Below are 72,089 nucleotides of genomic sequence, written 5' to 3'. Positions count from 1 at the left end.
CCTCTCGTTGCTATGCATCACCATGATCTTGCGTGTGCGTAGGATTTTTTTGAAATTACTACGTTCCCCAACAGTGGCATCCGAGCCTGGTTTTATGCATTGATGCTATGCACGAGTAGAACACAAGTGAGTTGTGGGCGATATAAGTCATACTGCTTACCAGCATGTCATACTTTGGTTCAGCGGTATTGTGAGATGAAGCGGCCCGGACCGACATTACGCGTACGCTTACGCGAGACTGGTTTCACCGTTGCGAGCACTCGTTGCTTAAAGGTGACCGGCGGGTGTCTATCTCTCTCACTTTAGTTGAACCGAGTGTGGCTACGCCCGGTCCTTGCGACGGTTAAAACAGCACCAACTTGACAAACTATCGTTGTGGTTTTGATGCGTAGGTAAGAACGGTTCTTGCTAAGCCCGTAGCAGCCACGTAAAACTTGCAACAACAAAGTAGAGGACGTCTAACTTGTTTTTGGAGGGCATGTTGTGATGTGATATGGTCAAGACATGATGTGATATAATTTGTTGTATGAGATGATCATGTTTTGTAACCGAGTTATCGGCAACTGGCAGGAGCCATATGGTTGTCGCTTTATTGTATGAGATGCAATCGCCATGTAATAGTTTTACTTTATCACTAATCGGTAGCGATAGTCGTAAAAGCAAGAAGTTGGCGAGACGACAACGATACTATGATGGAGATCAAGGTGTCGCGCCGGTGACGATGGTGATCATGACGGTGCTTCGGAGATGGAGATCACGAGCACGGTGCTTCGGAGATGGAGATCACAAGCACAAGATGATGATGGCCATATCATATCACTTATATTGATTGCATGTGATGTTAATCCTTTATGCATCTTATTTTGCTTTGATTGATGGTAGCATTATAAGATGATCTCTCACTAAAATTTCAAGATAAAAGTGTTCTCCCTGAGTATGCACCGTTGCGAAAGTTCTTCGTGCTGAGACACCACGTGTTAATCGGGTGTGATAGGCTCTACGTTCAAATACAACGGGTGCAAAACAGTTGCACACGCGGAATAATCAGGTTAAACTTGACGAGCCTAGCATATACAGATATGGCCTCGGAACACAGAGACCGAAAGGTCGAGCGTGAATCATATAGTAGATATGATCAACATAGTGATGTTCACCATTGAAACTACTCCATCTCACGTGTTAATCGGACATGGTTTAGTTGCTTTGGATCACGTAATCACTTAGATGATTAGAGGGATGTCTATCTAAGTGGGAGTTCTTAAGTAATATGATTAATTGAACTTAAATTTATCATGAACTTAGTACCTGATAGTATCTTGCTTGTCTATGTTAATTGTAGATAAATGGCCCGTGCTGTTGTTCCGTTGAATTTTAATGCGTTCCTTGAGAAAGCTAAGTTGAAAGATGATGGTAGCAATTACACGGACTGGGTCCGTAACTTGAGGATTATCCTCATTGCTGCACGGAAGAATTACGTCCTGGAAGCACCGCTAGGTGCCAGGCCTCCTGCAAGAGCTACGCCAGAAGTTATGAACGTCTGGCAGAGCAAAGCTGATGACTACTCAATATTTCAGTGTGCCATGCTTTACGGCTTAGAACCGGGTCTTCAACGACGTTTTGAACGTCATGGAGCATATGAGATGTTCCAGGAGTTGAAGTTAATATTTCAAGCAAATGCCCGGATTGAGAGATATGAAGTCTCCAATAAGTTCTATAGCTGCAAGATGGAAGAGAATAGTTCTGTCAGTGAGCATATACTCAGAATGTCTGGGTATAATAATCACTTGATTCAACTGGGAGTTCAACTTCTGGATGGTTGCGTCATTGACAGAATTCTTCAATCACTGCCACCAAGCTACAAGAGCTTCGTGATGAACTATAACATGCAAGGGATGGATAAGACAATTCCCGAGCTCTTCGCAATGCTAAAGGCAGCGGAGGTAGAAATCAAAAAGGAGCATCAAGTGTTGATGGTCAGTAAAACCACTAGTTTCAAGAAAAAGGGCAAAGGGAAGAAGAAAGGGAACTTCAAGAAGAACAGCAAGCAAGTTGCTGTTCAGGAGAAGAAATCCAAGTCTGGACCTAAGCCTGAAACTGAGTGCTTCTACTGTAAGCAGACTGGTCACTGGAAGCGGAACTGCCCCAAGTATTTGGCGGATAAGAAGGATGGCAAGGTTAACAAAGGTATATGTGATATACATGTTATTGATGTGTACCTTACTAATACTCGCAGTAGCACCTGGGTATTTGATACTGGTTCTGTTGCTAATATTTGCAACTCGAAACAGGGGCTACGGATTAAGCGAAGATTGGCTAAGGACGAGGTGACGATGCGCGTGGGAAATGGTTCCAAAGTCGATGTGATCGCCGTCGGCACGCTACCTCTACATCTACCTTCGGGATTAGTTTTAGACCTAAATAATTGTTATTTGGTGCCAGCGTTGAGCATGAACATTATATCTGGATCTTGTTTAATGCGAGACGGTTATTCATTTAAATCAGAGAATAATGGTTGTTCTATTTATATGAATAATATCTTTTATGGTCATGCACCCTTGAAGAGTGGTCTATTTTTAATGAATCTCGATAGTAGTGATACACATATTCATAATGTCGAAGCCAAAAGATGCAGAGTTAATAATGACAGTGCAACTTATTTGTGGCACTGCCGTTTGGGTCATATTGGTGTAAAGCGCATGAAGAAACTCCATACTGATGGAATTTTGGAATCACTTGATTTTGAATCACTTGGTACTTGCGAACCGTGCCTCATGGGCAAGATGACCAAAACACCGTTCTCCGGAACTATGGAGAGAGCAACAGATTTGTTGGAAATCATACATGCAGATGTATGTGGTCCGATGAACATTGAGGCTCGTGGCGGATATCGTTATTTTCTCACCTTCACGGATGATTTGAGCAGGTATGGGTATATCTACTTAATGAAACATAAGTCTGAAACATTTGAAAAGTTCAAAGAATTTCAGAGTGAAGTTGAAAATCATCGTAACAAGAAAATAAAATTCCTACGATCTGATCGTGGAGGAGAATATTTGAGTTACGAGTTTGGTTTACATTTGAAACAATGTGGAATAGTTTCGCAACTCACGCCACCCGGAACACCACAGCGTAATGGTGTGTCCGAACGTCGTAATCGTACTTTATTAGATATGGTACGATCTATGATGTCTCTTACTGATTTACCGCTATCGTTTTTGGGGTTATGCTTTAGAGACGGCTGCATTCACTCTAAATAGGACACCATCGAAATCCGTTGAGACGACGCCTTATGAACTATGGTTTGGCAAGAAACCAAAGTTGTCGTATCTTAAAGTTTGGGGTTGCGATGCTTATGTGAAGAAACTTCAACCTGATAAGCTCGAACCTAAATCGGAGAAATGTGTCTTCATAGGATACCCAAAAGAGACTGCTGGGTATACCTTCTATCACAGATCCGAAGGCAAGATATTCGTTGCTAGGAATGGATCCTTTCTAGAGAAGGAGTTTCTCTCGAAAGATGTGAGTGGGAGGAAAGTAGAACTTGATGAGTTAATTGTACCTGCTCCCTTATTGGAAAGTAGATCATCGCAGAAATCAGTTTCTGCGACACCTACACCAAGTAGTGAGGAAGTTAATGATAATGATCATGAAACTTCAGATCAAGTTATTACTGAACCTCGTAGGTCAACTAGATCAAGATCCGCACCAGAGTGGTACGGTAATCCTGTTCTGGAGGTCATGTTACTAGACCATGACGAACCTACGAACTATGAAGAAGCGATGGTGTCACGACCGGTTTTTCAATAAAATAATTATTGAGACACCAATCCCTTTTACGGACCAGCGAGGAAGAATTCCTTCTCACTGGTGGACAATATCTTGGTCACAGAAGAAAAATACCAGGAGTACTAAATATAATACAGGGTTGAGCAGAGACTGCCCAACAATTTATTACATGCATGCCGATAAAACAAGACGGCGAGTAGGGTGGCAAACTACTAACTCACGATGATAACGGTGGTGGAAATATCACCGCGAAGCGAGTGATATGATTCCAGAAGACTACAACTCATCGAGCGTCGGAGTGAGGCTCGAGAAGACTTATTGCGGGTGGCGGAAGCGTATACAATACAAGTGACCAATATCCGGGATCGCGCAGGACTGACTGGGACTCCTCTAGGCATCGGACGCGCTATCAAACTCTTCATCCAAGAGATCGCCTTCGTCAACATCTGGCCAAATCAACAAGCCAGGTGAGTACTATGAAAGTACTCGCAAGACAGTTCGGACATAAGGTATAACAAATGTAAACATGAAGCACATGAACAAGTTAACCAGTGCGATCAGACATAGAGATAATAAATACGGGGTGCCAAGCGAGGGTCTGAATGACGCCTCGAGCGGAAACTGCAGAATAGTAATACTGGTGCCAAACGAGTGTCTGAAAGACTCCTCGAGCGGAAAATGCGGAATAATAATACAGGTGCCAAACGAGTGTCTGAAAGACTCCTCGAGCGGAAAATGCGGAATAATAATACAGGTGCCAAACGAGTGTCTGAAAGACTCCTCGAGCGGAAAATGCGGAATAATAATGCGGGTGCCAAACGAGTGTCTGAAAGACTCCTCGAGCGGAAAATGCGGAATAATAATGCGGGTGCCAAACGAGTGTCTGAAAGACTCCTCGAGCGGAAAATGCGGAATAATAATGCCACAGTCGGGCGTCGAGGCGACACCACATAAAGGGCTTGCAACAGAAAATAAAGACAGTGCATGCCACAGTCGGACGTTTGTGCGACATCACATGAAGGGCTTATATTTAAAGTAAGAAACAAGTACACGCCACAGTCGGAAGTCTGCGCGACGTCACATAAAGGGCTTATATCACAGCTCAATAATACAATCGTTCGGGAACATAAATTATCACAAGCATGCGACAAATATAAAGTTAGTCCATCCACAGGAATAACAATAAAACTGGATTTACCTTTTGAGCTTGTTCACCGGGGACAAGTTTTTCACACGGATAGATATGGATATAATGTTTACACTACTTGATCATGGATACGATGATTTGGAAAGAATTGACTCTGCAGAGTTTGTACTTAACCACAGCCAACGGATTTCAGTAGTCACGGGGACTAGTTCCGTCTACGGTGTTTTGGAAGAAACACGTCTAACCAGTACACACCCAATTCAACCATCCGAAGCCAGCGATCACCCTCGGCAACATTCAAGAAAAACCTTGAGACGGGGAGGCTACAACCTCGCGTAGCATGGGATCAAATTTCTATACGCGCGCTCTAAGGGGGTGCCCCCCTCTCGGTCCCAACCGGAAACACCCATGCCCCCTGACCGGATGACTGGCTTTAATCCTGGGCCAAGGTACCATCATCCCGGCCTCTCTGTTTGGTGTGTACACGGAAAGAGGTTACCAACTTACTAAACCGCATCCTGGCAATGAGACATGTGGTAGCACGGAAAGGGGAAAGAACGGTAACGTGGCTCCAACCACGTTAACGTCGGAGAAAGTCGGATGACGCAAGGCTGGTATGCTACAACAGTACCACCTTGCTGCCCTTCATGTCACCACATGATTAGGCCATCTCTCATCAGAGATCATCGCAACCTTGGAACATGCGGGAAGAGAACGATAACGTGGCTCCAACCACGTTAACGTCGGAGAAAGTCGGATGACGCAAGGCTGGTATGCTACAACAGTACCACCTTGCTGCCCTTCATGTCACCACATGATTAGGCCATCTCTCATCAGAGATCATCGCGACTTTGGAACAACTGGGTCGTTGCCTTACAAGCAACGAGGTATTTACCGATACTCATATGCCACGCACAAACTCTCACGTGAACATGTAAAACACCTGTCATATCAAATGTTCAAAACATGCTTGCCTGGTTCGGAGAAGTCGGAGTCTAGCTCGGCGAAGTTCGCGGCTCCTTCACCTCTTCCGGAACCTACGGCAATCACGAAACGGGTACTAACGTGAAAACCAACACTTGCACAGAAACTTTTTCCAAATAATTTTCAAATAAATCCCATAAAAAACTAGACAAAATTTGAAGATTGTCAGAAAAAGAATCACTCAAAAATTCCTTTTTATTAAAAAGTTATAAAGATTTCTGTCCAGGGACTTATCTGTAATGAAACAGAAAAGTTCCAGGGTTTTAACTGAGAAAACAGAAAACGCTTCGGTTGGGAATGCGTAAGCGCAAAGGAGAAAACTTATTTGCCCGAAGGCGCCAACAGAAAACGGTTCGGAGGAGAATAGAATATAGGCTGACAGGCGGGGTCCACCTGTCAGGTTTAAAAAGCTCGCCGGCGCCCGAAGACTGCGGTGGACGCCGGCGTCGAACCACGGCGAGTTAGGAGAAACGGAGGGTACCAAGAGCTTCAGCGTCTTCTTCCGCGTCGGTGGGTGGTGGACTCGTCCAACGGGGAGCACCACCTCGACGGCGACACTATCTCCGGCGGACGGCGGCTCGGGTGAGGATGGGGAACTCCGGTGGAGGGCTGCGAACTACGAATTGAGGCGCGGGTCAGAACGAGGGATGCAAGGTGAAGCTACTGGCAAGAGAATGGAGGCGGAGGAGCGCACACGGGGGCGAATCGGGCTGGATCCCGTGGCGGGTCACGGCGGCCGGAGTCGAGGAAGGAGACCTCCTCGGGGCTCTACCAGTGGCTAGGCTTGCTCTAGGGGGAGTGCAGGGATGGTGGGTGCTCGAGTTGAAGCTCGGGGCCTCTATTTATAGGCAGATCGACGGGGTGGCCGTGAACGGAGAATCTCCGGCGAGCGATTACGGCGGAGCAGTGGATTGGCAGGAGGTTTGAGTGGCCAGGCAGCATCAGTGGAGGTTACTGGAGTCGTTTCACAGCTAAACGGGGTCGGTCTTGGCGTAATGGCGTCGGTCCACGGTGAGGTGACCGCATGGGCTCAACGGCGGCAGAGAGCGCGCTCCGCGCCCTGCGGTTCACGACGAGAGCCGCAGCGCGTTCGGGGGAGTGGAAGGCCACGCGGCGAGCTCCGGTGGTTTGGGCGGCGCTGGGTGGCGTCGTCGGCGCCGTGTCTCCCGCTGGCGTCCGCAAAGCCGCCGCCGGCGTCGGTCACGGGGCGGCGCACCTTCTGCTGCTCGTCGCCGACGCCCGCAAGGCGCCAGGCGTTCGTGCGGTGCAGGAACAAGACGGCAGGGACGAGGAGCAAGGCGACGCGGTGGTACTGGCGAGATCGATGTCCTTCTCTGAAGAAAACGACAGCAAGCCACTGACTGAATCTCTGAATTTTTCTGAACTTGATACAGACAGTGCACTGCAGGTGTTCGACAAGAGGATTTTGCAATGAGATAAAAATTTTCTGGAGCTGTAACTTGGTGAGGTGACCACTCAATGCACCCAGAGGTTGCCTGATTTTACTTGGAATTTTTGGAGAAGGTTTTGAATGAATTTCACCAAATTTGACAAATCTGGTCCAAACTTGCAGCAGGTGTAGTTTGAAAATTTTGAACTGAAGACCAGTGGATCTTCATGGTTCTTGGTTGAGGGTTCAAAGGACTAGAAGGGGAAAAAGGTTTGGGGGCAAAAATTAAGACAGAAAGTGGAGTTCCTTTGCAAATCTCCAAGTGCTAGGAAAGAAGGCAGAAATTTATTTGAATAGAATATAAATGGAAATAATCACATGGGGAGGTTCAACTTGCTGGATTTGATGCAAATCATGATCCAAAGGTGAGGAAAGGGTTAGGAGAGGGGATTTGCACTAAGGCCATGGCAAGAAGGAATTGTTGAAAGTGGCAAAGGATTTTCCAAAAGCCATAGTGCAAATTTCAAGGAGATTTTCAAAAGTCATTTCCCAAGTAAAAATATTCTGTCTTGAGTCCAAGTGAAAAGCAAGAACCTCCAAGACCAAAGACAGATCTTGGTTGAATCCAAATAAAACTTTTGCCATATAAAAAATATTTTGAGAGGGAGAGTTCTCTTGAAGAAATTTTTTAAATCACCTCCCTCAAGTCAAATAAATTCATTTGAAAAATCCAAATAAAAACTTGGGTGTCACAACACCTACCCCCTTAGGAAAAATCTCGTCCTCGAGATTTCTGCTGACCCTCAAATAGATATGGATACTCTGCTCGAAGGAAATCTTCCCTTTCCCATGTAGCTTCATCCTCAGTGTGGTTGCTCCACTGAACCCTGAAAAACTTTGTCGTTTTCTGACGGGTCCTCCGTTCAGACTCTTCTAAAATCTTTACTAGCCTTTCTCTGTAGGTGAGATCTGGTTGCATATCAATGTCCTCATGAGGTACATGCTTTTCTGGGTTGCTCACACATTTTCCTAACTGTGAGACGTGGAACACGTCATGGACGTCTGACAGCTCCTTGGGGAGGTCTAGTTGGTAGGCTACCGTGCCTCTTCGTGCCTTTACACAAAATGGTCCAATAAATCTTGGGGCTAGCTTCCCCTTAATTTTGAACCGTTGTAGACCCCTCATAGGAGATACTCGGAGGTATACGGAATCACCGGGTTCAAAGCTGACCTCACGGTGCTTCTGATCATAGTAGCTCTTTTGGCGGCTCTGTGCTGTCTTGAGTCTGTCCCGGATTTGTTTAACTTTCTCCTCGGCCTCTTTAAGCATGTCTGGGCCGAAGATACGGCTGTCACCTGTTTCTGACCAATTCAGTGGGGTACGACACCTCCGTCCGTACAATGCTTCAAAGAGTGCCATTTGCAAGCTGGCTTGGTAACTGTTGTTGTAAGCAAATTCGGCATACGGCAAACTCTCTTCCCAACTGGATCCATAGGTGAGCACACAGGCTCTTAGCATATCCTCTAGGATCTGGTTCACACGTTCCGTCTGTCCATCAGTCTGAGGGTGGTATGCTGTACTGAAAGCTAGTTGCGTGCCCAGAGCTTGTTGTAGGTGATCCCAAAATTTGGAGACGAATTGGGTGCCTCGGTCTGATATTATAGTCTTTGGGACTCCGTGCAAACAAACAATACGGGAGAGATAAAGTTTTGCCAGTCTTTGTGTGGAGTAGGTAGTCTTCACGGGAATGAAATGAGCAACTTTGGTTAGTCGGTCTGTGATGACCCATATGGCGTCATTCCCACGCTGTGATCGGGGTAATCCGACGATGAAATCCATTCCTATTTCATCCCACTTCCACTCCGGTATCCTGTTTGGCTGGAGTAGCCCTGCTGGCTTTTGATGCTCGGCCTTGATGCGCTGACACGAATCGCAACAAGCAATGAATGTGGCTATATCTCTTTTCATACCGTGCCACCAAAATCTTTCCTGAATGTCCTTGTACATTTTGGTTCCTTCAGGATGAATCGAGTATGGAGCGGTGTGGCTTTCCGTCAAGATCTGTTGCTTGAGTTCCTCAATGTTAGGCACGCAAAGTCTGTCTCGGTACCATAATGTTCCTTCACTGTCGGTGACGAACTCGGAAGTCTTACGAAGATTCATTTTCTTCTTTATGCCTTCGATGCTGGGATGTCCCTGTTGAGCCTTCTTGATTTGTTCCACCAGGGTGGGTTGTATCTCCAGGTTCGATACGGTGCCCTCAGAGACTAACATCATGTTGAGCCTAGCGAACTCTCGCTGAAACTCAGGCCTCAAGTTTTGCGGACCGTCCTTGTCCGTGCTGGGGTTTCGACTAAGGGCATCGGCCACTACATTTGCTTTCCCTGGGTGGTAGTGAATGCCGACGTCATAGTCTTTGACCAGTTCCAACCAGCGTCGTTGGCATAAATTCAGCTCTGGCTGTGTGAAAATATATTTGAGGCTCTTATGGTCCGTATATATTTCACAGCGATTTCCCAACAGAAAGTGCCTCCACTCCTTGAGTGCATGTATGACTGCTGCTAGCTCCAAGTCATGTGTTGGGTAATTTTCCTCATGTTTTCGCACCTGCCTGGAGGCATATGCGACAACCTTGCCATCCTGCATTAGTACGCATCCGAGTCCTTTCCGGGATGCGTCACAATACACCTCAAAGCTTTTGTGTATGTCTGGCACAGTTAAGACCGGTGCGGTTGTCAGCTTCTTCTTGAGTTCTTGGAAGCTCTGCTCGCATGCTTCCGTCCATACAAATTTCTTGTCCTTCTTGAGTAACTGTGTTATAGGTTTTGCCACAGTGGAGAAACCTTCAATAAATCTTCTGTAATATCCGGCCATTCCCAGGAAACTCCGCACATCAGTAACATTGGCGGGTGGCTTCCAGTCCAGTATGGCCTTGACTTTTTCTGGGTCTACGGCCACGCCTTCTTGGTTCAGTATATGGCCCAAGAAGCCAACTTGTCTTAGCCAAAATTCGCACTTGCTAAATTTGGCGTACAACTGATGTTTCCTCAATTCTCCCAAAACAATTCTGAGGTGCTCAGCATGCTCTTCTGGTGTCCTCGAGTAAACCAGAATGTCGTCAATGAATACCACCACAAATTTGTTCATGAATTTCATGAACACTTTGTACATGAGGTGGACAAAATATGCGGGGGCGTTCGTTAGTCCAAAAGGCCTCACTGGGAACTCGTATAACCCATATCTGGAAGTGAAAGCTGTCTTGGGGATATCTTCCGTCCGTACCTTCAATTGGTGATATCCCGATCTCAAATCAAATTTTGAGAATACCTTGGCCTGTGCGAGCTGGTCAAACAAATCATTTATTCATGGCATTGGATATTTGTTTTTGATGGTGACCATATTGAGGGCTCGATAGTCTATGCACAGCCTCAGTGTCCCATCTTTGTTTTTGGCGAACAACACAGGCGAACCCCAAGGTGAGGAGCTGGCTCGAATAAATCCTTTGTCCAACAATTCCTTTATCTGCTTCTTCAATTCCACCAATTCCGAGGGTGCCATTCTATAAGGCTTCTTATAGATGGGAGCGGTGCCAGGTGCTAGTTCGATGCTGAATTCGATCTCTCGGTCTGGTGGCATGCCTGGTAGTTCTTCAGGGAATACATCAGAAAACTCGCATACCACTGGAACTTTTCTCAGTTCTGCAATGTCCATTTTGTTCAGTTTTGGTTTCTGTGATCGTGGCCTTTCTTGAGCGGAAACTCTTATAGTCTTGCCGTGATGGTGAGTGAGAATCACTGTCCGATTGAAACAGTCGATGAATCCTTTGTTGGTGGTTAACCAGTCCATCCCTAAAATGACATCCAGTCCTTTACTTTCCAACACGATGAGATTCGCGTGGAACTGTAGTCCTTCGAACTCAATGACCACTCCTTGGCAGTAACCTTGAGCGATTTGCTTATTTCCGGGGGACTTGATGATCATAGATTTTTCCAAGGGGAGTATCGGAAAACCGTGTTGCGAAACAAAACTCTTCGAAATGAACGAATGGGAAGCTCCAGAATCAAACAAAACCGTGGCAGGTACTGTGTTGACAGGGAACGTACCGAGCACGATGTCTGGGGCATTCTGCGCTTCTTCCCTGGTCACATGGTTCAGGTGACCCTTCCTGTGGTTGTTGCTGGGGTTGAAGTTGTTGCGCTTGGGGGCTGGATTGTTTCCACCATTGTTCGGCTTGGGTGCCGAGTCTCTTGGCTTCGGGCACTGTTTAGCATAATGCCCTTGTTGACCACAAGCATAGCAGGTGACCCCTGGACGGTATGTGAACTCCTTGTCCCTGGCATGAAACTGTCCGACGGGCCTTGGCTCAGTAGTCGTGGATCTCCTTGCGTCTGTCCTTGGGACCTCAGTCTTGCCTCGGTTGCCGCGGGCAAGAGTCGTCTTGTCCCTCTTCCGCTTACGGATATCTTCCAGACTACGGCGCTCATTCTCCAAGGTGATGGCCTTGTCCACCAGCGTCTTAAAATCCGGAAAGGTGTGCACAATCAGTTGGCATCTCAGTGCTGGTGCCAGGCCGTCCAGGAATTTTTCCATCTTCTTGCTTTCTGTCATGTGCTCGTCGTAGGCATAACGAGACAGCTGGGTGAACTGACCATTGTACTCTGTCACTGACATGCCTCTCTGCTTCAGGTCATCGAACTCTCTCTTCTTGATCTTTAGGATGCTCCTGGGGATGTGTGCCTCACGGAAGCCTTCCTTGAACTCTTCCCAGGTGATGTTGTGTTCCCTGGGATGCATGTGTAGGAAGTTTTCCCACCATGCTGCGGCTGCTCCAGTAAGGTAGTGTGGTGCATAAAGCACCTTCTCATGATCTGAGCACTGAGCAATAATCAGTTTCCTTTCAATCTCACGAAGCCAATCGCCGGCTTCCAGCGGTCTGTCGGTGTGAGCAAAAGTTGAGGGCGGGTCTTCTGTAACTCGGATAACTTGGAATGTGGTTGATAGGGTTCACGGTGGTTTCCCATATTGATGACATGGTTCATCATCTCTTGGTGCTGTTGCTGGCTTTGCTCGAAGAGACGGCATACTTGAGACAGTGCTGCTTCGCTGTCCTGTTGGCTGGACTGACCCTGAGTGAAATTGTTGCTGGTCTGTGTCCCGTAAACCTCTTCTGGCTGATTGGGCATGGAGCGAGTCCACGAGTGAGACATTTTTCCAGTCTGGGGTATTATTTGCAAAACCCATGAGAAAAACTGTGTAGCACAAGAAAAATCTCGCAAAGGCAATAATCAAAAGGCTTCAAGGTTTTCAAAGAAACACAAATGATTTTTTATGGAGAAGAAGTGCTTAACATAAATCTTACATGCGAAAAGCAAACACGTGATACAGCACTCAGGATGCGCGTACACAATCCTGACATGTTATTAAAACTAGCGTACTACTCCGGAAGGCAGCAAACACACCAATACAAACTAGCGTACAGATAAAACAACACACCATACAAGCAGGCATAACACGCGGCTACTCGGTGCTCTCAGTCGGAGATGGTGAAGATCTCCTTCCCCTTGCCGATGGCAAGGCTCAGCGGTCCAGGAGAGTCAACCTCCACCTCCTCTCTAGCTGGCTCCTGGCGCGTGACGCTGCGCTGCGGTGATGGTGCGGGGGCGACTGGTGGTAGAGCGTGTGCGGCAGGCGGTGCGGCTCTGACTGGAGTAGGAGCGATGACTCGGTCGAACTCCTCAGTGGTAGGCAGACGACGAGCAGTGGCCAAAACGGCCGGTGCATACGAGGCTGAAGACGAGACGAATGTCAGAGGCGGCGCCGTGTGGAGAAGCTCCTTCCTGCTGGTAGGACCGCCCCGGACTAAGTCCATGCGGGCAGCCACAAGATCATCTACGAGGTTGTCGAAAGACTCCTCCAGAGCCTTGAGATACTCCACAACCATCTCGATGGCTTCATCTCGTTCTCCCCGATGGCAGGCAAACGCATAGTGGCTGGTGTAAGGCACATGGCATGGGAGGTAGCGGCAGCGACGAGTCTTCATCGTAGGAAGGATGTCCCGAAGGCGAGCTATCGCCTCACGGGCAGCCATCTGCATGGCATGCCTCTCCGTAGGCATGGCCCTTCCCACAAAACGGAAGTGGCGAGCAGCAGAACGTCCTCCCTTGAACTGCACCACAGCTTGGTGCATAGACACATCGTCACTGAGCTTGTGCTGGTAGAGTGTGAACTCCGGGCGAGCTGCTGGCCCAATCGCGAGCTTGGTGATGGAGACGAGGAGCTTGACAAACCCCTCGGGCACGTTGGTGAACACTCGATTCTCACAGCTGCTGCCAGCCATCTACAAAAGTAGGCAAAAATTCTGAGTAGTCATGTCATAAATTTATGATGACCAACAGAAAATAGCTACAATTGCAAAATGCTGAAAAAGCACAAAAGACGCTAATAAACGATTAGCGATCGCACCTAGTGGCTTCCTACAGTCAGCCTGGCTCTGATACCAAGCTTGTCACGACCGGTTTTTCAATAAAATAATTATTGAGAGACCAATCCCTTTTACGGACCAGCGAGGAAGAATTCCTTCTCACTAGTGGACAATATCTTGGTCACAGAAGAAAAATACCAGGAGTACTAAATATAATACAGGGTTGAGCAGAGACTGCCCAACAATTTATTACATGCATGCCGATAAAACAAGACGACGGGTAGGGTGGCAAACTACTAACTCACGATGATAACGGTGGTGGAAATATCACCGCGAAGCGAGTGATATGATTCCAGAAGACTACAACTCATCGAGCGTCGGAGTGAGGCTCGAGAAGACTTATTGCGGGTGGAGGAAGCGTATACAATACAAGTGACCAATATCCGGGATCGCGCAGGACTGACTGGGACTCCTCTAGGCATCGGACGCGCTATCAAACTCTTCATCCAAGAGATCGCCTTCGTCAACATCTGGCCAAATCAACAAGCCAGGTGAGTACTATGAAAGTACTCGCAAGACAGTTCGGACATAAGGTATAACAAATGTAAACATGAACCACATGAACAAGTCAACCAGTGCGATCAGACATAGAGATAATAAATACTGGGTGCCAAGCGAGGGTCTGAATGACGCCTCGAGCGGAAACTGTAGAATAGTAATACTGGTGCCAAACGAGTGTCTGAAAGACTCCTCGAGCGGAAAATGCGGAATAATACAGGTGCCAAACGAGTGTCTGAAAGACTCCTCGAGCGGAAAATGCGGAATAATAATACAGGTGCCAAACGAGTGTCTGAAAGACTCCTCGAGCGGAAAATGCGGAATAATAATGCGGGTGCCAAACGAGTGTCTGAAAGACTCCTCGAGCGGAAAATGCGGAATAATAATGCGGGTGCCAAACGAGTGTCTGAAAGACTCCTCGAGCGGAAAATGCGGAATAATAATGCCACAGTCGGGCGTCGAGGCGACACCACATAAAGGGCTTGCAACAGAAAATAAAGACAGTGCATGCCACAGTCGGACGTTTGTGCGACATCACATGAAGGGCTTATATTTAAAGTAAGAAACAAGTACACGCCACAATCGGACGTCTGCGCGACGTCACATAAAGGGCTTATATCACAGCTCAATAATACAATCGTTCGGGAACATAAATTATCACAAGCATGCGACAAATATAAAGTTAGTCCATCCACAGGAATAACAATAAAACTGGATTTACCACTTGAGCTTGTTCACCGGGGACAAGTTTTTCACACGGATAGATATGGATATAATGTTTACACTACTTGATCATGGATACGATGATTTGGAAAGAATTGACTCTGCAGAGTTTGTACTTAACCACAGCCAACGGATTTCAGTAGTCACGGGGACTAGTGCCGTCTACGGTGTTTTGGAAGAAACACGTCTAACCAGTACACACCCAATTCAACCATCCGAAGCCAGGGATCACCCTCGGCAACATTCAAGAAAAACCTTGAGACGGGGAGGCTACAACCTCGCGTAGCATGGGATCAAATTTCTATACGCGCGCTCTAAGGGGGTGCCCCCCCTCTCGGTCCCAACCGGAAACACCCATGCCCCCTGACCGGATGACTGGCTTTAATCCTGGGCCAAGGTACCATCATCCCGGCCTCTCTGTTTGGTGTGTACACGGAAAGAGGTTACCAACTTACTAAACCGCATCCTGGCAATGAGACATGTGGTAGCACGGAAAGGGGAAAGAACGGTGACGTGGCTCCAACCACGTTAACGTCGGAGAAAGTCGGATGACGCAAGGCTGGTATGCTACAACAGTACCACCTTGCTGCCTTTCATGTCACCACATGATTAGGCCATCTCTCATCAGAGATCATCGCAACCTTGGAACATGCGGGAAGAGAACGATAATGTGGCTCCAACCACGTTAACGTCGGAGAAAGTCGGATGACGCAAGGCTGGTATGCTACAACAGTACCACCTTGCTGCCCTTCATGTCACCACATGATTAGGCCATCTCTCATCAGAGATCATCGCGACTTTGGAACAATCGGGTCGTTGCCTTACAAGCAACGAGGTATTTACCGATACTCATATGCCACGCACAAACTCTCATGTGAACATGTAAAACACATGTCATATCAAATGTTCAAAACATGCTTGCCTGGTTCGGAGAAGTCGGAGTCTAGCTCGGCGAAGTTCGCGGCTCCTTCAGCTCTTCCGGAACCTACGGCAATCACGAAACGGGTACTAACGTGAAAACCAACACTTGCACAGAAATTTTTTCCAAATAATTTTCAAATAAATCCCATAAAGAACTAGACAAAATTTGAATATTGTCAGAAAAAGAATCACTCAAAAATTCCTTTTTATTAAAAAGTTATAAAGGTTTCTGTCCAGGGACTTATCTGTAATGAAACAGAAAAGTTCCAGGGTTTTAACTGAGAAAACAGAAAACGCTTCGGTTGGGAATGCGTAAGCGCAAAGGAGAAAACATATTTGCCCGAAGGCGCCAACAGAAAACGGTTCGGAGGAGAATAGGATAGAGGCTGACAGGCGGGGTCCACCTGTCAGGTTTAAAAAGCTCACCGGCGCCCGAAGACTGCGGTGGACGCCGGCGTCGAACCACGGCGAGTTAGGAGAAACGGAGGGTACCAAGAGCTTCAGCGTCTTCTTCCGCGTCGGTGGGTGGTGGACTCGTCCAACGGGGTGCACCACGTCGACAGCGACACTATCTCCGGCGGACGGCGGCTCGGGTGAGGATGGGGAACTCCGGTGGAGGGCTGCGAACTACGAATTGAGGCGCGGGTCAGAACGAGGGATGCAAGGTGAAGCTACTGGCAAGAGAATGGAGGCGGAGGAGCGCACACGGGGGCGAATCGGGCTGGATCCCGTGGCGGGTCGCGACGGCCGGAGTCGAGGAAGGAGACCTCCTCGGGGCTCTACCAGTGGCTAGGCTTGCTCTAGGGGGAGTGCAGGGATGGTGGGTGCTCGAGTTGAAGCTCGGGGCCTCTATTTATAGGCAGATCGACGGGGTGGCCGTGAACGGAGAATCTCCGGCGAGCGATTACGGCGGAGCAGTGGATTGGCAGGAGGTTTGAGTGGCCAGGCAGCATCAGTGGAGGTTACTGGAGTCGTTTCACAGCTAAACGGGGTCGGTCTTGGCGTAATGGCGTCGGTCCACGGTGAGGTGACCGCACGGGCTCAATGGCGGCAGAGAGCGCGCTTCGCGCCCTGCGGTTCACGACGAGAGCGGCAGCGCGTTCGGGGGAGTGGAAGGCCACGCGGCGAGCTCCGGTGGTTTGGGCGGCGCTGGGTGGCGTCGTCGGCGCCGTGTCTCCCGCTGGCGTCCGCAAAGCCGCCGCCGGCGTCGGTCATGGGGCGGCGCACCTTCTGCTGCTCGTCGCTGACGCCCGCAAGGCGCCAGGCATTCGTGCGGTGCAGGAACAAGAGGGCGGGGACGAGGAGCAAGGCGACGCGGTGGTACTGGCGAGATCGATGTCCTTCTCTGAAGAAAATGACAGCAAGCCACTGACTGAATCTCTGAATTTTTCTGAACTTGATACAGACAGTGCACTGCAGGTGTTCGACAGGAGGATTTTGCAATGAGATAAAAATTTTCTGGAGCTGTAACTTGGTGAGGTGACCACTCAATGCACCCAGAGGTTGCCTGATTTTACTTGGAATTTTTGGAGAAGGTTTTGAATGAATTTCACCAAATTTGACAAATCTGGTCCAAACTTGCAGCTGGTGTAGTTTGAAAATTTTGAAATGAAGACCAGTGGATCTTCATGGTTCTTGGTTGAGGGTTCAAAGGACTAGAAGGGGAAAAAGGTTTGGGGGCAAAAATCAAGACAGAAAGTGGAGTTCCTTTGCAAATCTCCAAGTGCTAGGAAAGAAGGCAGAAATTTATTTGAATAGAATATAAATGGAAATAATCACATGGGGAGGTTCAACTTGCTGGATTTGATGCAAATCATGATCCAAAGGTGAGGAAAGGGTTAGGAGAGGGGATTTGCACTAAGGCCATGGCAAGAAGGAATTGTTGAAAGTGGCAAAGGATTTCCCAAAAGCCATAGTGCAAATTTCAAGGAGATTTTCAAAAGTCATTTCCCAAGTAAAAATATTTTGTCTTGAGTCCAAGTGAAAAGCAAGAACCTCCAAGACCAAAGACAGATCTTGGTTGAATCCAAATAAAACTTTTGCCATATAAAAAATATTTTGAGAGGGAGAGTTCTCTTGAAGAAAATTTTTAAATCACCTCCCTCAAGTCAAATAAATTCATTTGAAAAATCCAAATAAAAACTTGGGTGTCACAGATGGTGTGCCCAGATTCCGCAAAATGGCTTGAAGCCATGAAATCCGAGATGGGATCCATGTATGAGAACAAAGTATGGACTTTGGTTGACTTGCCCGATGGTCGGCTAGCCATTGAAAACAAATGGATCTTCAAGAAGAAGACCGACGCTGATGGTAATGTTACTGTCTATAAAGCTCGACTTGTTGCAAAAGGTTTTCGACAAGTTCAAGGGATTGACTACGATGAGACCTTCTCACCCGTAGCGATGCTTAAGTCTGTCCGAATCATGTTAGCAATTGCCGCATTTTATGATTATGAAATTTGGCTAATGGATGTCAAAACTGCGTTCCTGAATGGATTTCTGGAAGAAGAGTTGTATATGATGCAACCGGAAGGTTTTGTCGATCCAAAGGGAGCTAACAAAGTGTGCAAGCTCCAGCGATCCATTTATGGACTGGTGCAAGCCTCTCGGAGTTGGAATAAATGCTTTGATAGTGTGATCAAAGCATTTGGTTTTATACAGACTTTTGGAGAAGCCTGTATTTACAAGAAAGTGAGTGGGAGCTCGATAGCATTTCTGATATTATATGTGGATGACATATTACTGATTGGAAATGATATAGAATTTCTGGATAGCATAAAGGGATACTTGAATAAGAGTTTTTCAATGAAAGACCTCGGTGAAGCTGCATATATATTAGGCATTAAGATCTCTAGAGATAGATCAAGACGCTTAATTGGACTTTCATAAAGCACATACCTTGACAAAGTTTTGAAGAAGTTCAAAATGGATCAAGCAAAGAAAGGGTTCTTGCCTGTACTACAAGGTGTGAGATTGAGTAAGACTCAATGCCCGACCACTGCAGAAGATAGAGAGAAGATGAAAGGTTCCCTATGCTTCAGCCATAGGCTCTATCATGTATGCAATGCTGTGTACCAGACCTGATGTGTCCCTTGCTATAAGTTTAGCAGGGAGGTACCAAAGTAATCCAGGAGTGGATCACTAGACAGCGGTCAAGAACATCCTGAAATACCTGAAAAGGACTAAGGATATGTTTCTCGTTTATGGAGGTGACAAAGAGCTCATCGTAAGGGGTTACGTTGGTGCAAGCTTTGACACTGATCCGGACGATTCGAAATCGCAAACCGGATACGTATTTACATTGAACGGTGGAGCTGTCAGTTGGTGCAGTTCTAAGCAAAGTGTCGTGGCGGGATCTACGTGTGAAGCGGAATACATAGCTGCTTCGGAAGCAGCAAATGAAGGAGTCTAGATGAAGGAGTTCATATCCGATCTAGGTGTCATACCTAGTACATCGGGACCAATGAAAATCTTTTGTGACAATACTGGTGCAATTGCCTTAGCAAAGGAATCCAGATTTCACAAGAGAACCAAGCACATCAGAAGACGCTTCAATTCCATCCGGGATTTAGTCCAGATGGGAGACATAGAAATTTGCAAGATACATACGGATCTGAATGTAGCAGATCCGTTGACTAAGCCTCTTCCACGAGCAAAACATGATCAGCACCAAGACTCCATGGGTGTAAGAATCATTACTATGTAATCTAGATTATTGACTCTAGTGCAAGTGGGAGACTGAAGGAAATATGCCCTAGAGGCAATAATAAAGTATTATATATTTCCTTATATCATGATAAATGTTTATTATTCATGCTAGAATTGTATTAACCGGAAACATAATAGATGTGTGAATACATAGACAAACAGAGTGTCACTAGTATGCCTCTACTTGACTAGCTCGTTAATCAAAGATGGTTATGTTTCCTAGCCATAGACATGAGTTGTCATTTGATTAACGGGATCACCTCATTAGGAGAATGACGTGATTGACATGACCCATTACGTTAGCTTAGCACCCGATCGTTTAGTATGTTGCTATTGCTTTCTTCATGACTTATACATGTTCCTATGACTATGAGATTATGCAACTCCCGTTTACCGGAGGAAAACTTTGTGTGCTACCAAACGTCACAACGTAACTGGGTGATTATAAAGGTGCTCTACACGTGTCTCCAAAGGTACTTGTTGGGTTGGCGTATTTCGAGATTAGGATTTGTCACTCCGATTGTCGGAGAGGTATCTCTGGGCCCACTCAGTAATGCACATCACTATAAGCCTTGCAAGCATTGTGACTAATGAATTAGTTGCGGGATGATGTATTACGGAACGAGTAAAGAGACTTTCCGGTAACGAGATTGAACTAGGTATCGAGATACCGACGATCGAATCTCAGGCAAGTAACATACCGATGACAAAGGGAACAACATATGTTGTTATGCGGTCTGACCGATAAAGATCTTCGTAGAATATGTGGGAGCCAATATGGGCATCCAGGTCCCGCTATTGCTTATTGACCGGAGAGGTGTCTCGGTCATGTCTACATAGTTCTCGAAGTCCGCACGCTTAAGGTTACGATGACAGTTATATTATGAGTTTATATGTTTTGATGTACCGAAGGTTGTTCGGAGTCCCGGATGTGATCACGGACATGACGAGGAGTCTTGAAATGGTCGAGACATAAAGATTGATATATTGGACGACTATATTCGGACACCTGAAGTGTTCCGGAGAAGTTTCGGATTAAACCGGAGTGCCGGAGGGTTACCGGAACCCCCCGGGGAAGTATTGGGCCTTGGTGGGCCTTGAGGGGAGAGAGAGGGCAGCAGCCAGGAGGTGGCGCGCCCCCTCCCAAGGGGAGTCCTAGTTGGACTAGGAGAGGGGGGCGCAGCCCCCTTTCCCTCTCCCTCTCCCTCTCTTTCCTTCCCCCCTCTTTTCCTAGTAGGACTAGGAAAGGGGAGTCCTACTCCTACTAGGAGGAGGACTCCCCCCCTCTCCTTGGCGCGCCTAAGGGCAGCTGGCCTCCCCCTTGCTCCTTTATATACGGGGGCAGGGGGGCACCTCTAGACACACTTGATATACGATATTTTAGCCGTGTGCGGTGCCCCCCTCCACCATATTACACCTCGATAATACCGTTGCGGAGCTTAGGCGAAGCCCTGCGTCGGTGGAACATCATCATCGCCACCACGCCGTCGTGCTAACGAAACTCTCCCTCAACACTCGGCTGGATCAGAGTTCAAGGGACGTCATCGAGCTGAACGTGTGTAGAACTTGGAGGTGCCGTACGTTCGGTACTTGATTGGTCAGATCGTGAAGACGTACGACTACATCAACCGCGTTGTGATAACGCTTCCGCTGTCGGTCTACGAGGGTACGTGGACAACACTCTCCCTCTCGTTGCTATGCATCACCATGATCTTGCATGTGCGTAGGAATTTTTTTGAAATTACTATGTTCCCCAACACCGCGGAAGAACAACTCATATTCGCCTTGTCACAGGGCGCCGAGCACAACCTGATGACGTATGAGGCGTACGATATCAATGGCTACACATTCTACACCGAGGGAAAGGACATGAAGAGCGATGGTTATCAGAACTCCGGGGTAACGATGGAATCCTACACCGGTAACAACAAGGACAGATACTACGGAAGGATCGAGGGGATCTGGGAGCTGAGCTACGCTGGAGAGAAGGTCCCGATGTTCCGTGTCAGATGGGCCAAGAGCGTCCTAAAAGAAGACCGGTATTTCACCACCATGGTTATACCCGAAGCCAAATCCAAGACCGCGGGCGCAAACGTCACCACGAAAAATGAGCCATGGGTACTGGCTTCCCAAGTGGACCAATGCTTCTTCATTACCGACCCGTCAAAGCCCAGTCGTGTTGTCGTGAGGAGAGGCAAAAGGAAGATCATCGGAATGGATGGAGTCGCCAATGAGCAAGACTTTGACAAGTACGGCGACCCAAAGATGGAACATGACGACGACGACGAAGTACCAGCATACACCACAAGAAGAAGCAGGACCACCCTACCTAAAGGACGTCCGTTCAAGAGAAGAACTCCATTTACGAAAAATAAGGGCAAGAAGATTGTGAATAGATAGCTAGCTAAGATCAATTGTATTTAAATTGTAGCCTTCATTTCTCGATTGTATTTCATGGGCACTTTTTGAACTCATGAATATTTTTAAATTTCATGGGCACTTTTTGAATTCATGAATATTTTTTCAAATTTCATCGCCGCCGCCGACCCCCCCACCCTCCCCCGCTCCACCGCCGCCGACGACCCACCGCACCCTCCCCCGCTCCACCGCCGCCGCCGACCCCCCGTGAAGGAAATATGCCCTAGAGGCAATAATAAAGTTATTATTTATTTCCTTATATCATGATAAATGTTTATTATTCATGCTAGAATTGTATTAACCGGAAACATAATACATGTGTGAATATATAGACAAACAGAGTGTCACTAGTATGCCTCTACTTGACTAGCTCGTTAATCAAAGATGGTTATGTTTCCTAGCCATAGACATAAGTTGTCATTTGATTAACGAGATCACCTCATTAGGAGAATGACATGATTGACTTGACCCATTCCGTTAGGTTAGCACTCGATCGTTTAGTATGTTGCTATTGCTTTCTTCATGACTTATACATGTTCCTATGACTATGAGATTATGCAACTCCCGTTTACCGGAGGAACACTTTGTGTGCTACCAAACGTCACAACGTAACTGGGTGATTATAAAGGTGCTCTACACGTGTCTCCAAAGGTACTTGTTGGGTTGGCGTATTTCGAGATTAGGATTTGTCACTCCGATTGTCGGAGAGGTATCTCTGGGCCCACTCGGTAATGCACATCACTATAAGCCTTGCAAGCATTGTGACTAATGAGTTAGTTGCGGGATGATGTATTACGGAACGAGTAAAGAGACTTGCCGGTAACGATATTGAACTAGGTATCGAGATACCGACGATCGAATCTCGGGCAAGTAACATACCGATGACAAAGGGAACAACGTATGTTGTTATGCGGTCTGACCGATAAAGATCTTCGTAGAATATGTGGGAGCCAATATGGGCATCCAGGTCCCGCTATTGGTTATTGACCGGAGAGGTGTCTCGGTCATGTCTACATAGTTCTCGAACCCAAAGGGTCCGCACGCTTAAAGTTACGATGACAGTTTTATTATGAGTTTATGTATGTTGATGTACCGAAGGAGTTCGGAGTCCCGGATGAGATCGGGGACATGACGAGGAGTTTCGAAATGGTCGAGACGTAAAGATCGATATATTGGACGACTATATTCGGACTTCGGAAAGGTTCCGAGTGCTTCGGGTATTTTTCGGAGTACCGGAGAGTTACGGGAATACGTATTGGGCCATACGGGAAAGAAGGAAAAGGGCCTCAAGGGTGGCCGCACCCCTCCCCTTGGTCTGGTCCGAATTGGACTAGGGAAGGGGGGTGCCCCCTTCCTTCCTTCTCTTTTTCCCTTCCTCTTTTCCTATTCCATATGGGAGGTGGAATCCTACTAGGACTAGGGAGTCCTAGTAGGACTCCACACTTGGTGCACCCCCTCCTAGGGCCGGCCTCCTCCTCCCTTGCTCCTTTATATACGGGGGCAGGGGGCACCCCATGGACACACTTGATATACGATATTTTAGCCGTGTGCGGTGCCCCCCCTCCACCAGATTACACCTCGATAATACCGTCGCGGAGCTTAGGCGAAGCCCTGCGTCGGTGGAACATCATCATCGTCACCACGCCGTCGTGCTGACGAAACTCTCCCTCAACACTTGGCTGGATCGGAGTTCGAGGGACGTCATCGAGCTGAACGTGTGTAGAACTTCGGAGGTGCCGTGCGTTCGGTACTTGATCGGTCGGATCGTGAAGACGTACGACTACATCAACCGCGTTGTGATAACGCTTCCGCTGTCGGTCTACGAGGGTACGTGGACAACACTCTCCCCTCTCGTTGCTATGCATCACCATGATCTTGCGTGTGCGTAGGATTTTTTTTGAAATTACTACGTTCCCTAACACCCCGCACCCTCCCCCGCTCCACCGCCGCCGACGACCCCCCGCACCCTCCCCCGCTCCACCGCCGCCGACGACCCACCGCACCCTCCCCCGCTCCACCGCCGCCGCATAACAAATTTGATGATATTTAAAAAAAAATATTACTGTTTTTATAAAAAATTATTAGATGCAACAAAAAATAATAATAAAAAGTTACTTATGGCGCACCGCTGGGTGGTGCGCCATTGCTATCTAAAAAAAGATTACTAATGGCGCACCGCTGGGTGGTGCGCCATTGCTATCTAAATAAAAAAAGATTACTAATGGCGCACCGCCAGGGGGTGCGCTATTGCTATCAAAAAAAAACATTCTAATGGCGCACCGCTAGGGGGTGCGCCATTACTAACCTTCCCCCTAGCTAATTCGCCCGATCCCTTCGTCCCTCCCTCGCCAGATCCACTTTCCCCCCTCGCCACACCCTCACGCCCCCTTCCGCCGCCCGGTCGTCGCCCCCCGATGCCATAGCTGCGCCACCGTGCTCCCCTCGCTCTGCCGCTGATCCCAGAAGCACCGCCGCGTCTCCCTCGTCCTCCCCGACGGCTCACGCGACCGGAAGAGCCCCGAAGCGTCATCCCCGACCCCTTCTTCCTCTTTCAGCCACGGAGATCGCGGTGACCCCACGCCGTTCCCAGCCCTCCCCAGTAAGCCCCCTGCCTCCCCTCCCCCGCGCACCTCACTTCTCCGTGGCTCGTGCCTGCCGCGCGCCCTTGGTCTGACTTCTTGGGCTTACCTCGAGCAGGGCCGCGCGCTAGGGTTCTAGCGCCGTCGCCGCCGCGCCCCTCTGCCCTCTGCCGCAGCGGGGACAACAGGAAGCCGCCGCCGCGCCCCTCTGCACCGGCTGCCCACGGCGTCTCCGTCCCGAAGCCGCAACCCAAGTGCCCACCACTCTCTGTCCACGGTGAGCCATCCTCTCTGTCCCAACTCTCTGTTCTTCTTTTTTAGCTATACTTTGTTGAAACAGTAGTTGCTGTGCAGCAAATCTTTGGGATTAGTGTTCAGTACTTTGTTGGGTGAGCGGCCATCTGAGACATCCTGCTTACATAGTCTCCTTTTTAAAACTCGTCAAATTGGTTTTAGATAGAAATGATCAACACTCAATTGGCCAACTGCATGTGGAATGATTTCGAAGGGCACCATAACTTATTGTAGATGCTGACTACAGTAACAATACTAAACTCAGTGTAGTCTGTTGTAAAGACACTTGTGCTTCTTTCATCTGGAAAGGGGTCATCTGGGCCTCCAAAACTGTCAGATTAGGTTGTGCTGTAACTCCTCACACGGCCATTTTTTGGAAGATTGGTGGTTTGTCACCGGCCCTTTGGTCACCCAGCAATGGGACTTGTATCATATTGCCAATGAGGTTAATAAAACAGTAGTGCATCAGTACTTTGTTGGAACAGAAAGTCAGAAAATCAGAAAATCCACGGTACTTTGTTTAGATCTTCACTGTTGACAAACGCAGTCAACTAAAAATCTAGTTCAATGCATAATTAGTGTTGACAAATACACTGATCTTTATGTGCAGTAATTCAGTTTAAACTGAAAATTCAGTGCTGTAGTACAGAAAGTTTAAACTGAAAATTCATAGTCTCCTGGTGCATATTGATCTCAGTGTATGAATTCATAGTGTTTCAAATTACTGCTGCTATGGTCCAGGAGTAGAAAAATTTGTACTCCAAGATCAATATGGTTCAATTTCTATTGTACTGTAATCAAAGTGGATATAAATTGTAGAGTGTTTATGTTGGCATTCGACAACATCTGAATTTACCAAATGATTGTGAACTCAGTTTATGTTTGCAACCAAATGCTTAGTTCATTGTTTACTCCAAATGATTGTGAACTTATTCAAAGTTTCCAATATTGTTCAGACACTACTTGTACTAGAACTGGAACTACTATTACTGATGCAGCACCCCATGTAGTTTAAGTTTTCTTTATCTTAAACTCAGACAACTCTCTAATTATTGGAGTTTATATCATATATATTACTGGCATGTATTTCATATGTTCTGTAGCATTAAGGCTACATAGCATTGGTTTTGTCTCTGACCATCGTGTCGTGATGATATTGTGGGGTGTTGTGGGGTTGCAGAGGCCCTAGTTTGCCGGAATGTCGATTAACTTCCGTTCCGGCAAATTCGGGTACTCCATATGTCCTATTTTCAGCAAAGGTCATGCTGAAATTTTCCATGAATTTTAGCATGACTTTGCTAAAAATAGGCCATATGGGGTACTTGCGACTAATGCATGGGCCGGGGTATCTTAGTACTTAATTAAGTAGGATCAACTGCCCCTTTATTCTTGCTGCATTAAACCATAGGTGGCAATAGAGCCAAGTGATTAGGCCCAACTTAGAATTCTCCTTCCCTTTTCTTGATAGGGTATATTATTAGAAGATACCCATATATATCAGTCAACCTAGGGTGCCTCGGCATCGATAAACCCTAAATGATGAAAACTTAACTTAGCATTTAGGGTGCCTCAGCGTCGACAAACCCTAAATTATAAAACCTTGGCTTTTAGGGTGCCTCGGTGTCGATAAAAACCTAAATGATGAAAGCTTAGGCTTTTAGGGTGCCTCGGCGTCGACAAACCCTAAATGATAAAAGCTTAGCTTTTAGGATGCCTCGGTGTCGACAAACCCTAAATGATGAGACCATGATCTTGTTCCTTGACAATAACCAACTTTTTGACCAAACTTTTTTCCTATTTAGAGCGAAACATGGCCCACAACGATGAGGCCGGCGGTTCGGGCGGCAAGGCATTCTGGGAGCTGTCCCAGGAGATGGAGGAAGAACCTCACCGCTATGAGGACGCCGCGGAAGACACCGATCCTGACTACACAACCCCTAGTGGCGTCGAGGATGACACCACTGATGGTGCCGCCGAGGATGCCACCACTAATGATGGCAGCGCACGCACAGATGGCAGCCAACCTTAGAGGCAACGGAAGGATCGACGCCCGAACGTGCTCGGCACCGTCAAGGAGGAATTTACTGAAGTGAACTGCGACGGGGATCCAACGACGCCCAAAGAATTAGTCAAGGGGTACTCGGTTCAGCTCGGGTGCATTCTCCGGAGCACCGTCTCGATCAACACCGAGAACCTAAGGCATAAGGACCGAGGGAATTTACGGAACCTCCTCTTCACGAAGCTGCACGAACGATACAAGTTCCCCGCTGACTTTGCAAACACATGCCTCTCAGGGAATAAAGTGAACAGTGCCGCCCTCACGAAGATGAGCACGGCCCTGTCTACTTGGAGAAGCGCGGTGAAGAGAATGATTAACAAAGGTGATAGTTATGAGAAGATCAAGGCGAATAATCCTTCGATCAGCGAAGATGACTACAAGGAGTTCAAGATCAAGTGCGAGAGCGGCGCATCCGAGGAATCAAGTCAGTGGGGGAAAGAGATGTGGGACTTGAACTTAGGGGTCCACAAACTCGGTCCCGGCGGTTACAGAGTGGCGGAACCTATATGGGACAAGGAGGACGCGGAGCGTCCCGAGCAAGGCCTACCGTCCCGCTTCGAGAAATACCGTGAGAAGCAGACCAGGAACTATGTCAGGGCCCGGTACAAGGAGGACCCGGTAACAAAGGAGCTTACCACGGATCCGAAGACCAAGGCGCTTGAGAAAGTTCTGGTAAGGAATACATCCCCGCGTAATTAGCTCCATATGGTTGCATTCTAATTAATGAAGCAAAATTTCTAAATGGTTCACATTCCTTCCGCAGGAGACTGAAAGTAGTAGCGCGGGGTCGTCTCAGAGCTCCCCAGCTTGGGACAGCACTCTAAATAGGGTGTTGAACATAATGAAAAACAAGGATAAGCTCAGTAAGCCGTCGTCAGTTGGTCGTGTGGCCGGCAAAGGCTTGTCCACAAAATTGTCGTCATACTATAACGCTGGTGGGCGAAAGGAGAAAAAGACCAGCTCGGAAAGCCAGTCGCGCGAGGTTCAAGAACTCAAGGCACAAGTGGTGCAGATTCCGGAGATTGTCCAAGAGCAAGTGCAACAACAACCGGGAACGACGCTTACCGCCATTGTGCCTAGCTTGATTGAGGGGCTGCAGGCGTGGATTGCGGGCGACCAACAGGGGTCGCCCCCGGTTCCCAGCTTCACGGCCAGCAATTCGCACAACGCGCAGGAGACGCCATTGGTGTCTCCGGTGGAGGCGGTATTGGTGTCTCCGGCGCCGGCACGGGCATTGGAGCTTAATGCACCCGGGTGTACGCCGGCCGGCACCTCGGCAGCAAGCGGCCCCTCCGTCAGTTGCACGCCCGCCGTTGGCGGTGCCTCGACATTAGCCGAGCTCGACGCCATCACGGTAACTAAGCCTCTAGGCCGATGACTTCATCTCCTTGCCTTTGACTGGGCATCCCTGACGCCCTACATGTTTTCGCAGGGCACCGCCGACGTTCCATGCACTCTCTTGCACTTCGTGGGCGGCGAGTTGATCGATGTCGCCAAGGGCAGAATCGTTCAACCGGGCAACCCCGTGTTCCACGGTAATCCGATGCCACCCACCGTGTATAGGGTTGAACTGGTTCGGGTGCTGCCAGGCTGCGACGAGTTGTTACCTCCGATTCGACCCGCTGGGGCCGACGAAGATGATGTGATGACCCTCAGCGCCTGCGTAAGCTGGCCCCTGCTTTGGCCGAAGAGCCAGATTCGTTTGGGGGCGGGGGACACCACCCCACAGACAACACCGCCAGTCGTGCCGGCGCCAAGCCATGGCAAGACCGCCGCAACGCTACCGGACATGCCGGACATCCCTATGGCACAAGATCAGGACATGCATATGGCACAGGATCCGGACGAGGACGACAACGACGATGGTACATTTGCCAACATCGATAAGTACTTTGCCTAACATGGGTATGGTGACGAATTCTTCGGGCCTCCTTCTCAAGAACCCAACCCTGAAAAAGACGACCGCGATCTAGCTGGTACGGCGGAGAAACCCAATTGCAACAGGCGTCGTCTGGCGTTCAGTTCTCAGGAGATGCCTCCAGCTGCCTCCTTCAACGAGCCTCAGATAGCCGAGGTGCGGAATATTATCAGCCCCAACACACTCAAGAAGGCGGTCTCTGAGCAGAACTCGATCCCATTACAGGAGATGAGGAAGAAGGGACGGAAACGAAAGAATAACAAGGGCGGTGCGAGCCAGCCGGCACCGAGTACGATCCGTGCTCAGGACGGGCCACCTTCACCTAAGGATATCTCGAGGAGGGTGCATGTGGCGGGTAGGCCGATGCTACCGACTAATCTGCTCAATGCTGCAACCGGTGCTATGCGGAGTCTGCATGACAGTGTTCTTTCTTTGGAGAAGCGGCGTCTCTCCGAGAATGATGTGGCATACCCGGTTTTCGTGGCCAAGGTGCCAGAGGGCAAGGGCTTTGTGGATAGCGCCATCGGGGGTACGATCGTCCTGCGGTTTGATGACATCTTCGCTATGTTTAACCTTCATCCGCTGCACTACACCTTCGTTCGGCTATTTTCGCGGAGTATGGAGATGCGGATCATTAGAGACAAGACCCCGGACATCGTGATAGTCGACCCCTTCTACTTGCGTGCCAAGATCTTGGGCAGCGCTGGGGACTGGCAAGTCGTGAGTTCATACCTCGAAGGCGTCATTCTGGCAAACCCAGATAAGGATAACTTCCTCGTGCCTTACTTTCCCGAGTAAGTCATCCCCTCACCGCCCCGTAACATATGATTTCTTAGATTTTGATCGTTCTTTTTTTTCTAACATTTCGTGTTTTGTGCAGTGACACACATTGCACACTCATCCTCTTAAGCCCGAAATATTCCATGGCCATGTATTTCGACCCGGACCGTCAGTTGAAGATATACTACACAAATATCAAGAAAGTTCTTGATGATGTTCTCCCCGGCTACGCCAGATTTGGAGGCACCTTCAGCAGGCCGGTTCGTAAGTACGACAAGCACATCTTCAGCCACAATACGACGTTCTCCTGCGTCAAGCAGCCGCCTGGCGGTCAGAAGGATGCCTACTACGCCCTCCATCACATGCGGGCGATCGTACGGGACCATAATCACCTTCTGCTACCAAATAATCTCAAATATTGGGCCGCACGCTTGTCGGCAATCCAGGACGCGAACATCAGACAAGAATTCTTTCGCATCCAATCGGAGTTTGCGGAAATCATCCATCAAGATGCCCTTCGTACCTCGGGGCAGTTCTATCTCAGACATCAACCGTCCAACAGTGAGATAGAAACAATGCTGCAAATGCAGGCTGACAACGCCCGCGATTTCATGACCATCACGAAAGACGGCGGCTTCATCCACGCTCCGGTCCCTGAGTCGAGTCGAAAGTAGTGATGCTATGTAGTTCTGAAATGTCGATTGGCTCATGTTGTAATATTAAACTTTAATGAACTTGTATGTCTCTTTGGTTTGGACAGTCGTTCAACTTATATGTAATCGATGCTATTTATTAGTAGGACCGTGAATCATGCTATTAATGTGTTGCTTTTCTCTTCCGATCCTTTTGTTGCATACTCATATATTGCTTATGTATTGTCTATGAATTGCTACTAACATTTTGTTTGGCTAGTGCATAGAGATGCCATCGTATGTCGTGTACAAGGGTAAGGTTCCCGGAGTCTACGACGATTGGGAGGAGTGTGGGAGATAGGTTCACCGTTTCACGGTAACAGTTACAAAGGGTACACCACTAGGGCGGAGGCGGAAGCTAGATACGCGCGCTATCTAGCGGGAGAGAGGAGGGAGCGGAGGAGGAACCGGATGAAGACCAGTTTCATCGTGATGATGCTAATCGTGATGACCGCAACTCTCTTCTATGTGATGGTAGTTTAGATGATCGATATCGACTTGTAATGTGAAGACAAACTCGCTACTCGCGGTTTCGAGACTTGTAATGTTCTAACTTTGTTCGGTCTTTTAAATTTGGAGAGTAATATGATGAATTGTATTCGGAGACTAATCTTCTATTGTATTCGATAACTCTGCTGTTTATATGTTGTGCTGTCTATATTCTGTGCAGTAATATATTTTGTAACCTATACAAATATTAGAAAAGAAAAGAAAAAATAATACCTAATATTCATACTAGTGGCGCACCACCCAGAACTTTAGTGGCGCACTGCAAAATGCATACTAGCGGCGCATCAGCAAGCAGTGCGCCATTAGTAAGCCAGAGACATGGTTAAATATGCCCCCTGGGAGGCATCACTAGTAGGAAAAGGGGCTTTTACCCCGGTTTGTAAGGGCCTTTTGTCCCGGTTTTCGAACCGGGACTAAAGGGTCGTTACTAAAGCCCTAACCCTTTAGTCCCGGTTCTTACACGAACCGGGACAGAAGGTCCTCCACGTGGCCGCTGCTACCAGCCCAGGCAGGGGGGCCTTTGGTCCCGGTTGGTGCCAACAACCGGGACCAATAGGCAGGGCCTTTTGTCCCGGTTGGTGTCACCAACCGGGACCAATAGGCATCCACGCGTCAGCATTTCAGGGGCTGGGTTTTTTTTTTAAGGGGGGGGGGGGTTGGGGGGGTTTTGGGGGGTTAATTTAGGTGTTTCATATATTGTGTTAGCTAGCTAATTAATAGAGAGAAGTGTCCTCTCTTATCTCCGTGCTTGGTCGACGCTACGTACTATATACGTATGGAGAGGACTAGACACGCTAGCTAGTAAGCAAATGAAGGAAACAGAAGATCGTCATGAACATATGCATGCAGAGAGAAGTGATATCGACCACCTCTCCTTCTCCGAGAGATTGGTCGAACAACAAGTTCTCGTATATCTATCTGACACTACCGGCTACATATATACAATAATTATCTCTTACAATATAATCTCCTAATTAAATTGTAAGAACACAGGGTCCACATAGTATTCTCCGTTTTCAGCGATCACGTGGTCAAGGAAGAATGCCGCCAATTCCTCTTGAATTGCTCGCATACGATCTTCTGCTAGGAGTTCATCCCGCATCCGAAACATCTAATTTGAAGAAGGGGGTCAATACATATATATATATATGAATAAATGAAACTCGACACAAATGATGGTAATAAAATAAAATTGTGAATATTATTGTTTACGCACTTCATATTGTTCGTCAGAGTAGCCTCGCTCACAGGTCGTGTGGCGGATAGACTCACAAATGTAGTACCCACAGAAATGATTCCCTTGTTCCTGCCACAACCACTTTACAAGAAATAGAGGTCAATCTAACTGATAAGCAAGCATGCTAAATGGTATTGATGAAACTAGCGCTTGAATCACTAGGAGATGTGCGGAACATGCTACTATAGTACTTACTTTCGGGTGTCTAAATTGCAGCTTCTTCGGCAGTCCCGGAGCTTTTGTGGTGAATTTTCTCCAAACCCTGCCAGACAAAGAAAACAATTACTTGATATCAGGAAATAAACAAAGTTGTTGATATGGTGGATAATGATCGATTTAACTTACTTCTCGAGCATTTGAGTCATGTCCGCATAGTCCTAGGGATCTTTTCGTCTCGAGTCTAAGACGATTACTACTCCCTGTTCAAGCTTAATCTCTAGGAGAATATAGTGGAAGCTGCGCATGCATGCATAAGTCATCAATTACATTACCATAACCTGGACTAATAAGGGAAACCGAATATGCACAAGACAGTAACACTCACTTGAAGTTGTAAGGAAAGAGTATTATATCTTTGTTTTGATTTAATACCAACGATCGTAGCAAGTTGGCCTCGGCTTCTTTGGGATGTTTTTCAACCGTATATGCATCTATGAGATTTGTGTTAATGAACCCAATATCACCGATTTGTCTTTTCTTCAATTCGGCGATCTTCAATCTGCATAATATAGTGAGGATAATTATAAATACATGCAATGAAAGAGCTGACCTATATAGAGAGACTTAATGACAGAAGTAGTACTACTTACAGACAGTAGCAAGTGATCGTTGATTTATCGAGGGCCTTTTGATTGTAAAACTGGAAGAACTCCTCAAATGAAACATTCAGCAGTTCAATTCCAACGAGGTCATACTCCGGTTTAACTCTCAGCGTCAAAGTATTCATCCCATCAGACTCTCTGCAGGATTTCATGTACCAATCATGTAATCTTCGCATCATCGTTGTTAGAGATCTTTCATCTTTGACGAGAGGCTTCCCGTAATGAAATTTGTGTTCGTCCACCTCCATGATTTCATAATGTACATCGTCGGGCAGGTAATCTCCAAGATTGCTATAACCGGCCACCATCCTCGGATCATTAGCGACGATGTCTTTAGACACCTTGAGCGGGGGGCATGATTGGTTCGCTTGTTCGCCGAGCTGTGAAATTTTTTCCCAGCTCGTCGTTCTTTTAACCTTTGATCACTGACAGTACTTCCTGACCGCTCCGCTTCGACAAATGTCTTTGCAATAATGCGCTCATAGTTGCCTTTCGGCGGAGACTTTGGTGGTTTTGTCAGGGCATCCAGAGTGCGCTTCGCTTTCATCGGATCTACCTTCTCCTCCGGAGGTGGATGTTTCTTTGCTTTCACCCCTTCAAAGAAGTTCTTCACTTCGGCTCGCACGATCTTCGCGTTCTCCTCCTCGGTCCTCTCATATGGTAACTTTTCTAGAGTCTTCAGAGAAGGACCGAATCTGTATTGCCTCCCGCCTCTCGCAGCTGTACTGCAAGACGCCGGCAGAGCAGACGGAGCGGCTGTGGCTGTCTTCTTTCCTTGCTTACGAGGCGGAGGAGAAGGACTACGACACGCCGGAGTAGCCGGAGCGGCGGCGGGTCTCTTCCGCCCTTGCTGACGAGGCGGAGAAGGAGGAGGCTGGCTGCTCTGGCACGCCGGCGCGGGCGGAGAAGGAGGCGGAGTGCCGCCACGCGCCGGAGAAGGAGGCTGATGAGTGCCCTGATCACTCGCCGGAGGAGGAGGCGGAGTGCCGCCACGTGCCGGAGAAGGAGGCTAAGTGCCCTGATCACTCACCGGAGGAGGAGGTGGCGGCGGAGTGCCCTTACTCGCCGGAGGCGTCCATTTCGGAAGGTTAATGAGCTCCTTCCGCCATAGGCACGGAGTCTTCAGAGCTAAACCCAGCCGAGTCTCCCCTTCACCGGTAGGGTGGTCAAGCTGGAGGTCCTCAAATCCCTCCGTTATTTCATCCACCATCACCCTAGCATATCCTTCTGGAACCGGCCGACAGTGGTAGGTTGCGCTGGGTTCAGGAGGTAAAACAGAGCCAACAGCCGCCTTGACTTTGAAGTTCTGCCATTGCGCCATAAGGTGCTAATGTTGAGACTCCGTGATAGCATCCACGGGGTAGCTAGCAGGAGCCGTCAAGACATGCTCCGGCTGAAGTAGCTCAGTGGAAGCCACGCTGCTTCTCCGCTGAGATGGCGGGGTAGCTTCGGGGGTAGTTTCGGCATGTCGATTGCCGTCTCGTTCTTTTAGCGCTTGAACCCTTTCGTGCAGCTTCCGAATTTGGGTCTGCTCCATTTTTTTCCTCCTCTCCTGGCTTTTGTAACCTCCTGCGTCCGGAAAACCAGCCTTCCATGGAACGGAGCCTGGCATGCCTCGTGTCCGTCCAGGGTGCTCAGGATTCCCGAGGGCCATTGTGAGCTCGTCGTTCTCTCTGTCTGGAACGAACGTCCCTTCCTGCGCTGCATCGATATATTGTTGAATCTTCTTGACTGGTATTCTCAAAAGCTCGTTCGTCCAAACGCACCTCCCTGATACAGGGTCCAAGGTTCCGCCAGCCCCGAAGAACCAAGTCCGGCAACGGTCTGTCCATTTCATTGTCTGTGGTTCGATCCCTTTTTCAAGCAGATCATTCTCAGCCTTGGCCCACTTAGGCCGGGCTTTGAGGTAGCCACCTGACCCCGTGCGATGGTGAAGCTTCTTCTTCGCAGCATTCTTCTTGTTTGTCGCTGACATCTTCTTACTCTTTTCCGATGTCTTGTGGGCCACAAATGCGGGCCAGTGATCTCTGATCTTCTCATACCGGCCGATGAATTCTGGTGTCTCTTCTTTGTCGACAAACGTTTTCAACTCATTCTTCCACCTCCTGAATAGGTCTGCCATCTTCTTAAGAGCATGAGACTTGATTAATTGCTCTTTAACTGGCTTCTCCGGATCCTCCTCTGGCGGTAGGGTGAAATTTGCGTTCAGCTCAGTCCAAAGATCATCTTTCTGCATATCATTGACATAAGACACCTCAGGGTCTTCCTTATTAGGCTTATACCATTGCTGGATGCTGATCGGGATCTTGTCCCTAACTAGAACCCCGCACTGAGCAGCAAATGCATCCTTTGTCCGGATGGGTTCAATCAGTTGGCCGTCGCGCGCGATTGCTGTGATCTCAAACCTTTCATCCGAGCGCAACTTTCTCTTCGGGCCTCATCTCTTTACCGCAGTTGTGCTCGATCCGGAGGGCTAGAAAAAAGAAGAAAGACGATTGTTAATTAATATGTGTACATACCAAAACAATGAATGCATCAATTAGCTAGTCAGCACAGGCTTAACTAATATATTTACCTGGCCGGACTCTGTTCGGTCACCGGAGCCGTCACCACGGGCTCCTTCTTGCACCAGCATTGGGTCACCGGAGCCATCATAATCATGTCTTTCCTCCTCCACTCTTCGATCACCGTAGCCTGCTTCTTCACCCTGTTCTTCCAGACCATCATTGTCGTTAAGATACGACAAGATATCACCTCCGGCTAAGATTATGTCCCCCAACACCTCTTCTGCTTGCTCGTCTCGTCCGTGCTCCATTGTTTCTGCAAATATTACAACATGGCAATTATTACACAAACATGACAGCAGGTGGTTAGTGCAAACGTAGACCTAGCTTATTCCGGGTTTGGGGTGGCCTCGGCAACGCTTCAAGGGTAGGGGCGCGGCGGGAGGGGGTAGGAGACCGACATCGTTTTCTTCTAGGGTTTGGGTGTCCTCGAGAGTTTTGGTCGAGCGAGAGGGCCGGGGGGTGCTCCCGTGGTATAAGTTATCACGGTCGAGAGGGGGTATAAATATCGACAGTCCATCATGTCGAAGTTATCTGGGAGGGAGTTATATATATCGACAACGAGGACATACATACATGGGAAAATAATGTTATCGGGGAGGGGGTATATCGACCCCCCCACGTGTTGAAGTTATCGGGAGGGGGTTATATCGACAACGACGACATACGTACATGGGAAAATAATATTATCGGGGAGGGGGTATATCGACCCCCCTCGTGTTGAAGTTATCGGGAGAGGGGTATATCGACGACGACAGACCCGATAAAACATAAGAAAACGAAGAAGAAATAAAAAGAGGAGAAGAAGAAAAGGAATAGAGGAGAAGATCGAAGAAAAAAAAGAAGAAAAAAAAGAGGAGAAGAAGAAAGGAATAGAGGAGAGAAGAAGAAAAAAGGGATAATTAGATTTATGCCCCTAGTTGTGTCCCACTCGTCTGTTTTACCCCTAATTCCCAAAAGTCACTGGTTCTGTCCAAGTCACTTTGCTCCCATTATGCTTTTGCCCTTTGACCGTTTGAGCATCAGTTTGAAAACTTCATAACTAATTCATACTAAATCAGAAAAATGCAAATAAGATACCAAAATGTTCAGAAAAACATCACCTATATGTCAGTGTCATTTGCATTCATGAAAAAAGTGTTGGAAAGTGCCCATCCGAGTTTTATCTCTTATGCTACCACCATGAATAGTAAAATCAAAAAAAGTTCAAAAAAAATAAAAAAATTGGTGGCAAAGAATGACAAATGTTTTAAGTGCCTGCCAAGTTTCATCGGGGAATAACATTCGTGGGTGCCGCGCCAAAAAAAACAATCAGCACTCCAAAATAGATTATTTTTTTGCCACGACTTCCACGAATGTCGTTCCCTAATGAAACTTGGTAAGCACTTAGAACATTTGTTGTTCTTCGCCACCATATTTTTTTGATATTTTTGAATTTTTTTAGAGTTCACTATTCATGGTGGTATCAAAAGAGCTAAAACTCGGATGTGCACTTTCCAACAATTTTTTCATGAATGCAAATGACACTGACATATAGGTGATGTTTTTCTGAAGATTTTGGTATCTTATTTGCATTTTTCTGATTCAGTATGAATTAGTTATGAAGTTTTCAAACTGGCGGTCAAACGGTCAAAGGGCAAAAGCGTAAGAGGAGCAAAGTGACTTGGATAGAACTGGTGTCTTTTGGGAATTAGGGGTAAAACAGACGAGTGGGACACAACTAGGGGCATAAATCTAATTATCCCAAGAAAAAATAGAATTTTTTCTATTTTTTCTTCTTCTCTTCTATTCCTTTCTTCTTCTCCTCTTCTTTTTCTTCTTTTTTCCTCTTATTTATTTCTCCTCTTCTTCCTCTCCTCTTCTTCTCCTTTCTTCCTATTTCATCATTGTTCATATTTCATTGTTCATATTTCATCATGTTCATATTTCGAAAAAAGTAAAGGTTTTGCCTACTGCATTGTTCATATTTCATCATGTTCTATGAATAAAAAAACATCATATTTCATCCACATCCATGCATACATCATATATGTGATCATCTATGAAAAAAACATCATATTCTATAAAAAAATCATTACATATATATATATGAACAAAAACAATTATGGTAACAAGCATATATATCATCATATATATATAAAAAAACAAGCATATATATATGAAAAAAACAAGAAAAAATGCTAGGGAGGGCGCCGGCCGGACCAAGGTGAGGAGGACCGCGGGGTCGGCGGCGAGGATGGCGACGGTGCAGTGGGCGCGCGCTCGGGGTAGGGGGCGACGGCGGTGAAGGGCGGGGCAGGGCGACGGCGACGACGGGGACGGGCCGGGGCGGCGCGCGTCGCGGCAGGGGCGCGGCTGACAGCGAGGGCGCGGGCAACGGTGACGGCGACGACGGGCACGGGCAACGGCGACGGCGGGGGCGGCGGGCGGCGTCGGGGCAAACTGCAGATGAACTCTGAAAAATTTCCTAAGTGTTTGCTTATATAGCAAAGCCTTTAGTCCCGGTTCGTGGCACCAACCAGGACTAAAGGTAGGCATTAGTCCCGGTTGGTGCCACCAACCGGGACCAAAGCCCTCTTTTCAGCAGCCCAAAGGGCGGGAAGCGGCGCCCTTTGGTCCCGGTTGGTGGCACTAACCGGGACTAAAGGGGGGCATTGGTCCCGGTTGGTGCCACGAACCGGTACCAATGCACCCCTTTAGTCCCGGTTGGTGGCACCAACCGGGACCAAAGGCCTCTTGTTGCTCGCGTCGCGGCCAAAAGTTTAGTCCCACCTCGCTAGCCGAGGGGCGCCCGCACCAGTTTAAAAGCCCCGGCGCGGCTGCTGTCTCGAACTCCTCTCTATAGCAGGCTTCTGGGCCTAACTTTGGCGCGCTGCCCGTTGAGCCCTCTAGCCCTTCTGGGGTTGTATTTGCAAACCCGAGGGTTAGAAGGCCCAGCGGGCAGCGCCCCAACATTTTTTTTTGCTGTATTTAGTTTTTTGTTTTCTTTTTTGCTTTATTTATTTTGTTTTGTTTCTACTTACAACAAAAAACTTATTTATTTTATTTTATTTTGTTTCTAATTACTTATTTATTTTACTTTATGATAATTCTTTTTGCTATTAAAGTTTCTATCAAAAAAAGTTCTTTATGAAAATTCTTTTTGCTGTATTTAGTTTTTTTGTTTTCTTTTTTGCTTTATTTATTTTGTTTTGTTTCTACTTACAACAAAAAACTTATTTATTTTATTTTATTTTGTTTCTAATTACTTATTTATTTTACTTTATGATAATTCTTTTTGTTATTAAAGTTTCTATCAAAAAAATTTCTTTATGAAAATTCTTTTTGCTTTTAATGATTTTGAACAGAAAATACTTCGATAATTTTAGTTGCATCAATTTTATATGATTTTAGTTTCAATAATACTAGAGGTTTGTTATAATGTTTTGAACAGAAAATACTTTGTTAATTTTAGTTTCATAAATTTTATTAAAGTTTATTTTATTTTTTCGTAACACAAGAAGTCCGGAGTTGTAATAAGTTATTAAAAATAAAAAAGAGGCGCAATGCTCGTTGATTAGCTTCAAGCCTTTCGGAATAGGGTAGACTGCACTGCACATAGCTCCATGCAGTCTACCTTATTCCTCAAGGCTTGAAGCTAAGCAACGTGAAGGTGAGCATTGCGCCTCTTCTTCATCGTCTCTGCACTCAGGGCTTATAAACCGCTCCTAGTACCTCTCAGCTAGCGAGGTGGGACTAAAAAACTGCTTAGTAAGAAACTCTAGTACCGGTTCGTGCCACGAACTGGTACAAAAGGTGCTCGTGGGGCCACAGCCTCATTAGTACCGGTTCGTGGCACCAACCGGGACCAAAGGGTGGAATTGGTCCCGGTTCGTGCCACCAACCGGGACCAATGGCCTTGCAGAGCGGCGTGGTGGTGGGAGTTTAGTCCCACCTCGCTAGCTGAGAGAGAGCCGCACCTGTTTATAAGGTGCGGTGCGCCTGAGCTGTCGAGCTCCTCTCTAAAGCAGGCTTACGGGCCTAACCTCTCCGTACATGCCTGTGGGCCTACTGGGCCTTCTGCGGGCCTGAATCCTGGCCCATGGATGGGTTTCTAATCGTATTCAGGCCGTGGTGGCCCAGTAGGTGGCATAATTTTTAATTTTTGGCCTGTTATTTTTCATGCATTTACTAATTATTTTGAGCTATATGACCCTAAAATTGAAAAGCATTTCAAATGAACTCTGAAAAGGTTGAAAGTTGGCATGGTATCATCATTTCATCCACATAGCATGTGCAAGAAAGTTGAGAGGGTTACGGCAAAAACTAGATGCACTTCGTGTACAAAATGGACAATGGTATCATACTCGTCTGTTACAAAATTGGCATGGTATCATCATAATAGTTGCGGGAGAAAGTCTTCACTTTTTCTTCGCTTGTGTCATTTGCTTATTGCGCCGTAACCATGGATAATCTTCATCGTTTATCAGGATGCTTGGGTCAGCCTTGACTTTGAAGGGAGGAATTTCATGGAACTTTTCATAATCTTCAGACATGTCTGTCTTGCCCTCCACTCCCACAATCTCCCTTTTTCCTGAAAGAACTATGTGGCGCTTTGGCTCATCGTATGATGTATTCGCTTATCTTTTCTTTTTCTCGGTCTGGTAGACATGTCCTTCACATAGATAACCTGTGCCACATCATTGGCTAGGACGAACGGTTCGTCAGTGTACCCAAGATTGTTCAGATCCACTGTTGTCATTCCGTACTGTGGGTCTACCTGTACCCCGCCTCCTGACAGATTGACCCATTTGCACTTAAAAAAAGGGACCTTAAAATCATGTCCGTAGTCAAGTTCCCATATGTCCATTATGTAACCATAACATGTGTCCTTTCCCCTCTCAGTTGCTGCATCAAAGCGGACACCGCTGTTTTGGTTGGTGCTCTTTTGATCTTGGGCGATCGTGTAAAATGTATTCCCATTTATCTCGTATCCTTTGTAAGTCAATACAGTCGAAGATGGTCCCCTGGACAATGAGTACAACTCATCACAAACAGTGGTGTCACCTCTGAGACGTGTTTCCAACCAACTACTGAAAGACCTGATGTGTTCACATGTAATCCAGTCGTCACACTGCTCCGGGTGTTTGGAGCGCAGACTGTTCTTGTGTTCATCGACATACGGGGTCACCAAGGTAGAGTTCTGTAGAACTGTGTAGTGTGCTTGAGACCAAGAATATCCGTCCCTGCATATTATTGAGTCCCCTCCAAGCGTGCCTTTTCCAGTCAGTCTCCCCTCATACCGCGATTTAGGGAGACCTATCTTCTTAAGGCCAGGAATGAAGTGAACACAAAACCCAATGACATCCTCTGTTTGATGGCCCATGGAGATGCTTCCTTCTGGCCTAGCGCGGTTACGGACATATTTCTTTAGGACTCCCATGAACCTCTCAAAGGGGAACATATTGTGTAGAAATACGGGCCCCAGAATGACAATCTCGTCGACTAGATGAACTAGGACGTGCGTCATGATATTGAAGAAGGATGGTGGGAACACCAGCTCGAAACTGACAAGACATTGCGCCACATCACTCCTTATGTAACGCCCACGATGCGGCTATATCTCCCACGTGTCGAGGCACGACTTAGAGGCATAACCGCATAGTGGTTTTGTCGCAAGAAGGGTCATCTTCACACAATCCCATGTAATGAACAAGAATGGGATAAAGAGTTGGCTTACAATCGCCACTTCACACAATACATGAATAAATATCATACATCATCCAAAATACAATCATATATAGACCGACTACGGTCAAGATCCAGATGAAAATAAGACAACCCCAAATGCTAGATCCCCGATCGTCCCAACTGGGCTCCACTACTGATCATCGGGAAAAGACACATAATAACGACCACGTTCCTCGTCGAACTCCCACTTGAGATCGACGCCATCATCGGCACTGGCATCGTCGGCACCTGCAACTGTTTTGGTAGAATCTGTGAGTCACGGGGACTCAGCAATCTCACACCCGCGAGATCAAGACTATTTAAGCTTATAGGAAAGGGTGGTGTAATGAGGTGGAGCTGCAGCGGCAAAAGCATATATGGTGGCTAACTTGCGCAAATGAGTGCGAGAAGAGAAGCAACGGAACGGACGTCATCTAGCAATGACCAAGAAGTGATCCTGAACACCTACTTACGTCATACATAACTCAGACCGTGTTCACTTCCCGGACTCCGCCGAGAAGAGACCATCACGGCTACACACGCAGTTGATGTATTTTAATTGGGTCAAGTGCCAAGTTCTCTACAACCAGACATTAACAAATTCCCATCTGCCTCATAACCGCGGGCACGGCTTTCGAAAGATAATACCCTGCAGGGGTGTCCCAACTTAGCCCATCATAAGCTCTCACGGTCAACGAAGGATAAACCTTCTCCCGGAAAGACCCGATCAGTCTCGGAATCCCGGTTTACAAGACATTTCGACAATGGTAAAACAAGACCAGCAAAGCCACCCGAATGTGCCGACAAATCCCGATAGGAGCTGCACATATCTCGTTCTCAGGGCACACCGGATGAGACATCCTATGAGTAAAACCAGACCTCGAGTTTCCAAGAGGGGGCCCCGCAGTCTGCTCAGTTCGGACCAACACTCGAAGGAGCACTGGCCCGGGGGGGGTTAAAATAAGATGACCCTCGGGCTCGCGAAAAACCCGGGGGAAAAGGCTTAGGTGGCAAATGGTAAAACCAAAGTTGGGCCTTGCTGGAGGATTTTTATTCAAGGCGAACTGTCAAGGGGGTCCCATAAATCACCCGACCGCGTAAGGAACGCAAACTCAAGGAACATAAACCCGGTATAACAGTAGCTAGGGCGGCAAGAGTGGAACAAAACACCAGGCATAAGGCCGAGCCTTCCACCCTTTACCAAATATATAGATGCATTAATTAAATAAGAGATATTGTGATATCCCAACATATCCATGTTCCGACATGGAACAAACTTCAACTTCACCTGCAACTAGCAACGCTATAAGAAGGGCTGAGCAAAAGCGGTAACTTAGCCAAACAACGGTTTGCTAGGAAAGGATGGTTAGAGGCTGACATGGCAAAATGGGAGACATGATATAGCAAGTGATAGGTAGCGGAGCACGACAATAGAGCGAACAACTAGCAAAGCAAAGATAGAAGTGATTTCGAGGGGTGGTCATCTTGCCTGCAAGGTTCTCAGAGTTGTCGAAAGCTTGATCCTCGTAAGCGTACTCAACAGGTTCCTCGTTCACGAACTCGTCTCCCGGCTCTATCCAAGACAAGAACACAAACAAACGGAACCACAATCAACAACGAGAAATGCACAAGCAACATGATGCAAAACATGTATGATATGCAAGATATGATATGCGATGCCTATGCGTGCTCCGGAAGGAAAATGATGAACATGGTAGTAACTTGGCAAACCAAGCATGCCACTGGAAAGATGAGATGATTTCGGTCAAAATCGATATAAAGATCACCGGAATCGGATGCACGGTTTGCAAATGGCAAGCAAAATAAGAATGACACTAATCTGCGATAAACAGCAAGATAGCACTTAAAATGCAACAAGTAACAATGCTACAGCACCCCAACATAGCAACAAAGCCAATGACAGTAATCTACAGGAGATGCTTGACAAACGATGAACACTGAGATACTGCTAGTTCACAACATAACAAGCTTAAACAAGCATGGCAAAAGTGCAAAAGATAACAGGATCACAGACTTGGTGAAAAACTGGACATGGCAGAAAACAGCATCAGGTAGCAATGTTCAGAGCACGAAATCAACATGCTACAGGAACTGAACATAGCAAAACAAGGCATGGCAGTGTTCTACTAAATGCACATGACAAAAGTCCCTTACTGACCATAAGCCAAAAAGGATCAGAAGATATGATGGCAAGCATGTAAACATAGCAAGTTTCGTTATCAGGTTTCAGACTTAGCAGAAAACAGAGCATGGCAGAAATAATAATATGTAGGCCTCTTTGTGAGCTTGATACACTCACTTCAGAGCAATGCACTACAAACCAAGCACACCTACAACAAGATGGCATGTTTATGAAGCTATCCATTGCAAGAACAATTGCATAGCATGTAAGGATCAACTACAATAAGCTTGGCAAAATTGCATCTCATGTTAAGAATCTGCCAGAAATATTCTATAGCCAAAGTAGAGCAAGATTAAGTCATGCTATGGCACTCTATAATTGCAAACAATTGCAGGAATAGATCAATTACAACTATAGCTACAAAACATCCTTAATGAACATCTCCAAAATATGCATGGATCTCTCGGTAGCATCAAGTTTATATGGCAACAAAATAACAGCAGACAAAGACTTAGAGAAATCACTAAGTCCCTGAAATCAGAAACATTACGGAGCCTACTTTGCATGCTTGTGCTAGTCACCACAGAGATCACAAAAATACATGGACTACACCACTGGAAACATGGCATGCCATACTTCAAAACACATGTAGAGCTCATGCTCATAAGATGCACATAATAAATTATACAAAAATGACAAATCTCCAAGTTCTGTCAAGAACCAGAGAATAACAGCAACTAGCCCTCTTCCAACAGAGATTTGGGCATCGAGATGACCTCTAATGAACATGGTACAATTGAACAAAATAAATAGCATCACGAGACGAACAATTTGACATATTACACGCGCGAATCGGAGCTACACGCAAGAAGTTATGGCATCACGAACAGAGGCACTTGCTGTAGATTTTGAGGACTTAGAGAAATTAGGGGGGCGAGAAAAGTCAACGCGGCTCACCAGATCCGATCCAGATCGGGAGAGCTCGAGCTCGAGCTCGGCTCGTCGGCGACGGCCGGAGGAGAAGGAAGGCGAGGCGGGGCGGCGGCCGGAGGGAGGGGGCGCGGTCGCCGGAGGAGGAGGGGAGGCGCGCCGGCGGGCGGTGGCCTCGGGTGGCCGGAGGCGGCGCCGACGGCAAGGCGGCGAGCGGCGGGCGGCGAGGCGGCGGGGCCGGCCAGCGGTGGCGAGGACGGCCGGCGGCGGCGGAGCGAGGCGCCGGTGCAGAGGAAGGCGCGGGCCCGCGGGGGCCGGCTACGGGCTCCCCGGGCCGCGGGCGGCGCGGCGAACGGCGGCGGGCCGGGCGACACGTGGCGGCCACAGATTCGTCGGGGCGCGGTGGCGGACGCGTCTGGTCTGGTCCGGACGTGTCCGGCAGCGGAGAGGGAACGGAGCTAGGGTTGGACTGACTTCGTTTTTCGGGAGGGTCACATATTTATAGGTAGAGGGAGCTAGGAGGCTCCAAATGAGGTGCGGTTTTCGCCCACATGATCGTGATCGAACGACCTAGAGCATGGAAGAGAGTTTGGTGGGTTTTGGGCTGATTTTTGAGGGGGTTTTTGCTGGACACTCAAATGGACATTGCGGATGCCCGGTTAACCGTTGGAGTACCAAACGACCTCCAAATGGAACGAAACTTGACCGGTGGTCTCCGGGTGGTATATTAAGGCCACTTGACAAGCCTCGGTCCATTCCGAGAAAGTTTGACACCCGCACACGAAAGAAAACAAGAGGGATGCGCCGGAGGAGATAGGAGCGCCGGATTGCAAAACGGACAACGGGGAAAATGCTCGGATGCAAGAGACGAACACGTATGCAAATGCAATGCACATGATGACATGATATGAAATGCATGACATGACAAAATACAAAACGAAAGACAAAACCCGACAACGGAGGGAAAACATAGCACATAGCCGGAAATGGCAAGAGTCGGAGTTACAAATATGGCAAGTTACATCCGGGGTGTTACACCTTAGCCTTGGTATGATTTCTGGATCGATCACCTTCTGAGAGATTGCATTGAGGAATGCACATAGCTTCACAATGGCTAATCGGACGTTTTCCGGTAGAAGCCCCCTCAATGCAACCGGAAGCAGTTGCGTCATAATCACGTGGCAGTCATGAGACTTTAGGTTCTGGAACTTTTTCTCTGGCATATTTATTATTCCCTTTATATTCGACGAGAAGCCAGTCGGGACCTTCATACTGAGCAGGCATTCAAAGAAGATTTCTTTCTCTTCTTTCGTAAGAGCGTAGCTGGCAGGACCTTCATACTGCTTTGGAGGCATGCCGTCTTTTTCATGCAAACGTTGCAGGTCCTCCCGTGCCTCAGGTGTATCTTTTGTCTTCCCATACACGCCCAAGAAGCCTAGCAGGTTTACGCAAAGGTTCTTCGTCACGTGCATCACGTCGATTGAAGAGCGGACCTCTAGGTCTTTCCAGTAGGGTAGGTCCCAAAATATAGATTTCTTCTTCCACATGGGTGCGTGTCCCTCAGCGTCATTCGGAACAGCTAGTCTGCCGGGACCCTTTCCAAAGATTACGTGTAAATCATTGACCATAGCAAGTACGTGATCACCGGTACGCATGGCGGGCTTCTTTCGGTGATCTGCCTCGCCTTTGAAATGATTGCATTTCTTTCGACATTGATGGTTGGTCGGAAGAAATCGACGATGGCCCAGGTACACATTCTTCCTGCATTTGTCCAGGTATATACTTTCAGTGTCATCTAAACAGTGCGTGCATGCGTGGCATCCCTTGTTTGTCTGTCCTGAAAGGTTACTGAGAGCGGGCCAATCGTTGATGGTTACAAACAGCAACGCGTGCAGGTTAAATTCCTCCTGTTTGTGCTCATCCCACATATGTACACCGTTTCCATTCCACAGCTGTAAAAGTTCTTCAACTAATGGCCTTAGGTACACATCAATGTCGTTGCCGGGTTGCTTAGGGCCTTGGATGAGAACTGGCATCATAATGAACTTCCGCTTCATGCACATCCAAGGAGGAAGGTTATACATACATAGAGTCACGGGCCAGGTGCTGTGATTGTTGCTCTGCTCCCCGAAAGGATTAATGCCATCCGCGCTTAAACCAAACCATACGTTCCTTGGGTCAGCTGCAAACTCAGCCCAGTACTTTCTCTCGATTTTTCTCCACTGCGACCCGTCAGCGGGTGCTCTCAACTTCCCGTCTTTCTTACGGTCCTCACTATGCCATCGCATCAACTTGGCATGCTCTTCGTTTCTGAACAGACGTTTCAACCGTGGTATTATAGGAGCATACCACATCACCTTCGCAGGAACCCTCTTCCTGGGGGGCTGGCCGTCAACATCACCAGGGTCATCTCGTCTGATCTTATACCGCAATGCACCGCATACCGGGCATGCGTTCAGATCCTTGTACGCACCGCGGTAGAGGATGCAGTCATTAGGGCATGCATGTATCTTCTGCACCTCCAATCTTAGAGGGCATACGACCTTCTTTGTTGCGTATGTACTGTCGGGCAATTCGTTATCCTTTGGAAGCTTCTTCTTCAATATTTTCAATAGCTTCTCAAATCCTTTGTCAGGCACATCATTCTTTGCCTTCCACTGCAGCAATTCCAGTACGGTACCGAGCTTTGTGTTGCCATCTTCGCAATTGGGGTACAACCCTTTTTTGTGATCCTCTAACATGCGATCGGACTTCAGCTTCTCCTTTTGACTTTTCATTGCGTCCTTGCATCGACAATGACCCGGCGGAGATCATCATCATCGGGCACTGGTTCCTCTTGATCTTTAGCAGCTTCCCCCCTTGCAGCATCATTGGCACATCGTCTGGTTCCTCTTGATCTTGAGCAGCTTCCCCCGTTGCAGCATCACCGTATTCAGGGGGCACATAGTTGTCATCGTCCTCTTCTTCTTCGCCATCTTCCATCATAACCCCTATTTCTCCGTGCCTCGTCCAAACATTATAGTGTGGCATGAAACCCTTGTAAAGCAGGTGGGTGTGAAGGATTTTCCGGTCAGAGTAAGACTTCGTATTCCCACATATAGGGCATGGACAACACATAAAACCATTCTGCTTATTTGCCTCAGCCACTTCGAGAAAATCATGCACGCCCTTAATGTACTCGGAGGTGTGTCTGTCACCGTACATCCATTGCCGGTTCATCTGCGTGCATTATATATAATTAAGTGTGTCAAAAACGATTACAGAACATCATGAATAGATAATTAAGTGACCAAATTAATAAAAGTTCATCATCACATTAAAACCAAAGTACATACATAGTTCTCATCTAACAACATATATATAGCTCTCCAGAGCATCTAATTAATTAAACCATACATTGAAACTATGTAAAACATTTCAATGCGAAAACAAATGCGATCATAATCGCAACCAAGGTAACAATTGATCCAACGGCATAATGATACCAAGCCTCGGTATGAATGGCATATTTTCTAATCTTTCTAATCTTCAAGCGCATTGCATCCATCTTGATCTTGTGATCATCGACGACATCCGCAACATGCAACTCCAATATCATCTTCTCCTCCTCAATTTTTTTTATTTTTTTTTTCAAGTAATTGTTTTCTTTTGCAACTAAATTTAACCTCTCGACAATAGGGTCGGTTAGAATTTCCGGTTCAACCACCTCCTAGATAAATAAAATCTATGTCACGTTGGTCGGTATATTTGTCATAAACAATAAATGAACCAAATAGTTATAAAAAGATAATATATACCACATCCGAATCATAGACAGGACGAGGGCCGACGGGGGCGAATACCAAAACCATCGCACTATGTAATAAGAAGGAATAATAAAAGTAACAAAATTAGACAAGTAACTATCTAAAGTAAGAATTTTTTCCTTTCAGAAAGAAGATAAGAACAAGAGGCTCACCACGGTGGTGCTGGCGACGAGATCGGCGCGGGCGATCGACGGCGGTGAAGACGGGGACGGGACGTGACGGACCGCTAAACCTAGACAAATCTCGGGGAAAATGGAGCTCGGAGGTCGAGTTTCGAGAGGAGAAAGATTAACTAGTGTGGCTCAGACATTTCATCGAACACCTCATGTGCATAGGAGGTGAGCTAGAGCACCCAAATGCCCTCCCCTCGCCGGCCAGAAAAAACAGAGCACTGTGGAGTGCTCTGCTATGGCGATGGGGTATATATAGGGAACTCATTGGTCCCGGTTCGTGGCACCAACCGGGACTAAAGGCCTTTGGTCCCGGTTGGTGCCACGAACCGGGACCAATGACCCCCTTTAGTCCCAGTTGGTGGCACCAACCGGGACCAAAGGCCTTGTGCTGCCCCGCGTCAAAAGTTTAGTCCCACCTCGCTAGTTGAGAGGGCTCGAGAGTGGTTTATAAGCGCTGCTGCGCCCACCCTCTCGAGCTCCTCTCAACTGCAGGCTTTCGGGCCTAACCGTTCTCTTTGCCTGTGGGGCCTACTGGGCCTTCTGCGGGCCTGAATCCTGGCCCATGGATGGGTTTCAAGTCGTATTCAGGCCGTGGTGGCCCAGTAGGTGGCATAATTTTTTCTCTGTTTTTTGTTTTCTCTTTTGCTTTATTTGTTTTGTTTGTTTCTACTTACAACAAAAAACTTATTTATTTTATTTCTAATTACTTATGTATTTTACTTTAATTATTTTATTTTTATTTATTTTACTGCTGCTATTTTTATTTAATTTATTAAGGTTTATTTATTTTAGTTACTATAGTTTATTTTATTTTATTTTATTAAGGTTTATTTATTTTATTTACTATAAAAAAATGAACATAGATGCGCCTATAGAGAAAATTCAACCTAAATTCATAATAAATTTCTATGAAATTCAAAGAAATTTACTGTGAATTTAGGTCAAATTCCCTGTATAAGGGCATCTATTTTCACTTTGAGAGGAGCTCAACAAGGTAGAGAGGGACGGGCTTATAAACTGGTGTGAGCGCCCTTCGGTTGGCGAGGTGGGACTAAACACTGGCCGCAACTAGGACCAGCCCTTTAGTCCCGGTTTGTGGTATGAACCGGGACTAAAGGGTGGTGGGCCAGGAGCGTGGCCCATTGGTCCCGGCTTGTCCCACCAACCGGGACCAAAGGGGCTGGACGAACCGGGACCAATGCCCCCACGAGGCCCGGCAGGCCCCTGGCCGCACGAACCGGGACCAATGCTCGCATTAGTCCCGGTTCGTGACTGAACCCGGACTAATGTGAATATTGCCCTGTGACCAAAGCCCAGTTTTCTACTAGTGCATTCTAATGGCACACCATAGGGTGTACTAATGGCGCACTACATGGTGCGCCATTAGTATCTGGTATACTAATGGCGCACCTGTGGTGCGCCATTAGTAATAAAATCTAATGGCGTGGTGCTAGTGGCGCACCTATAGTGCGCCATTAGTAGGCAAAACAGGTACGCCACTAGCAACCCTTTTCCTAGTAGTGCGTCCTGCGGTGGCGCCCTCGCCGTGGACTTATGTTGGCCAGCGTAGATTTTTGTGAGAGTTACTCTCTTTGGACCCGGTGGTTGCCTTCGACAGTGAGTTGCAATCTATGGATGATGACATGACGCAGACGGCATGGTTGTGCAGCGGCGGCGGTCGGTTTCATCCAGAGCATGCCGCTGCTAGGATTGCGGAAAAGTGGTGGCGATGACACCTGATTGACTCCGATGGTGGTGCTCCTCGAGTACCCGGTCTCGAGCTGCGGGGTGAAAACCTAGGTGTGACTCGATTTGGTTGTACCTGGCAATGACGATGTTTTTGCGTCGTTAACTTGTTGAAGGAATTGCTCGAACTTATTCTTCAGGGTGAAAACCTAGACTCTGGCTTTTGGTGGTCGGATGCGGTGACGGCGGCGCTCGAACGCCGCTCCCTTTCTGAAGGCGTTGCTGCTGTTGAAGAACCTCGTTGTTCTTGTGGTGTCATTAGATAGTTGGTGCGGATATGGTCATTGTTGCAGATTGTCGATCGCGGAATTGATCGCTTCGGGTTTTTTTACTGCTTGCTTAGGTATGGCTTTGGTCTTATATGACTTTGCTATTTGCCTGCAGCTTTTTGTGTGTGTTGGTGTTGGTCGTGTGCATCCTAACTATGCAGAGGTCGGGTGTGTGCTCATTTTGATCGTATTCGCTTGATGCTTCATTTTGAGTAATAAAATCCACCCTTTATCGAAAAAGATTTAAGAAATACCCTTGTATTCGCAAAATGGACATGGATTTTGCAAATTATTCTGAAATATAAAAATCATCGAAGTTTAGAAGATGTTTGTATGTTTTAAAAAATTCTCAATTATTAAAAATATTATTGGAGTTTTTTGGTTGTTACCCCCCCATTCAGTTTGCATATGAAGATTTTTTTCTCTTCCAAATAACCGTTTGCATATCAAGATTATTAAGGAACACATAAAATTTCAAGGGAAGGAAGGTAGGTTGTACGTGATTCAGATTCCAGACTGACCATCAGTAAACTGACCATAGTTGATAGTAACTTCCAACCTGCATGTACTATGATGATGCATTTTGATAAAATATAATGTACAGTGGGATGCATATTGATGTTTCTTGAAAACAAATGACTTCCCAGAGGCATTAAATAGGCAATGACATCTAAATTATAACACAGTCTATGTTTAGATTTTTCACAAATGGAACAACATAGGCAACACTTGTCCCGGAAGGATCTCAATATGGTTTCTTTCTACATGACCTCATAATAGTCTCATTTCTACAGGCAGGACATTCAGGCGCTATAAATAAACGGCTTTTCGCCTTAAAAAATTAAACAGTGGGCAATGGATGATTTTGCGAAGACAATATCTTGGTTGGAGCGCCAAGAAGAGAAGGTGAGCAATTGTGGGGATAATAAAATGGTCAGGTGATGGTGATGAAATTATATTTCAACTTTCAAGCCTCCTTATGGTCTTAGTCTTTTCTTTATAATTATTCAGCCTCAAGTTTGGTATGTAATAAAGTACTTTTACAATCAATGTATGGCTACCATAGAGATGATCTGCACGAATTGATCAGTCTTTTCCATTTTTTCCTAATGTAAATGAGATTAGCATTTTCTTAGGCCAATATAACAAAATGCAATGCATATTATCTGTCATGATGGAACGAACAACTAAACAATGGTGATGCATCACCGTTGTTAGCAAATCGTAGAGCAGCAGACAGTTTTGTTCACTATTTGGTCGACTTGTCCTAGATATGTTAATCAATGGGAATGATGAGTGCTGTTATATTGACTTGTCCGGCTTCTTGTTGTCTTGTAGCCAGAGCCAAACGAATTGAAGGCAATAGCTGCTGAAGGGGTTATCACTTGTCTTCAGGATGCCATTGAATCCCTTGAGCAAGGCAATGTAAGGAATGCAACACCACTCATTATTTAGATATGCAGGTCTTTCGAGTTACTTGTCTATTACTTCCAAGTATCAACAAAGAATGTACTACTATATCTTAGTGATTTAGACTAGTAAACATGCGGACTGAGGTACCAGCCTTAAGTAACCTGAAAACAATAAAATGATGCTTGCCTAGAGGCCAATTGTTGATCTGGGTCAAATTGCCATTGACTTATTGTTAATTTGTGATTATGTTTCCAGCAGTGAAACCCAGTGTACCAAACATGTTTACGAAGATCTGTTGTGTTTCTCACTGGAAATGCGGTATACTCTCGGGTGGCTGACCAATGATCATGATCTACTTTTTTGTAGGATACCAGTGGGGTGGCGGAGCAGTGGAGCTTCGTCCCCCATGTTGTGGACGAGCTAGTGCGGCTGGACAGAGAGGGCTCATCGCTGTCTAAAGAACAGCTCGCCAAACTAGCAACCAAATGCAAGAAAATCTACCAGGCCGAGCTCGCACACATGGACGGTGGTGACAAGAAGGCAAAGGAGCGCCCCGGGAAGACCGGGACGGACGATGCTGAGTATGACAGCGATGATACGATCGAGATGACGGAGGAAGAGATCGACCTCGATTGCAGACAGTTCTCGGGGATTAGTAGTAGCTAGGTCAGGAAATGTTAGTTTGTTTCTGAAGAGAAGAACCCTGCTGGCTGTATATGAGTGAGGACGGTACGGTCGGCAGTGATCGAATCGCTGTTGTCGAGGATTGATAAGCTTAAATTTTCAAATTGCGCTGTTCTTGGTCAAGTATTTTTGCTGTTCTGGTCAAGTTTAAGAACCATCGGAAGATTATTCTCTTTATTGCGCACTTATGCATGTAACCATATCACCCATCCACGGATGTGACATGCTGCTAGCTTATTCATTCACACAATGTTTTCATGAACAAGCTAGCGTTCATGGGAAGACGCAGTAGGGGCCGCCATGGATGGTCGGCAGGTTGCACTGCCCCGGCAGGGCGAGCGTTCTGGCGAAGTCCCTCTTCACCTCCGTCGGGCACCTAGGTGCCAGCGGCGGCTGCGGGGGGCCACCGCCTTGGCTTTGGCTGGGAGGGAACGCCCGGTCGATGAAGACGCGCAGCCCCTCGCAGCGGCAGTTGGACGAGATGGCGGCCAGCTCCCGGCAGCACCGGTCCTTCATCACCTCAATTGGGAGCAGCGGCACGAAGCCGCAGGTCTGCGAGGTCACGTAGTAGTGGCAGCCCTGGAGCGGGTCCACGGGGAGGCCCACCCCTTCGTAGCAGGTGTAGATACTGGTGGCGGTGGCGGCGGCGGCCAGGACGGAGAAGATGGCGACGGCTGAGAGGAGGTGCTGGCTGCACGACGCCATTGATGGACGTTGGTTGGTTTTTTCTTCTCTGGTGGAGTGGAGCACTGCACTTGTGAGTTGGGCTTGCGTTTGCATACACGTATGTATATATACTGACTACTGAGAGAGATGAGTAGAGGCGAAATGAAGCTGGCAGAATGGCGGGTGTGTTCGTTGGATGGGTCATGCGATGATGGTGATGAACTGGAGCGCAGTTGATTAATTTGTTGCAACAGAATTTGGCTGACAAGATGACGGATGTATTACGGGTTATGTGATGATGATGATGATGATGAACTGGTGAGCAATTGATTGATCTGTTGGAACAGAATTTAGCTGACACGATGACGGATGTGTTGCGTGTAATGTGATCATGATGAACTACCGCACAATTGATTAATTTGTTGGAGCAGATTTTGGAGGGAAATGCAAGTTGGGCATTGCGTGAGGAAGAGAAGAGGTTTCGCCCTTCTAGTCTTAGCTTTTCCAAGAACAGAATTTGGAGGTAAATGAAACTAGTTCTGTTAGGACATTAACAGACAAGACAAGGAAATTGAACTAGGCGTAGAGCTTTTCCAAGCCACTAGTGGCAGGGTTGTTCAACTTATATAACGTTCTAAACTCTAGAAAGCAGAGCAATCCAACCTAAGTGACAGTACCAGCTTATTGATGGGAAAAATAAGTTACAACAGTAAAAATGCATTGTTGGTGCAGTGCACATTCATAAAACACATCAGGTGTGCAAAGACAGGGGCATCATATATATGGATAAGCTTATATGAACAGAGATGCAGCATTCTTGCAGCCTAAATGACTGACTGCAAAGAGAGGTGGTTCAAAAGCAACCATGCACTGGCGAAAAGTAGATGCACAGTTCCAAGCATCATAAGGCACACTTTGCACCGCTTTTCACATCTGCTCCTCCTGGTACTACACCGCGTCGATAAGTATGTAGAGTGTTGGCCCCGATGTCGAGCTCGTGAAGGCTCAGACTGACCCTGCAGCTTGCACTGAAGAAAGATGGAAATAAGTTCGATCCTTGTAATAGCTTACAGATACCTGGGGTAAATACTTTAAAGCATTCTTGTTCATAAAGTGGATTCATTCTCAAATATAGGTAGACAAAGTACACAAGAAGCTTCATATCTCACTGGACAATTATGTGACCATGACGGCAAAATGTTCATAGGATTTCTCAGGTTTGGCATCCATCCAAGAATATTCAGAGTTCCAGTCAGGTCAGAGCTACACTTAACGCACTGGGCTAGCTAAAGTTCAGAAACATGGCATCTTGGATGGTTCAACAGGTCAAAAGGTAAAGATTTGAAATTAAGATTCAAGATCAAATTATTATTTTCATTTGTCAGATACTTTTGTGGTAATTTCAGCATAAGAGGTGTGATGTACTGTTCGACCCCATTTTCCAGTAACCATCACTACAGTTCCAAAATGAGAGACATTTGAGAACTGCTTCTTTTCTTAGCAGAAAGTCTCAAGTTACGTGTGACTTACCTAGTCGAGCAAGATGTTGGAGGCCTGCTTGTAGATCACCGGCAGGTTGGCGTCATGGAGAAAGTTAAGGCCCTTGGGCTGACGGCGATCTTCATCCTTATCATCCGCAGGAGGGAGCCATTTATACGTGAAGGAAATAGGATGTTTCAGGTCAGTTTCCTCCTCCACATTGACCAAGAGTTGTACTAACTTGCAAGTACCAAGAAGCTGGTCGGACAAGTAAATTTTCAATCCAAAATATCCAGTATCCCTTTTTAGTAAATATCGAATATCTACATTCATCTGATTTTAGAAAGAGAAAGTGTAGTCCCTTTGGAAGGGAGAGAGAGCTCAGCTATCCTCTTGACTTGTGACTTATGGAAAAGAAAGTTAAGGGGACAAGAACAGTTCATCATCTATGGACCAGATGACACTCGTACGTGCTCAGAATTCTGAATTACTCCCTCAAATCCATAGTAAGTGTCATGGTTTTAGTTCAAATTTTAATTAAAACCACAACGCTTATTTTGTATTGGAGAGAGTAACATTTTTCTTTATCTTGTTGGTCTCAAGAACCACCAAACATACTAATTCTTGGAATGATCAATTGACAGCAGAAAGCGGTGAAGAACTCACTTCTGAAGAGGTGCGTCTCAAGGCTCCCAACGCTCATGAATTTGTACACCAACATCCGGTGTTCGTGCTCGTAGCACTACCCAACCAATTTCACCAGGTTCTTCTGTCTTAGTTGCCCAAGAAAGAAAACTTCAGCCTACAACAACAGAACCATATAAGCTGGTCATTCATCAGCCAGGCTTCGAAATTGATCTACCAATGATCTGATCATGCTGGCGCGTGCATTGCACTCTATTTCGCACTCACCAACCACTCTGTGGCTACTGCAGTTAGCATATGTGTAATGTATATGTACAGAGCATTATAATCAATATAATGAATGCCATTAATCCCTGAATTCCATCTGTTAAACAAGCAATTTATGTGCCATCCATCGAGTTTTGCACATCGGGAAAGACATCTAACTATGTATAGATTTAAGTGAATAGAAAAACACTGCAACGACAAACTGGCTCTTTGTAATGAAGGATACGTACCACTGTAATGGGTATATAGGAAAAAAAAAGGAACATTCTATCTGTTGGGGCACTCACAGGATGCCAACGGAAACAAAGTTTAAGATAACCACCCAATGTTTTTTTTCCAGCATGTGCCAAAAATATTGAGAATGAAGAAATTCACAATTACTAACTATTTTCTTATAAAAACTTAACCACAAGGCAACATATCACAATTTGCAGCTTCTGTCAATTGCAAATCCATGATTACAAAAGAAAAATAGTAGTACTAATACTATAAAGCAGCCAAAAAATGGTATTGAAGTGGACTTTCTGATGCCAATGTAAAGCATCGCATGCTATTTAGACAGAACACAGACATGACACTGCAGATGATACCTTGGCACAGAAATGCTCAGTCGGGCAGTAGTACTATGCTGACGAATTGGTTATACACATGGAAAGAGAGGCTCCATTCATATACTGGGTACAAATTTAGTGGCATGTAAAGGCAATTAGGCACAAATGCAATTAGCGATGCTGTGTTGAACCGTTACATCAAGGGCGAGCACTGTACAAACAATACAAAGCAACAATAAGGACAAGTATACGATCCTTATCATCTGTAAATATATAATTACAAAGAGATAGAAGGACTGTTCTTCTATGTGAGCTTGTTTTCATGACACCTGGCAGATAAAATCTTTTTTGTTGGCTTTGTGATTGTGATACACACTCAGGTTTCTATCAAACAATATCATCTTGGATAACATCATAGATTAAGTCGGGTCTAGCTTATTCACAAAGAAAAAAACGAGAGTCAGGTCTAGCTTCATCATATGCCCAAGGACATATCATTTGGACATCAACAGTAGGTACAAGAAGATATCATACTTTGATCTAACCACAGCTAGCATCAATCATCAGGCCAACATTTCCTTGTGGTAATTGACAACTTTTATACTCAGATTTAACTTTGGGTGAGGTCTTATTAATCACACTTCTTTCTTGGCATTCAAGAAATATGAAATGGCAGCGGTGACGGGGCATAAAGAACATGCTGAAACTTATCATACTACTAAGTTACCGACTAAGCCAACTAATTTATGGATCGGTGCAAGAGAGCTAATTTAAATTAGGGATAAATTTGATGACAGAATTCTGAAGTCCCAATGGAATCAAGCGAAACTGACCAGAGGTTTGCAAGATCATCAATCTGTTTGTTTGGTGCAAGTTCCCTGAGCTAGTAAGGAACAGAGATTCGCAAGTAAAGAACAGAATGATCACCTCTAGCTTTGTGATCTGATATTTTCCAACATTTATCAATTTGTCATGCTTCCACACCAAATCGATTGGAGTCATCATCTTGTCCACTGTTGATACCTTTCATATGCCCGACTTGCTACTGCGTGTCAATTACAATCACCGCAAACAAATAAGCTGAATAGCAAAAAGAATCACAAACGTTAGATAATACAAAATGCATAGGTCCAACATATCTATTAATCCATCCTGTCAGTACTGCATATACATGTTCAAAATCAATGACAGAGAAAGGACCAGAATACAATATCAGATACACGAGTATGTATGCGTGGGCTTATTCAGTCGTGAATACATTAGAAAAATTAAGCATCAGCTAGAACCAATGCAAACATTCAGATATGTTCATGGTATTACAGAAAAAGAATAAAAAGGCTCCCTTTGGGAAACCAAATGGCCATGGCATGCTGCTCAAGCCTGGGTAGGTCTCAAATTATATATGGTATGTTGCATCAGGAAAGAAACTGAGAAGGGACAAAGGGTGAGAGATACAAGGGAAGAGAAATCTCTATCAGTGCGGAGCAGAGTTAGGAAAGTATTAAAGCCCTCAGATAAGCAAAATTTCAGTATAAGTCGCATGCACTTCTGACAGTCAGGTTATTCTAACAAACTAACACCTCCTGTGTACTTTGTATATGCCCGGAGGAGAATAATCCATTAATACAAAAGGCAACACAGTTTATGCTATGTGTTACTATCTTGGCTCAATACATTTGGCTGCCTCTTCAACAATCCACTTAAAGACGATGTGAATAATTTATACAAATGGTACATATAAACCTAAATTGATACAATTTTGAAAATCATATTGGAAGGCATCAAAATGTTGTTGAATGAACCAAGCAGTGATAACCAGAATAAGACCAGACGGATTCGATCTCACCTTCTCTTCTCGCTTGGCGTTGGCGGGGACCAAGGAAACGGCGAGCTGCTGCTTCCTACTGGCATCCTCACCCATCTATGTGTCCCCCGCGGCGAAGGGCTAAGCGATGGCGACAGCGTCACAGATGGCTCGAAGGCAAGGATGACGGTGACGGCACAGTGGACTGCTCTGCAACGGCAGAGGAGTTTAACCTGTCGCGGCATCCTCCTCTAGCCGATGCATTGAACTCCACCAAAAATGCAACATCTTGAATAGCTCTTCACATTCAGGGGCAGTGCACATCCACACGCCTGTGCATATCCGTGTTAAACAATGGTTCACCTGAACATAGTATGCCATACACATTTTGTCAGTACATGAATCGGAACTTTATTTCTATGAGAATTAAATTACTGACATAGAACAAACATAATTTTGATGATATTGGCATATTGCAAATATGATTTACCAAAAGTATACCAGACACACTTAATGGTGTGGTCCCGACGTCACCCACACAGTAAACGGGTAAGAGGCCAAAGATGCAGATGCGGATACTGCCCGGGCGCAGGTTTACTGGATGTTGTTTGTGTCTGTGCATTTCTTAGCTTTGCTACTGGTGAGTAATTCCCCGCCTGCTCGCCTTGCACATTAAAGAAAAAACTTGGATAGATTTTCATGGTTATTTTCAAGGGAGATTCAGACTACATAGCATGCATCATCAGCACCCTCTAGGAAACACTTGGCTCCAAAAATGAACTGGGAGATAGGTAGAACATAACCTAAATCTTTTGCCCATATACATAACCTAACATTTTAGCGATAATTTTTTTAAGCAACCAAAGTTTGAAAAGCTAGCAAACTTCTTTGCCCAGAATCATCTAAAACTAACCCAACCAAATAGAATCTCACACAATTAGGCTACAGTCCAAAGAGAAAGAGATCACCTCCTTCTTCCTTGTGAGGTTTCAGATCCTCCATGCCGAGTTCTTCAGCGGCGTGTTCCTCTCCTGCGGAATCCGAAGTACAGGGGGAATCAAGGAGTTAAGACTCTGAAGATTAAATGTCAAACCATCATCCAACACCTACAGGGGAGGGGGAGGGGGAGCGGAGGCACACCTTGACAATTTGCATGGCGTCTAGAGAAGAAGCTCCTCCTCGAGCACCTCCATCGCGAATCTATGGGGAAAAATAGATCGTCGACGAGCTCCTCTCCCAGAGAAACAATGAGGATCTGCAACGGCGTCCCCTCCAATCGCTGCTAGCCCACAACATGTGCCTCATCAGTGGTGCTGCTTGCGCAGGTCACACCTGGCCTGCTGGCCATATCGTGCACCATCGCCCGCCTGAGAAGGAGGCGAGGAAGCCATGGAGCTCGGCGACGTCGATGGAGACGTGATGGCCACTGATCTGGCAGGAGAAGCGCCTCCTCCTCTCGACACCATGGAAGAGCACATCTTCATCTTCTGACCTCCGCGGGGAGGAGGCCGCTGCATGGACCCGACTCTGCAGCTCCTCTTCATCTTGTTCGGCCACTGCAACCGCGGCGAGGAGGTCCGCGACTCGGAGCGACGACCGACGAGGGAGGCCGACGGCACGGGGAAGCCGGGAAGAGGAGGGGCCCGGAGCAGGTGCGGCGGCGCGAAGGGAATCGAGAGAGAGTTGAGGAGGCGGCGCCGTCAAAGAGAGAAGGGGCTGGTGCGGAGACCCCAGGCTAGGTCTGGCTCAATTGTGTCTCCGCTCGGTAGCATCCACCCTTTTTACTCCTTTTTTTTTCTATCGCTAGCACAGTAAAAATCGATGCGGTGGCTGGCGCTAGGATGCGCCCTTTGCGACACCGTTAATGGATTGTATTGCCTCAAAGTATGTACTCCCTTCATTCCCTTATACAAGGCCACAAACTCAAATTACAGGTATCTAGGTAAATTTAATGACTACTTGGCAAACTAACTTTTTTTCTTGTTAACTGGGATCATTAATACGCACGCATGCATGCAAGGAGGAATAAGAAGGAAGCAGCACAGTGTTATTATGACTACATGCATGCAAGCATTAAACAAGTTGCTAGTACGAGAAAACATCATTAAATTTTGCCTCGGTTATTAGTGGCCTTATATAGATGCAAAATGTATTTTTCATAGTGGCCTTGTATAAGGGAATGGAGGGAGTATATTTTATTTATTTTTAAGAAATCTCAAAACTATAGTATCTATTTCAGAAATTGCATTTCTATGAGACTATGACCCCGCCGGCTGCGTGTCGGCCGAAGAGGTACTCTTCATTTGCAGTCAGGCCAAAGAGCGAGTTTGTCCATGTATAGGGGCCGAATATGGGCTCTTCGTTGCAGCTCAGGCCGAAAATCATCTCTTGCACCCCTCTTAGGCCGAAGAGGGCTTCTAGGCCCACCTCTACGCATAACTGCCGAATGAAGCTGCATGTCGTTCATAGGTGGAGGTCTGAAGTGGTAAATGGCGGGGCTCAACTCGATGGCGAACCAACCTCGGCCGGCCAAAATTTCAAAGCCGAACGCGGCCGCGGCGGGTGATTGGTTGTCGGCGGCGGCCGTAGCTTCCTCCTCCGGCCAAAGAGGCCCTCCTCCACCTCCGTCGCCGTTCCTCCTCCTCTCTCCACCTTGAAATGCCGCTACTCCGCCGCCCTGATACGCGCCGCCGCGCACATATTCGCCACCCCCGCCGCCCCTCCGACGCTTCTCAGCCGCCGCCCCGATGCCGCCGCACTGTTGCCGTCCCCACAGCCGCCACCCCGATTTAGCAGCCACCCACTAGTTTTTACATCTCCATTTTGCATCACGTATTGGAGTTGCAATTTTACATATCCATTTTGTATCCTCTGTTGGAGTTGGCCCTTTTTTGGAGATGCAAAAAACACTTTTTGAAGATGTAAAAATTTACATCTCCTGTTTACATCTCCAAATTTGCATCTTCTATTGGAGATGCTCTAAGTAGATAGAAATAAGGCTGTGGGACAGTGTTGTTTGCTTTGCGACCATTTCGTGTAAGGCAATTGCGAACTTCTTTACCAGTATGGTCATTATGGTTTAGGGTTTTGGCCCTCCCATACAGCTTACGACCAATTGGGTCTAAATGGTTGTAGAATTATGACTATTTCTTTCAGGGTCACTGAGAGAAGGTCACAAGTTAACATATTTCTGTAGTGAAGAAAAAAACACATGATGTTTGTTTTTTCAAAATTAACAACTTTATTCATTTGAAATAACAGTTACATCGTCTATAAGAAAAGTTACAATATCACCCATAGGCTTTTCAAACCACTCATTTGTTGTGGAAACTCTCGCTAACCTAGCCAGTTCATGAGCAACCTTGTTCCCTTCCCTATTACAGTGTTCAAAATTAGTGAGAGGAAAATCACAAGCCAAAAAATAGCAGTCACCAAAAACAGCTGCCGCCGCTCCCGCAGATTGTCCTCAATTCTTCATTGTGTCGATGACTTCCATTTTAGCAGAGTTTATTATCAGACGATTGCATCCCGCCTTTTGTGCCAGAGATAAGCCAAACCTTAGAGCCAAAGCTTCTGCTATCGAAACATCCACACACCAATCAATCTTCCAATTTCCACCGATGATGAAATTTCCTTTATCATCTCTAACGACAGCTCCGGCTGTGCCCCTGTGCTGGTCATGATCAGAAGATGCACAACATTCAGCTTAACAAAACCCATAGGAGGTTTACTCCATCGCCCTCGTTTACTGGTCGCATTAGGGGAGTAAGCTTTAACAAAATTAGTCGTTATAGCCTGGACCCCCATGGATGTGTGGTATGCATCTTGGATCTTTCCCTCATGGACTTACCTCTATCCCACCGTAGATATCACGCGGTTGTAGCGATCATTTCGTGTACATTATGGAATTCCAATTTAGATAGGTCCTGGTCTGGCATAAGGAGTAAGAATGCAAGTACCGCCTCACCCGCACGATCAATAGAACACACTTTTTTTAATCACCTCATTCATCCCCAACTTATCCAACCTCCTTCACTTCCTGACAAAGAAACAGAATGTGCTTTGTATCTTCTGGCCCATTCGAACATGCCGGGCAGATTGGTGGAACTTTCATGTGTCTATTTACAACCGTAACACGGCAGGGGAGAGTTCCATGTAACATATGCCAAAAACAATCTTTACCTTTGCCGCTCACAAAAGTTTCCAAATCTTACACTAGACAGGGTTAACATTGGTTCTACCCGTGCCATTTGTATATTGCCAAATTTTCCCATGTTGATGATTCCATTCTTCCAAATAAGCTGAGCAAACAGTGAACAAACCATTCTGTATAGCTCCAAGCAATGAAATTCGACACATTATGTATAGAGAGAGGGATAGCTAGAACTCTTTGAGCATCAGTTGGCCATAGTGTTTGCCCCACCAAATCTTCATCCCAGAAATTTGTGACTAGGTGCCCTCATCTATGAATAACAATTTTCCTATTCGCACAACTCGAGATATATGCATCTTTCCAAATATCGATATTCTGTCCATTTCCATTTCACTAGATATAACCATTTTTTAGTGAGTTAAATCCCGCCATAATACTTTTCCACGTAAAAGAAGAGCCCCTTTTAAGCTTGCATTCATCAAATCGACATCAGGAAAATATTTAGAGGCACACAGAGAATCCGTATTATCAAGGAGACGCCATGCTTGTTTAGCTAGTAATGCTAGATTGAAACAATGAATATCCCGAAATCCCAGACCTCCTTGATTTTTTGGAACAGACATCTTCTACCAAGCCATCCAATGCATCCTCTTTTGATTGTCCTCATCTCCCCACCAAAATTGCGACACCGCATCAATGATTCCATTGCAATTTTTTTGTAGGAATTTTAAAGACGGACATGGCATAGGTGGGGATAACTTGTACTCTCTCAATTTCATAATGTAGTGCGCCCATGCTTTTTGAGATTTAAATTTGACAATAAATTTAACCAACATCGGCGACTGCGACGGGAGATCAGTGGTATAATTTTTCCTTCACCAGAGTCGCCGACGTTTGTTAAATTTATGGTCAAACTTAAATCTCGAAAAACACGGGCGCACTACATTTTGGAATGGAGGGAGTATAATATATAGATTTGAGCAAAATTTCATTCCCTCCAGCAGATAACAATTTTTCTGAAAAGTGATGGGATGGAATGACTGAGGCGTAGAACAAAAAGAAGCTTAATAAGGAGAAAATAAATGTCTGTTTAATCCGTTGTCGTTTCTCAAAGATTTTCCGTTAGTAACATTTTTGCCGGGCGGTAATGTTATCGACTGAACGTTCCTTGGGAAGGTGATGACAAACAAACGTATTTTACTTGTAGTTTTAGTTGCTACGCGAGATCAAACAGTGTTAGTTTTTAGAAGAAAGTATCATCCTCTAAAGTAATTGTCATGTTGTTTTGAAGAAAATGCCATGTGTCTTTGAAGAAACAAAAAAGTTCACAAATGTCATCCCTCCCGGCAAACGTTCGCTGGCTATTGGGGTCCATTGCCGGGTAGCGGGTGACATGTATACTGCCAATCAATCACTTCTTGGAAGTAGCCACTCACCACTTTTAGCACGAATTAATTACAAAATCTTCAGTTTCACGCACAAGATGATCTCCTCCTCCTCTGCAGCTCTCCAATACGTAGAATCTACCCCTAATTCCATGCGTGGTGCAGAAGCTAATTAATTGAGTATAGTTACGCAGCGGGCTGGCAAATATTCGTCAACAATTAACTTAGGCAAATTCCCCTATTTATATTTCTCTACCCTGCACAGCACCAGCAGCAACCAATCCTTGGGAGTTGAGTTCCAGACTCCAGTTGGTCGCAATGGCTGCGACGACGAGGGTATCTCGTGCTCTCCTGCTCGTCGGCGTCGTCCTCACGGCTCAGCTGTGCGCTTGCACGGCGGACGGCGGCGATGGGTTCAGCGTGGAGTTCATCCACCGCGACTCCGTCGGGTCGCCGTTCCACGACCCTTCGCTCACCGCGTACGGCCGGGTGGCCAAGGCGCTCGCGCGCTCCTACGCCCGCGCCGACGCACCGTGGGCCCACGGCGTCGTGTCCGAGCTCACCTCCACGCCGTTCGAGTACCTGATGGCCTAGAACGTGGGCACGCCGCCCACCCGTCTGCTCGCCATCGCCGACACCGGCAGCGACCTCGTCTGGCTCAATTGCAGCAAGAAGGGGCCCCACGGTCCTGGCCCGGCGTTCGCCGGTGACGCGCCCTCGCCCCCACCCCCGCCGGGCGTCGTGTTCGACCCCTCCAAGTCCAAGACGTACAGCCCCGTGGGCTGCGACTCCGGCGCGTGCCGCGAGCTCCATGAAACCTTCTGCGTCGACTCCAAGTGCGCCTACTTCTACGGCTATGGCGGGGGCTCCACCACGAGCGGCCTCCTCTCCACCGAGACATTCACCTTCGCCGACGACGCCCCAGGCAGCCGCGGCGACCGCACGACGCGCGTGCCCGACGTCAACTTCGGCTGTGGCACGACCTTTGTCGGCTCCTTCATCGGGGACGGCCTCGTCGGCCTCGGCAACACCAACCTCTCCCTCGTCACGCAGCTCGGCACGCACGCCTCGCTCGGCCGGAGGTTCTCCTACTGCCTCGTGCCCTACTCCGTCAACGGCTCCTCCCTGCTCAACTTCGGCGCCCGCGCCACCGTGACGGAACCGGGCGCGGCCACGACGCCGCTGATCCCGTCCAGAGTGAAGTCCTACTACACCATCGACCTCCTGTCCGTCAAGGTCGGCAACGCGACCTACGCGGCGCCGCAGCAGTCCCCCGCCATCGTCGACTCCGGCACAACGCTGACGTTCCTCAACAAGGCGCTGCTAGACAAACTGGTGAAGGAGCTGGCCGGGCGGATCAAGCTCCCGAAGGCCCCGCCGCCGGCGGACCTCCAGCTGCCGCTGTGCTACAACGTGACCGGGCTAAAGGAGGGGCAGATCGCGGCGAAGATCCCTGACGTGAAGCTGGGGCTGGGCGGCGGCGCGGCGGTGACGCTGAAGGCGTTGAACACGTTCGCGGTGGTGCAGAAGGACACCTTGTGCTTGGCCATTGCGCCGTCGGCTCGGTCGTCATTGATCGGGAACATCGCACAGCAGAACATGCACGTCGGGTACGACCTCGACAAGGGCACCGTCACCTTCGCGACAGCCGACTGCGCGAGATCCTACTCCGCCCACCCACCCTCCCCGGCCTACGCACCCGCCCCGGCCCACGCCCACGCCCTAGTCACCTCCGGCTCTGCGTAGACTTGTAGCCATAAATCTGAGCACCATGGCACGCATGCATCAAAGCATTGTTCTCCCGTGCTCCGTACGTATTGACATGCCCACTCCCTCGCAAAATATCTCTACTCCTAATAGATGAGTTGATAGCCTGGTACGGTTTATTTTCGTCCGGTTTTTATTCGTCACCTCCCACCATCTACATCAACTGATTTTTCTTCTTTCCATTAAAAAGCCAAATCTTATTGGAGGAGATATCTTGTTTCGTGTTTACTTTGGCAGGTTCTGATTTATTCCAATCACGTAAAAAAATAGGTAATTACGAATTCAGAACTCGCACCATATATTTAAGATTACCTTCCTAAAATATAGACGTAATATTTTACTCGATAACCTTCCAAAACAAATCTCTACTTCTAATGAAGGAGTTGGTAGCCTGGTACGGTTTATTTTTGTCCGGTTTTTATTTGTCGCCTCCCACCACCTCCACCAACTGGTTTTTCTTCTTTCCATTAAAATGCCAAATCTTATTAAGAAGATATCTTGTTTTGTGCTTACTTTGGCAGGTTCTAATTCATTCAATCACGTAAATAAATAGGTAATTAAGAATTCAGAACTCGCACCATATATTTAAGATTACCTTCCTAAAATATAGACGTAATATTTTACTCGATAACCTTCCAAAACAAAATGAGATATTCCTCAATAACAAATCATTAAACCTGCGCACTATGTAATTATTATTATCTCCATTATTAATTGACTATCACAAGTTTCCTAAACAACAAAAGAAAATATCTTTTACTTGTGGGCATACGCATCCGCGCGCCTCTATGAAGGACGCCGTGCACGACACCGTGGAGGATGTCACGGCCGGGCCTAACACTTGCGTGATACTCGAGAATGCCAAGGCGTGCATCACGACGTCAAGGACGGCCAGGACGGAAGGCGTGTCGTCATACCACCACGTACATGTGTTCGTGGACACGGTCATATTATATTTCTTGTCATTAATACACAGAGACACACGGACTACATTCTCAAATCAGGTGTGTCCATTCAAATGTCAAGAAATTCGTTAAGGAAATGTGTCCTGCAATACTTGGCAGTCGTCGTCATTCATAGCAGCCATTCATGCGAAAATATTTTGGAAATCAAGCGCTGAATCAATTTGGAAATAAAACCATTAATGTAATTAAGTAACTAACGGTTAATTATGTATGCAATTAATCAGGTCCATTTAAATAGAAATTATTTTTTGCACCCAATAAATTTTAGTCATTAATGTAATTAATGGTTTAGGTAGACACTTAATTATGCCTATAGATAATTAGAAGTAGATATTTTTTCCAATTAGGCGGGTAATTAGTCGATTTGGTTGGCAATTAATCAGGTATGCGAAGAATGAGGTAGGTTGTTAATTATTTGTGTAATTAATTAATTAAGCAACCAGTTCACCGCGTTGAATCATTTTAAAAGCGCTCGTCGGCAAGGACAATCAACAGGCTCTCAACGACATGGCCGAGCACCATTTGCCAACATGGACAACGGACACCATGCGCCCGCGACATGGACAACCTAGCGTTCACCAAGATGGATGACCACCAACTCTTCAGGATGTCCACATGTTGACGGTTTCCGAAACGTTCGCGGATGGGTACACCACGACACTAGATTGGCAAGGTGGTTCATACTATAGCTGAAAGGGAGAGTGCTCCATGAATAAGAAGGAAAAAGGAACTAAAGCGACCAAGTGGTCCATGGTGTTGGAGATAGAAAGAGTGTTCCAAAAATATAAAGGGAAACAAGAAAGAAAGAGTATTATAAAAAAATAAGTAGGATTGAGAATTAAAACTGGCGAGGAAGGAGGAAGAAGAAGATGAGGTGTTGCTGACAGACGCGCTGATGTTGGCGTCAACGAAACGGGTTGGCAAAGAGACTGAGAGTAGAAGATGTGGGGAAGGACGAGGAAGAGAAGAACATCAATTATCCCTTCTAGCAATGAATGGTATCTGAGCTGGAGGTGGAGCTTATTGGTGTCTAGGAATACATTCAGGTTGCCACTTACATCCCATGTCAGTGTGCATTTCCGAAGTTGAATGGACCTTTGAGACTGATCTCTATAGTTATTTATTATTATTTTGTGTCAATAGTATGTGTTAGCTTAATCCATTTTATTATATAGTAAATATGAAAAATTTCATATTTGTTGCAACGCATGACGAAGGTGAGCTGGGTGTTATTTGATTTTAAAGAAGGAGGCTCCAGCGAGAAATGTCCCACTACGGCGGGAAAATGAGTGAGAAAGGGAGGGTCCGAGAGAAAAAGGGGGCGATATGTTGTGGGGTGGGGTTTTTGTGTTGGTCCCATGTGTTGGGGATAACAAGGGGATAGTCCGAACAACTGCATTTCTCCCCCATATATGATCTAAATTTGGGGGAGCCCGGGATGTACATACGGTTGAATTTTGAAGAGCCTACTAAGCGTTCGTTTGATGTCCGAACACGTCCGTACCTTTGAAAACAAATGAGCTTTGACCTTACAGAAAACCTTAATCATTTGTTTAATTAATTTATATATGCATAGCCCGTAGCAATGCACGGGTGTTGTGCTAGTCAAAAGAAAAATACGAAAAGTTTGATGCTAATTTTCAGTTAACAAAAACTCTTTTTATTGGGAAAAAATTTGTTTGCGGGCTGGTCCAGACTCGTTCGTGGACAATGATGTGAAAGCTGGATATATATCCAATCTTTTATGATCACCTTCAGGATATAGATGATCCCGAGTCATTCTTTCTCCTCTAATTATAACTCCAATAGCACGATCATTCATTTTATTTTCATCTCGTTAAGCAAATCATTTTGTGACTTAGTGATTTGTCTCCGTCGTATCTACTTTTCTTAATGATTTTTCTCTTGTTTTGGACTCTAATTTGCATGATTTGAATGAACTAACCCGGACTGACGTTGTTTTCAGCAGAACTATCATAGTGTTGTTTTTGTGCAGAAATAAAAGTTCTCGGAATGGAACGGAAATTTGCGAGAATTTTTTATACAATAAAAGATAATTTCTGGAGCCAAGAACCACCGGAGGGGGGCAACTGGGTGGGCACAACTCACCAGGGCGCGCCCCCTCCAGGCGCACCCAAGTGGGTTGTCCCCACCTGGTGGGCCCGCAGACCCTGAAACCGACACTATAAAATCTTATTTTTCCAGAAAAAAATCAGGGAGAAAGAATTATCGCGTTCCACGAGACGAAGCCGCCGCCGTCTCCTTTTCTTCATCGGGATGCCAGATCTGGAGTCCGTTTGGGGCTCCGGAGAGGGGGATCTTCGATCTTCATCATCACCAACCCTTCTCCATCGCCAATTCCATGATGCTCCCCACCGGGTGTAGCGACCCGACCTCAGACGATCAAGTCTCTATGCTTAAGTGTCATCCCTGGATCGGTATGCTGACACACACAGTACTCGAGGATTTATAACAGAGGTAAATCACATGTATAAAGCAGCGTAAATACTATTACCTCAATCCAAATAGCGGAAGTAACAACAAGGTTGTGGATTCCCATCAACACCAATGGCAAAGTTGAGTGTAGAATTCGTAACCCTAACGTATCGCTTACTCGTCGTAAGATCCTGCAACATGAGACGTTGCAGCCACAAAGGGTCAGTACATCGAATGTACTGGCAAATTCACACCATAGAGCAATGATGAATGAAGGCTATCACTACATGCATATTTGGCTGGTGGAGGCTCTATGGTTATAATGTTTTTGCGAAAAGCCAATTTTTCCCTACATCAAAGGAATATATTTTATTTAACTACAAAATTGGTGGAAAAATTATTGAGAAGGTTCCTCCAACTCAATCCCAAAATAATAATCATTAACCCAATCAAATTAATTAAATAGAGTGTTGAGATCAACATGATAATTCAAGAACCAGATACTCAAGTTGTCCATAACCGGGGACACGGCTAACCACGATTAGTTTGTACACTCTGCAGAGGTTTGCGCACTTTTCCCCACAAGACTCGATCTCCTCCATCGGATTTCTCGCACTACATGGTGTTTGAGAAACGGATGACCGAGACACAGTCTTTCAGAAGCACTAACTCTTTACTCTGGGTGGACAGTTACACCTACTTTCCCCTACATCTGCTAGCCCACCACTGAAAGAGGTCATGCAACATACTCAACTATGCTAGAGGACATAATAGCTTGTCGCTGCACACAAAAGTTTCTAGCATGAATAATCTTATGATCCCTTTGAGCCTGGGTGGCATTCCATAGGGTGATCACATGGGTCCTCCAGGATCCCCTTGGGCAAGCACTGGGTTCTCCAGGTGCCCGGGCAAACCACTGGGTGCTCCTGGGTGCCCCTACCATTCCACATAGATGTGTATTAAAGTAGCCACCTTAAGTTAACCATCAAATAATAACTCTCACATCTGTCATGAATCACTCAACCAATCCACGTCTACGAGCTCAGCAGAGCAGTATGAGCATAACGTAGAAGTAACTCCCAAGGTTTGAATGCAGGACAATAGGTTCCTACCTCATCAACTACTTCCCAATACCCATATGTTATCAAGTCCTAACCATGCAGTGTTCGAGGGTTGAAACTAATGCATAAAAACTGGGTATGAAAGGGATATGATCAAAGTGTGAACTTGCCTCGTACTGTTGATGAAGATGATTTGCACTCATAACTCCTAATAGTTCTACTCGTCACACTCCGGTCAATCTATCGCGAGCAAGCAATTTCATACATAAGCACTCACTCAAAAGATCGGAAAGAACGAAGAACAATTCGGAAAACTTCAAAACCAAGCAAATAACTCTTGCAACAGAAAACAATTTCTAATAGTACCAAAATTAAGTGAATTTGGCCTTATGAGAAAGTTTAGGTCAAGAGCTTCAATTTGCAAAAAGAATCAACTAAATTGGAGTTATAAAACTCGAGTTATGAACAAAAGAAGTTTGAATACAAATCTGTTTGGAAAACAAATTTTAAACTTTCAAAAACATGTTTAAGTTGTCTTACTGGATAGAAGGGATCATAACGAAGAAGTGGGCGTTGGTTTTGTTGAATTTGGACAAACGAGTAAAAAGTAGTGATCGTTTGAAACTCAGGGACTAATATCTAAATAAAATATTCACGGATGGGTCCCTAACCGAAAATAAAAAGAAAAAGAAAAAACTATCGAGCGAACGCTCGCTAACAGACTCTAACGAACGAAAACTGTTCGCTAAAAGAAGCTAACTAAGGAACATTCACTAAAATAACTAGGTTAATAAGAAAAACTCGGTTTAACCAAAAAAACCGAAAACTGAAAATAAACCGGACCGGGTTTGGTTTATACCGGCTCGGCGGTTTAGGCGGATAAAACCGCCGGCGAAACTGGATGCCGGACGGCGGGCGGCGGCTCCGGCGACGGGCGGTGATGGCGCGGGGCGGCGCGGGGAGGTGAGGAGGCGGCGGCGGATCTCGTCAGGCAGCGGCGGTTGTGTGCAGCGGCGGTGAGTGCGGGACGAGGAGCGGCGGCGGCGGCGAAAACGGGATCCCGCGGTCCCGGGGCGCGCTATATAAAGGCGGAGGGAGGCGGCTTCTTGGAGGAGGGGCAAGGCGGCGGCGGAGGTGGCCGGGTCGGCCACGACGGCGTGCTGGCTCAGGACTTCGTCCCGAGCTTGGAGAAGGGCGGTGCGGCACGCTAGGCTGGGCCTGGCTGGCTAGCTGGGCCGGCCCTGTCGGGGAAAGGAGATTTTTTTTATATAAACATTTTTTTCCAGACAAACAAAAATAGTAAAATCGAAATAAATAAGAATATTATATAGGCATATAATATATCAAAATTTTCAGAAAAAGATTTTCTATAACATGAGCATTTTTCTAACGTGAAATAAACTACACAAAATTTTAAATAAAGCAAAGAGTGCTACTATTGCAATAAAACCTCAATAAAAAACGTTTTAAAAATACCAAAATGATTTCAAATTTAGTTCTCTCCAATTTTCTGTTGTAGGGAATCATGTTACCCTATTTTCCTTATATTTTATTTTTGGAGAAAAATAATTTGATTAAAACCAAATAACTCCAAATTGAAAAATAATTTCCAAAAGGACTTTAAATTTAGTCCTTTTAAACTCCCAACTCATATTTCATATGTTTTGAAGAAGTCATTTTATCTTCTCACATGAAAATCATTGAGTTGCTTGAAGTTTCTGAATTTGAAAATATTTTCAAATGAAATTCAAATATTTTCAACAACCCTTTTCATTTATTTAAATGGAAGAAGTCATGTCATCTTCTCTCTAGGGTTTTGTGATGAAAAGAATTTGAATTCATGGAGTTCATAAAAGCAAGATGAAAGTTTGGGAAAGTCCTTTTATTCCCTCTCATTTAACTTTCAAAAAGTTTCAAATTTCACTCACTTTCAGTCAATCAACCACACAACAATCGAACAATCAATAAAATCTATTTATTTATTATAACATTCCAAAATTTAGAATTTTGGGATGTTACAAACCTACCACCCTTAAAATGAATCTCGTCCTCAAGATTCGGAGAGGCTAGCAAGAAATAGGTTAGGTTCGGGGTCTTCTCAAGATCCATCGGTCATCTTAGGGGGTCTGAGGTGCTACCACCCTTAGAAGCATTGTTACGGTTCCATCAAAACTCATATGCTCCATCCTTATTCTTGACAGGGCCGGTCTTCTCAGATCTTCAGGATAATTCCTTCTCTGGCTCTTCCGGTAGTGGCTTAACCTTTTTCCTCAATTCATCTGTCCGTCCATCTTAGTAAGGTTCGTGTGTGATTGGGTCTTCTTAGCTAACAGGTTTGGCGCCAATACTAAACAACTATCGATATCTCATGGTGGTCAAGCATTTATGGTTTCTCTTGCAGGAAATGGGTCTGGGTTGATCCTCACCGTATATCCTGCGTTTGGCATCAGCTGCCTTGTACAAGGGAAAAATTGCTATACCATTCTAAGGTTTAAACAAGGTTTAATATCGTCGTCTCTCTACTATG

The 72,089-nt window shown here is 46.4% G+C and overlaps 2 protein-coding genes and 1 pseudogene across 2 annotated transcripts; 2 read left to right on the top strand and 1 right to left on the bottom strand.

Moving 5' to 3' along the window:
- Positions 1 to 51,141: 51,141 nt before the first annotated feature.
- On the top strand, positions 51,142 to 52,365 carry LOC109768015 (DNA-repair protein XRCC1-like). The gene is made up of 3 exons (XM_020326746.2): positions 51,142 to 51,192; positions 51,625 to 51,711; positions 52,066 to 52,365. Exons 1-3 carry the CDS (start codon positions 51,142 to 51,144, stop codon positions 52,363 to 52,365), a joined length of 438 nt encoding a protein of 145 aa, XP_020182335.2.
- A 164-nt stretch (positions 52,366 to 52,529) lies between these two features.
- Positions 52,530 to 53,159, bottom strand: LOC109768016 (chymotrypsin inhibitor WCI). The gene has a single exon (XM_020326747.4). The coding sequence runs from the start codon at positions 53,086 to 53,088 to the stop codon at positions 52,657 to 52,659; it is 432 nt and encodes a 143-aa protein (XP_020182336.4). The 5' UTR covers positions 53,089 to 53,159; the 3' UTR covers positions 52,530 to 52,656.
- A 10,492-nt stretch (positions 53,160 to 63,651) lies between these two features.
- On the top strand, positions 63,652 to 65,079 carry LOC109768014 (aspartic proteinase CDR1-like; annotated as a pseudogene).
- The last annotated feature ends 7,010 nt before the right edge of the window (positions 65,080 to 72,089 follow it).

The sequence above is a fragment of the Aegilops tauschii genome, chromosome 7 (genome assembly GCF_002575655.3).
Source record: "Aegilops tauschii subsp. strangulata cultivar AL8/78 chromosome 7, Aet v6.0, whole genome shotgun sequence".
NCBI lineage: Eukaryota > Viridiplantae > Streptophyta > Magnoliopsida > Poales > Poaceae > Aegilops > Aegilops tauschii.
Note: the sequence above shows the minus strand (reverse complement) of the source record. Positions and strands in the feature narration are given on the sequence as shown.

Coding starts and splice junctions, on each gene's coding strand:
- LOC109768015 (XM_020326746.2), top strand. CDS start 51,142: ATGGATGATTTTGCGAAGACAATATCTTGGTTGGAGCGCCAAGAAGAG. Junction 51,193..51,624: donor TGGAGCGCCAAGAAGAGAAG/GTGAGCAATTGT, acceptor GTTGTCTTGTAG/CCAGAGCCAAACGAATTGAA. Junction 51,712..52,065: donor AATCCCTTGAGCAAGGCAAT/GTAAGGAATGCA, acceptor ACTTTTTTGTAG/GATACCAGTGGGGTGGCGGA.
- LOC109768016 (XM_020326747.4), bottom strand. CDS start 53,088: ATGGCGTCGTGCAGCCAGCACCTCCTCTCAGCCGTCGCCATCTTCTCC.